Source organism: Nicotiana tabacum, chromosome 22 (assembly GCF_000715075.1).
Source record: "Nicotiana tabacum cultivar K326 chromosome 22, ASM71507v2, whole genome shotgun sequence".
In the NCBI taxonomy this organism is placed as follows: Eukaryota; Viridiplantae; Streptophyta; class Magnoliopsida; order Solanales; family Solanaceae; genus Nicotiana; species Nicotiana tabacum.
This window is the reverse complement of record NC_134101.1, coordinates 116,315,539-116,387,627: the sequence shown is the minus strand read 5'-3', so window position 1 is coordinate 116,387,627 and position 72,089 is coordinate 116,315,539. Positions and strand designations below refer to the sequence as shown.

The following is a 72,089-nucleotide window of genomic DNA, read 5'->3' as shown; positions in this document are numbered from 1 at the left end:
CACTGTGCTTTAAGTTCTACCATGACATTTTCAGATTTTTCTAACTCATCCCGCCATTCCCTGACTTCGTTTTCCAATCTTTTTACCAATTGTTCATCGGATCGGCTCCTCGGTTGCTTATCGATGGTTAACTTCAACTGTCAGATTTGGGTCCTAAGCGCTTCATTTTCTCGAGCTAGTCTATTATTTTCCCCTTGATCCGCGGTAACTTGTACACTGTTCTCGAATTTCAGACTCTCCACTTGCTGCTTTAGTTTACCAATCTCAACTCGATAGCCTTCTTCCCTTGCTAACCAGTCCCACTGTTCTTGGGATGACTTGGCGAAGTCTTCGAGATGAGGTCTTTTAGCCGGTCTCCCACATGCCACATCACCTCTGAACCATTCATGATACCCTAGGGCAACTTCCCCTTTAACCCTATCTGACACACAAATGTTTGCCATCAGATGTTGACATTCACTCCAGATTTGGCGAACCTCTTCCTCGGGGAACCGACCGTCAGGACTAATTTCGACCACCTAGGTACTCAAATCTTCATCTCTCGGCACTACTTGATACCTCACGAGTTGTCGCAGCACCCGATATGGTGTATAGGGCTGGATGCTTTTGAGTCCCATCAGCAAAAAATGCGGTCGGTCTGCTGGCATATATATGATTTCTTCGACAGGCAACCATCCAAGCGCCCACTGTATCTGGCTGGCATTGAGGTTCCGAAATAATAATGCCCAGGCCGTGACTCCTTCAGGTAGACTAGTCCCTTTGATTCTTGTGTAAAATTCACCTATACAAGTTTTCTCAACCGAACCATAACTCAATAACTGAGAGCGAGGGCACAAATGCTCAGTCATCCACATTTGTAACAGCAGGTTACATCCCTCAAAAAATTTGCCCCCAGCTTTGCACGCAGTGAGAGCTCGGAAGATATCAGCCACGATCATAGGTGCTAAAGTGCTTTTCCCCATGGTTTGCAAGGTACTGACGACCCCCACTACTTTCAAATCAATATTACCATCTTTCCTTGGGAAAATTACGAGGCCCAAAAAAGCTATCATAAATGTCACTCGTCTGTGTTCCTCCCATTTTTGTCGGCTATTTCTGCTGCATAGCTTAAAGTCTGGATTATAGAACCCGCCCACATGGCCATATCTATCATACATGAAGCAGAAACTGCAGAAACCCTTTGCAAAATCTGGGTGATGAACTGTTCGGGGTATTTTCAAGGAATCCAAGAATCGGTGTATGGTAATGGCCCTAGGAGCAATCAAGTATTTGAATCTCAATGGAGCTTGATCACTTCCAATGTACCCCGCTACTTCTTCCAATGTTGGGGTGAGTTCAAAGTCTGAAACATGAAATACATTATGTGCCGAATCCCAATGGGCGACCAATGCTCTGATAATATCCCCCCGAGGCTGAATGTTTAATAAATCCGGAAGGTCTTTCAAATATTTTCTCACTTCGTCTTGCCCCTCTTTGCCTAAATCATTCCACCATAATTGCAGCTCAAAAGGGATTTTGGTCATTATTGAAAAGGGCTCATTCACCATCGTGCTCATCCTGCACATTTATTAAAGCGTTTTAAGCAAAAGAAAACCCTTGTTTGACACAAAAAATAAGCTGTCTATATTTGCGACTCAAAATTACCTATTTATTGTCAAGCGAAGAACTTGACTTTCAAACATGGCCTTTCAGTGCTTTGGGAAAAGATTTTAAGGCTATTTATGACTAGACGGCTCTACTTAGCTTCTTTTTTTCATTTCAAGATAAAATAAAATAAAACTAAAACACATGACCAAAGGTGGCTGTTTATGCAAAGTCAGCCTTCCGGCGCCCCGTTTGGGAACATTTGGCTATTTTTGACAAAAACGGCATCACCTGGTTTATTTATGACAAAAAATAAATTTGGTATTTTTGGTTATTTTTGCAAAGGGGAGGTTGGACCCGATGAGGGTTGCCTACGTATCTCACGCCCTGTGAGAATCAAACCATGCGTAGTTCGGGCAAATTAACCGAACTATTTTAAAACATGACACTTTTCCATTTTTATTTTTGGCATTTCATAAGCGAATAAAAACTATTTTTATAAACGAGACTCTCTTTTTTCTTTTTTCTTTTCAACAAATAAAACAGCCTATTTTTCCAAGATAAAAATAACACTCTTTTTTTATTTTTCATTTTCCACAGACAATAAAACAACCTGTTTTCCAAACTAAAAATAAAAGACTCTTTTTCCTTTCCCTTTTCAACAAATAATGAAACAACTTATGTTTTTCAAACTAAAACAAAAACTTTTCTTATCCTTTTCTTTTTCAACAACCAACTTTCCAAAAATAAAAGACTCTTTTTTTTTCTATTTCTCTTTGCTTTTTTTTAGTAAAACAAAATAAAACATTTTTTTTCAAAATTTCGGCAGAGTTTCGCCAGTAATTGGTCATTGATTTTTTTATTTCTAAGATAATCAATTAACTCCCTAACTGATACTTCTCTTCTTCTTCTTTCACCTTTTCTTTTTTTTTCAATTTTCCAACATTCCCGAGATTCAGAAACCGGTCAACATGCAGGTTCGCAACAAATATATGTACAGAGCAAGTAGGATGCATCAGGATGGTCTTTTAAGGTTGCTAGTCCTAGACGGACCCAACCCCTGTGTTGAGTCCCCTAAGTCAAATGCAACGTGATGCAAATAAGCGTTCCTACTAGGGATCCGGCATGAAGTCATGTTATTCTATGTTAAAAAACCTGGGTCAGTGTTCTAGACTGTGTACCCGAGCGGACAACTCGAGTCGAGGAGGGGGCAACTTACCGGGAACCAAAAGGGCCATCCGGCTTCGTAACTTGTCCGGCCTCTTTCTTATTTCAAGGTATGACACTAACAGAATAGGGAGTCTCAACCAGTAAGCACATCTCCGGAGGTGAAGAGAGAAGGGTGTCGGCACAGTTTATATATAGTTCAGATAATATCAAAGCGGTAACATTTAGCACACTCAGCAAAACATGTAAGAAAATTAGATATAATTAAATACAACAATTTTTCTAAGCTCGAATTCTGAACCCTGAACCAGAGATTCTGGGTTCGATCCCCAGCAGAGTCGCCAGAGCTGTCACACCTCCTTTTTTACCTACACCCTGCAAGGGGCGTAAAGGAGTTTTTCCAATAAAAGGACAATCGGAACGGAATTTAATTATTAATTATTCAGAGTCGCCACTTGAGATTAATGGTGTCCCAAGTCACCGGTTGAATCCCGAACCGAGGAAATTTATGACTCTGTTAACAGTCCGCGAACCAGAAATCCGAGTAAGGAATTCTGTTAACCCGGGAGAAGGTGTTAGGCATTCCTGGGCTCCGTGGTTCTAGCACGGTCGCTTAACTGTTGTATTTTATCTGATTTTAATACATGCTAACTTATGTGCCCTTTTATTTAATTTTGAACTGCTTTTATTATAATTATATTCTAGAAGAATTGCGACGTCGTGAAAACGCGTTTCGAACCACGTCGCAATCAATACACCCGTGGTTGTTGACACATTTCGACTTCATCGTGATTTGGATTTAGGTCGCATCAATGCGCACCCGAGTTTAAGAAAGTAATTTAATTAAATCATGCCTAAAGATGCTAACGTAGTATTATTTTGGGGAAAAACCATGAAGTTCGCTAAACGGCTATCCCAAATTCTAATTATTTGAAAGAAATAAATAAATGAGGGACATGAGTGTTGGGATTTTATTCGGCACGGCACACCCCGAACTATTGAACCGAATCAACTAGCAGCCTAAGCAAACCCATTTTTGGTTATTAATCCAACCACAGGAAGCTAACGTCAAAGTGGTCATTTACAATATCTCAACAGATGCATAATAGTTACCCGTAAACGAGACAAAGAACAATATGATATGCTACAATAGATTCCACCATATACAGTTGAGGAACTGAGTACATAACTTCAAGAATGAAAATAAGGTAAGGTTATGCAACAATTCAACTAGCTGATGTGAAAGAAGTGGTAATTTGTTTCATCACAAGACACTAATCTAAATGCAGTTGGATCTAGTCCGTCAGGTTAATGGACAATTGCAAAACAGGCTGCACTATATCTACACAGGTAAACTAGACTTGAATTAGCTCTTCCGGTGCCATGGTTAAAGACATCATCAGTATGTGTTGAGCACCTCAATAAAATGTAAGCTAATGTAAACAATATGTTCATTATGTTACTCCTACACCACAGCAAATAGCTCGCACAGTTACAATACACTTGATGCTTATTTTAGTTGAGCATAAAACGCCTTAAAGCAGCAGAATGAGAGCAGCGATTAAAGAAGGGGAACTGCAACTACCAACTAGAGCAAACATTAAAATGACCTAAACAATCTGAAAGGAGTAAAGAGGGAGAATTGTGCATAGAGAGACGATAGTTCTAAGACTAAGACCCATGCTGCAGGAAAGAAAAAAAAATCTCAAAAGTAGTCGTCCTTATGTGGACGCTAAATGTCCACAAAGCAGGAAAGACACCTGAAACCTTCAAATTTGCCACTGCCTTATCATGGAGGTGGTCAGATTTCAACAACAAATGCGTGGGGAAAGCTAGTTCAAGCAGGTCAGAGAAGCAACATAGGAAAAACTATTTCAGACTCGAACTTGACGGAACCAAACCAACATAGTCGCGAAAAGCACAAATGAGCAGATTATCGACTCGCCATTCATTTAACGGTCATGTAACAAGTTAAATTCCAACTGGGAATTATCAAAAACCACATAGGTCTCACTTTCAAGAACAGACCTGGTTAACCAATTGATAGACACGCGAATGGTCTCAAATCTCATAAATAAAGACACTAACTTGACTTCTATCAAACATATCGGAGAAGAGGTGAAACGCTAAGTGTGATCTTAATATAGCAGCCATTTCAACCTCCCTAGGGTCATGTGATTTAAACTTTGATCACGGCAAAATCCAAGCACAACATGCTCTGCTCGTTTCGAAGACAAGAACAGAACGATTTAGACATCGATGAGCAGGCATACGACCCTGAACAGATAACTAGAAACACTCGTACCAGAGAGTCGGATAACCAAGCGAAAGACCATGTGAGTATACATGAGGCAAAGCAGAATAGAACAATGAGTGTAAGATTCGAACAACAAACGATATGTCAAACAACACTACCAAACGCGAACTGAAACTGAAAGCCAACTTCAAATTCAACCTCTAATGGAATTAGTCAAAAAATTACTTCTATAAATGGATTTCCATGGCTTTTATCGTATTTTTCAATCAACATCCAAACCGACATAAGAAAAAAGAAACAGATTGAACCTGATTGTGCGAAGCTTTGATTAATTTCGTTTGGACTTCAATACAAACGAATCCGGCCTTTGAATTGGGAGTGACAACAGCTGAAATTTTAAACTCCTTTTAATAACTATATACTCGACAATACACCCTTTGATTCCAAATCCCGTCGAGGTTCAATGGCGAAGCAGCAGAGCAACCATAGAAACATAGTCGACGAAATCGAAGCTCATGAACAGTTAGTAGACCTCAGTTCATTTTCCTTAGAGTTAAAAACCAAGCTCATCAGTGAAGAATCAGAAATTTTTTTGAATTTTTTTTCAAAATATAGAGAACGAAGAAACGAATTAGATTAAACACAAAACCACAACAGATTTTTTTTTGTATTTTCTTTACAGACTAGAACCAAACTAAAATTCAATCGAGAAGAAGAAGAAAGACCATTGTTTCTTAACCCTCCGTTTTCTGCTCCAAAAAATTCCCCCCTTCACAAATCGGATTCAGTCCTTTAATGAAACGAATCCCTGATGAATGTGGGGCTCGGATTGAACGAAATCAATCCAATGCCTCACATTCATCCAACAAATCGTCTCTAGGACCTTCCAATCGCGTGCCTCCTCTCAAAATCGAGCGACTGAACAGAAACGAATCTTGGCATCAGAAAATCCGTTAGCAACCGCAAGAGGATAGTAGAGGGACGCGTGGGTTAGGCCTTGATGCTCACTCACGTGAATTTTGACGATTTATTGGGACGGATTTGAGGCCTGGCTTGCGTGTTCTTCAAGGGCGAAGAACAGTCGTGGATGGGTGATTTGGGATTAGGGGTCTGTGGGTTTGACTGATGGATTTCCTGTGGGTATATGGGCGGGTCGGGTCATGGGCAAGGAGGGGTGATTTGGGCTGGGGTTGGAATGGGTGTTGATTTTGGGCTGGGATCCGTTTGGGCTGGGGTTTTTTAAGAACGGATTTGGCCCAGATTTTGGGTCTTTTTAAGACCACCTATTTTACTCTTATTTTTTTTTCTCTTTTATTTCCTTTTTCTCATTTTAAAATTTTTTTTTATAATTTTTATAAAGATGTAAAACTAACATGAAATCCTAATTATTTCAAAACAAAGACTAATTAATTCCTAAAATTGCTTTAAAAAACTATTTCATGACAAATTCGTTAAAATGTAAAATTGAACTAATTTTGTGATTTTTCATGTTTTGTTCTAAACAAATTAACCCTTAATTGATACTAAAATATAAAACTAAAACCTAAATGCAAAAATGCATATTTTTGTATTTTTGTATAAATTAAAGTGCGACAATTATCAAAGAAGTGACACCGAAATGCACAAAAATTATAAAAATAAAGAAAAATTATTTCGTTGGAACTTTTGGGAATTATTCATATATAGGGCAAAAATCACGTGCTCACAGTTGGTACAGTTCTGAGGGTCAGGAATGGGTTGTGGTGTATTCTGGGAGTATAATAAGTGGCGATTGGTGGGTATTGAATTGTTTGATGGTGGTGGAGTTGGTATTGGTAGGGGATTGAGATTTTAGGGTGGGGTTGTGTCTTGATGCGGTGTAGGAGGGTTTTGCGGATGTTGGTTTGGTGTGTTTTGGGAAAGTGCTGGGTTCTTTGTGTTTTGTTGGTTGATGTCGGGGACATTCAGGGTGAGTGACAAGTTTACCAAGTTGCGAACCTGCTCAAGCTCTCCTTATAGCTCCAATATCTTCTGCTCCAACCTCAAGACTAGATCATTTGGGGCCGGAGTACTCCGACCGTCTGAAGTTTCTGCGTTCTCAGCATTATCCTTTCGAATACCACTTAACTCGTCCATTTTTGCTTTTCCTTTGCCTTTTGTATTACTTGGAGGAGGAGGAGGAGGTGGATGGCCTCTAGATATGGTGTGATATGCTGATGATGCCAGTATGAGAGAACCAACCTTAGGGGATGGGAATAAGAAATAAAGAAAAACGAAAAGGTAAACAAGTCAGTAAGGATTCTGAAATATTTGCAATATTTAAACACATATTGCGGGAATGTAAATTCGTGTCCTAATTTGGGAGCCTCGTTGTGCCCGAGGTAGGCATAGCAAAAAATAAATTCGGAGAATTTTAGTACCAATAATTGCCTCATTTCATTAAAGTAAAAGTAAACGAACTAAAACGAAACTAAATAAGACAATGTTACTAATGGCTCTTGGCCTTATTATATTTGAAAAGAAAGCAAATAAATCTAATCTACTTGGTCCCAGAAAGACCCTATCCAGACTGGATGCTTTTGTCGATCAATTCTCCCATCTCGCGCAGGTTCAGCAGCAAGAATGCCCTTGCTAGGTGCCCTCCTTCATTTCCTTCGGCGTTTTGGCAGTCGGTGACCCTTTTTCTCATCTTCCCTTCTAAATCCATTAGACTGTACTCTAGATATTCCAGCCTCTCGTTGGATTTAATGGCTCTTTCTTTCCATTCGTTAATCATCTCCATGTCAGCTTTATGCAGTGCCATATGCTTGGCTTCAGACTCTCGAACTCTTTTCCGCAGCTTGTTGTACTACACCTCGGCTTCAGCAACCTCGTCTATGACCCTGTTTCCTGGCCCAGCCCTTGGTTCAACGACCCTAGTTATGTTGTCCTCCAACCACGAAGGGTAAAGGTATGAGTGGCCCGCGTGATATTAGTCTGGATCAATAGTATCCTTCTCCACAATAATCTTCAAGGTCCACATATGTTGCGCTTCATTCTTATACGAGATGGCGTCACCTTGGAAATTGGCTCTGAAATGACACATTTTGGCGACCCATGGTATGATTTGTCTCATGCTTGCTTGTCTCATAACCCTGAGAGGAGCGTAAGGGAATATGCCCACCAACCCAATCAACACCAAGTGCAGAAAATCCCTGGATCTAATGATGAATTCATCAGTAAGGAACCACTCGAACATCCACTAGACTTGATCCTCAGTCAAGTTTTCGAAAAGTTGTACCCATCCTGCAGTGTCCTCTGGCTGAGCAAGCATGTCTGGAATATAATTCATCCTTTTGGGATAATGGAAGGCTATGTGATCATTCCACGACCTTTGCGGACATATTTTACGGTATTGCCCCTTTTGGAGATGCTCCAACAACAAGACTTGTAGCAGCAAGTTGCAACCCTCGAAAAACCTGAACCCCCTCTGACATCGCTCCAAAACCCGGTACATGTCTGCAACAATCATAAGGACGATAGTGTATGTCTCCCCTTCAATCCGTCCATTAGAGTTTTGGTTACCATGGCCAGCCTAGTATGGATCCTATCCCCTTGGATTGGGAATACTAGCATGCCTAAGAAATACATAATAAACACGAAGACCCTACGATGAATCCAATCTAAAGAAGTGATTGAGAACTCATCATCAAAAAGACGATAGGAGCTGCTGTGACTGTATCTTTCATAAAAGAACTCAAAAGGTATGTAGGAGTCCTTTAGGAATTTCAAGTTGTCATTTTTCTTCAACCCTATCATCTTCAGAAATTCCCTGGCAGTGCAATTTTTAGGTGCTAACAGATTAGGGCTATCCCAAGGCAACCCAGCAAATCCTCTTATTTCTTCTAGAAGGGGTGTCGTTTCTATGTTCCCAAAACGGAACACAGCCCTTTCTTTGTCCCAAAACATAGTTGCAGCCTCGATCAACATTTTGTTGAGCTGAAGATCCATCAGAGAAGGCAAGTTTCCTAGGACTCGTTTCACATGGTTTTGGTCACATGAAGGAAGATCCCTCCACCAATCTAGCAAGAGTGAGGGTGCGCTAACCATACCAAATCTGGGGACCTCGTGCCTCATTATCTGCAAAAGCAAAGAGAGTTAATCCCTTTTCCCCTCCAGGTTCGTCTATTTATACAGTAATGATTAGCATATTGGCACTTATTTCTCCAAATTAATGCACATAATCATGGTTACGTCCGTTGGGATTATGGAAAACCCGATGGACTTTTGGACAAGGCTTGTCTTAAAGGGTTATTATGTGGACAACATATTAACCCGGCTAGGTTTAACCGTGATGCATGTACAATTTAATCAGAGTAAGGTTGCTATAGAGGTCTAGACAGGTACCCTTAAGCGGACAACTAGAGGGGGAAAGGCACTGAACCATCGATCGCACAGCTGATCGACTAGTTTTACCGCAAATACGCCTTTCCGAATTTAAGGGGTGATATATAGGAAGAGCACAAACACTCATCAAGCGTTGCTATAGGATTGATTACGCACGAGTGGAGTATGATGTTGAGCATGATTTATGCAGCAATAAATAGCATGTTGTCAAGTATTTGCACGTAAGAAAATAATAAATACAGTAATTAAATAATTGAAGAGACAGTTACAGAAAAAGAAAACAAGGAGACAAGTCAGTTTCAGGAAAAAAGAAATCATAAATGCTTGAAAATAGATAGTTAAATTCAAATAAGGGGAAAGGGTACTTGGGATAGAGCATGCTTGGACTAATTCATAAATGATAAGTTTGTTATAGAAAGAGCCTAAAAATATCCCCAACAGAGTCGTCATACTATCGCGCCCCTTTTTTTTTCTTTTGACGGGGAAGTTTGGGTTTCGACATTCATGGGGGAAATAACTCGTTTCCTTTTGGGATTTGGGTATTTGAAGAGTTGTCACCTAACGGATTATGGTACGTTAGGGCACCTTGAGCAATTAACTCATGGACTAGTTTGCATTAACAGAGATTTAGGGTAAGGACTCGAAATAACCTTAAGGGGAAGGTGTTAGGCATCTCTCGCGGTTCACAACGGTGGGTCCCGACCGAACTTAAACTATGTGAATTAGTCATTTTAACAAATAAATAGTTTTAACACGTACTTGTAATTAAAGGCATGTTTTGACATTCTAAGCACATGTATGATTCAAGTAATGAAACAAGGGAAAAGGCTTGAACAAGTTGCACTTATATAAAGAAAAGTAAATTTATTTAAATAACAGGAGTTGGGAAGAGGGGTCCTAGGTTGGTTAGTCTACATGATCATACCCACATAATGCCCGATAATCACTCCTCAATGAGGAGCTACACGTGACATTAGCGCATAGTCATCATATCCTTACTACCTAATTCCCTTCCCTTGGTCATAGCCTAAAGCGTTCTAGCAACCTTGAGAGATATCCTATGTATGCACTACCTGTACCTTCCTTGTGGCCCTGAAGGTATATAGGACCTCTAATTTGGGTAGTTCTAAACCACCCTAAGGTATTTAAAGGAGAAAAGTCTAAGCGTCAATCAACACAATTAGTACTGCATTTAAAGAGGGAACAATTAAAGGCTCACATTTTTACCTCCGCAAACAGAACAACTAAGTGCACGCCTCAAACAACAGTTTCAGGGATTTAAGAGAAAAATCTTAGAACATGATATCTAGGTGAGTAAAGAGTATATAGTATTGAATTAGGACCAAAGTGTCAAAGAACTGAATCCTACTTGCCTACTGATTCTTTTAAACCTGTTGAATGTGAGCAGTCTCAAATAACAAGGCGCAATTTTATAGTTTACAGGGTTTTAGTCGCCCAACAGGCTTGCCGAGACATGTAATAGTGATATCCTAGGAGCATGATATCTATTATTGATTAAGAATGCAACGAAATAGCAAACAGATTTTTTTAACGACAGTTTAGATCCTATAGGCATGTTCTCTAGTAATATTAATTAAGGCAGCGCTGAAAACTTATTAAAGGAGCGGACAAATTAATTAACTAAACCGATTCAGAATAAACATAAATTAAACTGATTTTCTAACCAAACCGGTTTTAAATCCTACAGGCATGATTTCTAATCAAACATAATTGAAGCAAGCAAAATTCATTTGACCAAAGTGAAACCCCTATAGGCATGATTTCTATTAAAGCTGATTTTAACTCCTATAGGCAGGGTACCTAATTATTAAAAGTTGATTTAGATCCTTTAGGCATGGCTTCTAATTGTGTGAAAGTCAAGCAAACAGAACTTATTTAAACCAAAGAAGATCCTATAGGCATGGTATCTTCCCAACTTTACCCACAGTATATAACTACCCTCCCTTTTTACTAGTAACCCCACTGTTTGTTAACAATAATTATTACAGACCAGTTAATTGAATAAAAATACATAAATAAGACAGAAATTAATCTATAGGGAGCATGAGGTAGGACCAAATGATTTCCAAGCCTCCAGTAGTCTCAAATACCAAAGTTCTATAGCTAATTTCATGTCTAGGTGTGTCAGAGTTCCCTAAGGACCTCAAGGATCCCAGACAGTGCTCACACCTAGACCTTTCTCAAATAACACCTGATTATTGTGCAGTGTGGAAATGTCAGCCCTGATATGCTAGAGTTCAATGAGATCTCAAGGGTCTCTAAGCAGTACACATAGCAGAGGGGCAGGACCTAGTATTCTAGGAGTAAGTGAAAGTGCATAGTTGTTTGAAAGAGTTTAAACGAAATGTCTTAAGACTGAAAAGTACTTCTGAAAATCATTAGTGATAAAACAATTTGAGGAAAGTGTAAAGAAACAATTTTATAATCAGAACACAAGTCATAGAACAAACAGTTTTAGGGAGTACTTTGGCAAGCAACCTTCACATAAGGGAAAAGGGATTGGGAACATAGAGAGTACACCTTAATGGAGCACTCAAAAAACAGGATACATAGAGTTTTGAGGGGGTTCTATAAGACTAGTAGGTAGAATGCATATCATGCAGCAAAGATCACAACAGAAACATGTTGAAGCCATTCTAGGAAGAGTAATGAACTTAACAGGAGTAAGGCAGAACACGAAAGACTTAGATGGGTATGCTAGGCAAGTATTAACAGGTGAAGGCATGCTAATTACACAAAGGCAGAGTCTAGGCATGCTAGATAAACAATAGTCAGTCAAACATGCTTAGTTTCATATGTAGAAATGTTAAACAATATAGCAAACAAGCAAGTAAAGTGGAAACATGATAATTACAAATTTGAATATGCAGTATTAGGCATGCTGGGTAAGCAGTAAATAAAGGCTAGAATGGACTCAGGCCATATGGACTAAAGTAGTAAGTAAACACATAGGTTTTGATTCTTAAAAATTAATAAGAAATATACCTAGTTAAAGCATGAAAAACACAAGATGTGAGAAAGGTATTGTGCAATTTTCAGCCTTGGCTTGCAGCCGTCTAGAACAACAAAGATCACAAGTAGCAAGCAGAGTAGAGAGAGCCTTTTTAGAGTGTATAAGTGGTAGTTTTGAACTATTGTTCGTGTCCAGAAGTTAAAATAAAAGGGAGTTTATATAGTAATCAGAAGTTAAACAAAATAAGGTAAGGGATCAATTATGTAGTAATTAGGAAAATTCACAGAATCAGTCACACACGTAAAATCAGTAAGTCTCCCCCTTAATCAAGGGATAATCAATCAACGGTAAAAACATGACAAATATTCAAGGAAGGGAATCAAGTAAGGATTGGGTATAGAGTAGGTAATTAGGGGTGAATGAACATGAGTTCAATTAAGGAAATAATTGGCAAGAATCAGCAAATAACAAATAAGGCAATAGAGAACTAATTAAGGCAAGAAGTTCAATCAGACCGAGTAGAGCAGTAAGAATCAAAGGTTTTGTTAAGGAAAAGAGTTTCAATCAAACAAAAATAAGAACTTCAGAATAGTCCAGGATTTAAGAGAAAATCACGTAAAGAGTCAGCAAATAAGTTTCAATCAAACAAAAATAAAAACTTCATAATAGTCCAGGATTTAAGAGAAAATCACGTAAAGAGTCAGCAATTATTGCAGACAATCCAAACAGGCAAGGAAGGAATAGTCCGGGCTCAACACATAATTTTTTAATGAAGCAAATTGGTAAATCAAAATTCAAAACAACCCTGATTTAAGGAGAAAAATATTGGTTTACCATGAATAGACATATAGAGTCAGGAGACAAGTTGAACCAAGAAACTCAGTAGAGGCATATTAGGATAAGAAAATCACAAGACATCTAATTGGCTAAAGAAAAATCACATAACCAAAGCAAGGACAAAGTCAGTACACAAGTAGCTCAGAAACCCAACAAAAAATGCCGAAAAATGAGGGCTTTTAGTATAAATGAGTTAAGGTTAGAGCAAACCTAACGAAATCAGTTAAAACATATAGGAAACAGAAGATTAAACACTCAAAATTATCAAATGTTTTGGAAAAAGAAATTTTCGGAAACCATAGTTTAGAGAAAACGAAAAATCAGACGATTATTGTAAAAAATCAAAAGGTTCTTGTAAAACTCATATGAAATAGGTCCAAAACATCTCAGATCTGTACCAATCTAAGAAGTTCATAAGGAAAAAATTAGGGTTTCGAGAAGAACAACACATAGGTGAAGAAGCAAGCTTAGAAACCCATAGATATAGGAAGATCTTACTCAGAATCAAACCGGAATAGCCTGAAACAGGCGAGAAAGGGCCATAGATGAAAGCGGACTGACCCTGGTCCCTCGAGGACCTTAGAGATGACAATACCAACATAAGAGAGGTCATTTAGAGGCCCGGTGGTGGTGGTTAAAAACCATGAAAGGCAGCAGATGACCGGCGATGTGGGTAAATAAGGATTAGGGCTTGAGAACTTTTGGAGAGTAAAGGGATTTCAAGGCAACGGTTGGTGAGAAATGGCGGGGTTTTGGGGGGGTCGTTTGGTTAAAAAAAGGAAAGGGTTAATTGTGGCCGTTGATCTCTATGATCAACGACCGAGATTGAATGAGATTGGGGTCGGGTCGGGCATTAAGTTTTGGGTTGGGTATTGGGTCAAATTTGAATAAAAATAGGGCCTGATTTTAAATAGCTAATTTTAATAACTAAATAATTTATAAAAATAATAAATGAATACCAAAAATATCTTTGTGTACCAAAGTAATTTAAAATAGTTATTTAACATTTTTAAAATACAAAAGACCATTTTATGCATAAATAATGTAATTATACACTAGTATGGGCTATTATTGCAAAGATGTGCAATTTAGCCTAAAAAAATGTAAATGTAATTACAAAAAATACACTAAAATATTTAAACACTATGTTGGCATAAATAATGAATTTAGATGGCTAAATCATCACAAAAGTAATTTGAAAGATAATTATTGGATATTTATATAATAAAAGAGAAGAAATAAATTGATTTGGAGCTTTTAAAACTATGAAAAAACTATAAAAAAAACTTATGCATGCTTTTAACTGCATATGTAGGTGTTTAAAATATGTGAGGAGAAATTGGGTATCAACATTCTCATAACCGTAGAACATGCAAATCCTCAGGTAGTGATCTAAGCCACCATAACCCTTCCGAGATCCGCGCACACATAACATGCCAAAATACTTGAATACTTACAAATAAAATCAATTGTGGCAACCGTCAAACATCGCACGTACATCATGAATCACATGCATAACTTATTCACGCTGAAGAAACTGATCACCGCCACTATTGTGCCAATTCAACCATGGTTAACCAATCTAACTTCTTCTAATTCATCCTTAACTTGCCTTAGAGATAATAATAATAGCTCCATTCCTTTCATCACAAATCTAAACCCGCACTCATCTTGAGTGACCCCATTCCATGAGACCACATTGTCTCCAAACCCATGAACCGTTTCACACCTTCCTTGCACACATATTCGTATTTCAACTGGTACATCCATGCTGATAATTCCTCTGCGAATCCGATGTCATTTTATTTCATTCCTCCAAATGTTATAATACAAGCTGAAGATATCATAGAACCTTCCGAGCCTCTCTTCATAATCCGCTGTAAAAGCTCTATTCTTGACCATACTTATGGACTTAAAATCCTTAGGCACCACGCCTTAACCTTTGAATCCACTAGGATCGTTATTAAGAGTCACCACTCTGACTTGGTCCCGAATATAGTCAACTCCAAGACTCTTCCAGCACATGAAGTCTCAACGAAGCACCCGGCCGAGTCATCTTCCTTGTAACCCGCATCTACACGAAGCATAAATCCTGAACCTTCCTTAAGCCTGAACATAATTGACAAGGCCATTTAAAGCACACATCTCTCAAAACATTTGCTCAAATTAGCACTTATATTCTTTTCCCATAGCTGAAATAACTCTTCATTAAGCCGATAGCCAGAAACCTTACAAGTAGATAACTATGCAACCTAATCGTAGGCGGTGGGACTCTCCTACTTAGCTTGAAGCCACTATTACAAAACTCTGGAACCCATCAAGATTCTTTTTTCCCCATTGACATGATCTTGCACCACCAACTCGCCAAATTTCTCTAAATTCTTCTATTTGACCTTTCATTAACACTCTAAATCACTAACCTCTTACCGTATAGCTGGTAGAATTATTCGCATAAGCTTCGTCAACACCACGCGACCACTAATATGCTCAAAAAATATAACCCACATGTGGAAATTACATGTCGACATCTCCCAATGACGCTGCACTGCACAATTACTACAAAATCTGTAACTCAACCTGAGCCCATGCCCATTCGCTAGCTGTACAAGCCCATTCACTCCTCATGGACATCAACTAAATGTGCGACAATACCTTCCAATCAAAGTCATGTTGTGTCCTTCTTCATATCGATCAACTCTTTTCTGTTGTATCAAATCTCCCGTCGTATAATAGCTGATATTTCAAATTAAGTCCATAGACCTAGTCATTGTCCACCCTGAATCCCAAATCACTCTAGACTTTTTCTCTGGGTGTGTAGTTATCCTGCCACAGAACCCATACGCTACTCTGCCACTCTCCCACTTTGGTCAAACTCACTCTTTTAAGCAACCACTCGACTTTCACTTCTTACACCTGTCCTTCTAGAAATTTAACAACCACCTGACACTTCCCACAAGTCCTTCCTCATCCTTTGCTGCCCAGTTTTTGCCTTAGATAAAGATATATTTCTATAGCACTTGAACTGATAGATCACTACTAACCTCACCCATTTCCGAAGATCCTCCTTCTTGAGCCGTCATCATTAGAAATACCCATTCAATCCTGAACTACCGCACCCCGCAATCTTTGACAGCCTCTTATCCAATACTATCTCATAATATCCTGCCCCAAAGGTGAATTGTAGAAGATCATAACACCGACGAACTTAACACATTCAATCAAGGGCGACGACACCACATCGCAAATGAAATTCCACCATGCTTGAAAATACCAAGTCTTGTTACTCCATCAACCCAAACCTGAACAATTATAGTTTGATTGCCTTCCATCCACCGGGAATGAAATACCGAATCTCTGAATCATGCACTGAGTAGATCTCTTTTTAGGCCATTCACTGCCCCGACACATTGGTAAGTATCCTACCATCATATCAATACTGGGCGATAGAAATGCATGAATTGTCATAACAATCAATGCCAAATCTCAAAACCTTATGTAATACTGGTATTGAGCTAAAATGACAGATCGACCTTCTGCAAGGGGACGACAATAGCCCAAACAACTATGCAGGGAGAAACATCCTGAACCACATCTATAGTACCATGACAATTCCTCGATTCCCAATCCATAACAAACGCTCCATGTCGCATAAGATTGAATAGAAAAGAAATAAAGGTGCGAGCCTCAAAAGGATCAATTCGCACGACGAGGAATCAAGAAGGGAAGTACTCCTAACAGCCCCGTAGCCTCTCGAAGATAAGTACAAACGTTTTCGTATCGATCCGCAAGACTCTACTAGAATTGCTCATGACTCGTGAGACCTAAGTGAACCTAGTGCTCTGATACCATGTTGTCACGACCCAAAATCCACTAAGGGACGTGATGGCACCGGACACCACTGTCAGACAAGCCAACACCAAGAAGTTAATTAAATTTTCATTTTAGTATTTATTGAAAACATTTCTTTTATACATTAAACAATGAATAATAAAAATCACTAGATAAATAATGATGTCTTTAACAAACTTTAATATTGAATAATCCCATAGTCATCCTAGAACCCGGTGTCACAAGTGCATGAGCAATTTCTAGGAAACAATGTAATACAATAACCATCCGGAATACAAATTGGACAGTAGAGAAAATACAATACAGTACTTTGAAGGAGACTCTACTGGCTGGGGTCCATCTCAAGAAATGCAGCTCACCTAAGTCTCAGAGTATCAACCATGTTGTTGCGCCAAGCTAGGCCACTAGACAAACATGTGCATGTGCAACAAAACTGCACAGCAAGTGTACCATAAGTACAAAAATAACGTGTACCTAGTAAATATCCCGTCTAATCTCGAAGAGGTAGTGACGAGAGGTCGACTCCAACACTTTACTAGGGGTCCAATAATATACTAATAATATAGTAAATTGAGGATTTTTATAAAAACAGCTGTAACTCAATAGCATGAAGCAAGTAAACAATTCTTTCATTAATAGGGAATTTTCAAATTTATTTTTCATCATTTATATATTTATCTCAAGCTAGGGAGACAATATCATCATTTATAAATTTGCAAGTCAAGTAATACAAGCTTGTGCAAATCATGTCAAGGTTGTACGGTCTGATCTAACATAATATTTAAATTGTGCACTACCAGAGGGTCTAATGGCTCGAACCATAGATGCATCTATTACCCCACTCACGAATCATACATACGACGCATTCAAATATAAATAAACAATCACCCCGCTCGCGAATCATACATGCGACGCAGGTACACATAGAAACACACATTCAAACAATCAATCAAGACTTCATCAGGGAAACAATTATTCAAGGAGATGTAAATTTCTCTTTTACAAGTCGAGAAAATGAAGTTTAACTCTTTTAGAAAATCATTTACTACTTCGATATGATTAAAGCAATTTAAACTATCAATAAGGTTACAATTATTTCAAGTAAAGCATGCTTTTGGGTCCTAGATTACCCGGACTTAAGCATAATAGTAGCTACGCACGGACTCTGGTCACCTCGTGCGTACGTAGCCCCCATAAATAGATGCACATATCCAATTCCCTCTTACAAGGTTAGAAAGGAGACTCACCTCGCTCGGAAGTCCATAACCAACATTCCACGCCCTTCCGAAGACTCAAATCGATGCGCAACGCTCCAAGACTAGCCAATAATTATGTAAACCCATTAATATATGTTCAATTCCTCATAATAATCCAATTTATAACAATTTCAAACCCTGGTCAAAAAGTTGTCAAAATCGCCCTTGGGCCCACGTGCCCGGATTCCGAAAATTTTCAAAGATAAGTTTGCCCACAATCTCACGAACTCAAATAAATAATTTACTCTCAATTTCATGACCAAAATCGTGGTCAAAATCCAAAAATACCAAATTTCTAGATTTTTCCCTCAAACCCCAAGTTTCTACTAATTTTCATGTTAAAACACATACATAATCAATGTATTTAACTCATAATAGATGGGGATGACTTACTTTTCCATTGATGATGAAAACCCCCTCTTGAAACTCGACAATAATCGCCCAAAAAAATAGAAAATGAAGGAAAATGGGCCAAATTCCGTTTTTAAAAGAACACACTGCCTCCAGCCTTTCGGCACATGCGGTCACTTGACCATTCTGCGGTTCCGCAGGTGCGGCCCCACTACCGCATCTGCGGTCCTTCACCAGGCCCCCTCACTCCACTTTTGCGTTTCTCCTTCCGCAGGTACGGTCCCACTTTTGTGGCAAGACGATCGTATCTACGATCCCAGCCTTCTCCCTTCTCAATCACATCTGTGCTCTTTTGGCCGCTTCTGCGGCTCCGCTCCTGCGGCCAAAACCTCGAAACGATTGGTCAAGTCGTTACATAGGGCCTGCCTCAACATTGTTTTGAAAGGTCAACTGAGTTTCAACCTTATTTTGTTTCCTTTTTATGGAGACTTGATAAAATTTGACAAAATGTTCAGGCGTACGATAAATTAGTGCCCAATAATTTTTCATACCACATAGGTGGTAAATATTACCTTTGCCTTTTGAAGGATTATTTTGTGAACCTTTATTGTTCTCTTGTTTATAATGATCACCACCATGACGATTATTATTTCGCCCCTTGCCACGTCCACGTATATTTATACGGCCACGATAATTATTTTGTCTTCTTCAGACTTTGGATCTTTCGCTACCAGATTCGCTTCTGGAAATAGAGCTGATCCAGTGGGGCGAGCTTCATGATTTTTCATTAAAAGGGCATTATGTTGTTCAGCCACCAAAAGACATGAAATTGACTCAAAATATTTCTTAAAGCCATTTTCACGGTATTGATGTTGTAACACCATGTTTGAGGCATGAAAAGTGGAAAGAGTCTTTTTCAACATGTCCTCATCATTAATAGGTTCTCACATGATTTTAGTTGGAAAATTATTCTATATATAGTAGAATTATATTCACTTATGGTCTTATAATCTTGTAGCCATAAGTGCATCCACTCACAACGAGCTCTTGGCAATACCGTGGCATTTAGTCGGTCATATCGTTCCTTCAAACTAGTCCATAATTGAAATGGATCTTTCAAGGTTAAATGTTCACTTTTTAACCCTTCATCGAGATGATGGCGAAGCAAAATCATGGCTTTGCCATTATCCTGACTTGGTGCTTTATTTCCTTATTTAATAGTGTCATCAAAGCCTTTAGCGTCATGGTGAATTCCAGCATCAAGTAGCCATGGCAAATAGTTATTCCCAGAGATGTCAAATGCCACAAATTCAAATTTTGAAAATTTTGACATAGTGAAAACTAGCATAGAAAATAAGCGAATTAGAATAATAAGAATTATTATCAATGAAAAAAAAATCAGTACAAAATATAATCATGTATTAACATTCTCTATATAATTGTTAGAACAAACAATTATGTGTAGTGCGATGATAATTAGTGTTTAATATTACATACAAGAACTTTAGACATGTATAGTATATTTTCTGAGAATAAATAAGTTGAAGTAATCTCATTAATAGGTACTAGTATATTTTGTTCTACTTATAAGACGTTTCAATAGGTTAAGTAGGCACAAATTAGATGATATCCAAGTTTCAACATTGAATACGATTCATTTAATAGTTAAGTCATTAATTTTAAATTCATTAATAATTTGTACACTTAGGTGATAAATTCATCGCATATGCGTTTAAACCTTTTGAAAATTTTGCAAGAATTCCTTCTAAATGCCTATTCTGTCATAACATTTGGATGTAGGATTAATTAGTCTAATTATTATAATTTAATTTAGTACTTATCTATTTATATGCATGTTTAAGTTTCTTCGTAGATTATATAATGAAATAACAACTTAACCGGAGCTTATTGTTTTCATACCAAGGCAATTATTATAATCATATTCAAAACAAGTTATGCATACGGTAATTAAATTGTAAGTTAAAGAAGATCCTAATAGAAACGTTATAAACATAAAAATGTATACCTGAATCGGAAAAAAAATTAACTACCTCTTTTTGGAAGAAGATAAAATTCGATTGAAGCAGATAACCTCAGTTGGTTAGAACCTTCGTGCTGATAACGTACTATAAAATTATAGCAATATAAGCCAAGAAATATAGATAAAACTTTTCTTCTATCAAGTTGTATTCAACTCTATCTTATTGATGTTTTTTATAGAATCAGAAACACTGTATATATAGTGTACAATTTACTTGAGTGTTACAAGATATTAAATGAGTGTAATAAACATATTCATGTATAATCCAAAATGGTTCATGGATGAGTTGTTGGACATTTACAAATTTAATGTATTTATAACATGAAAAAAATACTTAAAAAGGAAAAGGAATAGTAAGATTAAGAGGCTGTTTGGCAAGCCTTTGGGAGGCCAAGTACTTTTTTTTTTATAGTTTAAAAAGTACTTTTCAGAAAATTTGAGATGTTTGGTTAAGATGAAAAAGTACTTTTGAGCATCAACAAAAGCAGTTTTTCTATTTTTGGGGAGAAGTTGCAAATAAGCAGAAGCAGAAAATTAATTTGTTCAAGTAAAAAATAACCTTATAATAAATTGATATTTTTTAAATTATTCAATTTACATTTTTTCCTTTTTCTTTTTATTTCTACCGTACATTTCTTTTTTTTATTCAATCATATTTTTATTCTCTTTCTCCTATTCTTAAGAGTAGATTTTTAATTTAAATTAAATAATATATTTAAATATATTTAAATTATCATGTAAATAATAAGTAATACTAGATACACTATGTTATTACTTTGAAATAACTATATTTTATATTGACTAGAGTTTTAAATTTATAATTTTACTTTATGTTTTATATTTTAATTAATTTTTTTATAAGAAATATTTAGATTCATTTTTTTAAAAATAATACTAATTGCAAACTGAACATATACTGTTATTTTTTGTAATTTGATACTTAAAGTACTTTTTGGAAATTGACCAAACATAATGAGCTTGCAAAAAGCACTACTCAAATGAAATGGTCAAGCACAAACTATTATTTTACAAAAGTACTTTTCAAAATAAGTTATTTTATAGTAGTAGTAGTAGTAGTAGTAGCAGCAGCAAAATGGCATATTGGGTTTCTTCTCCAAGTTCTCTCGGCGCATGTTAAGCAAACGTGCGTCGTCTTTGCCATGACTGGTAAGAAAGCTTGTGGACGTCCTAGAAAGCAACAAATTTGTGTAGTTGACAAAATACCTAAGCTCAACGCTATGGAAAGGAGCTCAACAAAGTTTATGGAAACCATTTCTGAAACATCGAAGGTGACTACTGGATCTGTTTCTCTAACACAGATCTACCATGGAGAAGCTTCAGGATCAGCTAAACAACAGAAGAAACAAGTAAATCAGAGTCCAATCCCTATGCATGTTGATTTACGAGAAAGTATCACACCCCCTGCAGTTCGAGAAGTTACTATTCCATTGAGCAAAGAATAGGAAAATACGGCTAATGCACAAGCTGTAATTACTGTTCCATTGGTGAACAAGGGACAAAACCAAGTTGTTTCCCCAAAGTCTACTTGGGCTAAAGTGCTCACAGGCAATAGATCTGTAGCAAATGGTATGACACTGAATTATATTACTCCTGAAATTATAAATGGAAATATAGTAGCTAAGCTTGAGAAGTCAGAAATTGAGCAGGAAAATCTGAAATGGAAGAGTGCCTTAATAGTCTACGTTGTGGGTGAAAAACCAGGCTACAACTATATGAAAAGGTACATAAATCAGATGTGGAACACAGTTGCCATGCCAGATTTATTTTATCATGATGAAGGGTATTATATTGTGAGATTTCAATCATTGGAGGATATGAAGGAAATAATGTGTGTTGGGCCTTATACAATGAATAATAGACCAATGATAATGAAACACTGGTCTCCTTACTTTGATTTTGCAGCAGAGTTCATGACAGACATTCCATTATGGGTAAGGTTTCCAAAACTTCCCATGAATTGCTGGAGTGAGAACTCACTGAGTAGAATAGCAAGCACAATAGGGATTCCTATGTTTGCAGATGAGTGTACTGCTAAACAGACAAGAATTTCCTATGTTAGAATCCTAATAGAAGTGAATGTTACAAAGCCTTTGCCAACTAGCATTCCAGTCATGAATGATGAAGGGGTGATTTTTGAGCAAGCAGTTGAATTTGATTGGAAACCGGAGTTCTGTGACAAATGCTTAAATAGCGGACAGAATTGTAGTAGAATTTCAAAGGAAGGTGACAAACAAATTCCCCAGCCTAGGAGAAGGAAGCCACCACCAGTGAAACAAATATGGAGGATTAAGGAGCCGGAAATAGTTATAACTGATGAAATGAGCCAAAAACAAATTGAAGAAGCTAGCAAGGAAGATGTGAGCACTTCTAAGCTAACAGAAGGTAAGGAAGATCATCAGCAAAAAGAGAAAACAGTAGAAGTAAGCAGGCAATTAGATAAAGGGAAAATGAAAGCAGATGACACTCCAATGACCTATGCCAAAGCTATAATGTCTCCAGTGAAACAAAGATCTCAAACAATCCCGAGTACAACTGTGATAGAAACCTTGAAACCACCTAATATAGGTGGGCATTCTCGACTTTGATTATGTCTTGGATGGTATGGAACATAAGGGGTACCAACAAGAGATACAAACAAAAGGAGTTGGGTACCTATATAAAGGGTAAAGAAGGAAAAAACAGCTCAGATCTCACAGTTAGTGGCACCTGGTTGACAAGCTCACTACAATTATGATTATGCAATAAATAGGAGAATTTGGATTCTTTGGGATCCTCAGAGTTATATCATTACAGTTTTAGGAAAATATGCTCAAACAATTCATTGTAGAGTTGTAGGCAGACCGAATACTATAAATTGTCTTATGACAATAGTGTATGGATTTAATACTACTGAAGCAAGGAAACCTTTATGGCAACAACTAAAAGTTGATGCACCTCAGAATACTGAACCACGGATCATCTAGGGGACTTTAACTCTATCTTAACAATTCAAGACAAAATTTGTGGGAAAACAGTTACAAGAAATGAAATACAAGACTTTAATGATTATATGCAAACTCTAAATTTGAATGAACTGGCATGGCGAGGAGATTACTAGACATGGTCGAATAAACAACAAGGATTAGATAGAGTATATAGCAGGATTGATAGAGCTTTAGGGAATGATGAATGGGTGCAAGCTTATGTACATATGGAAGAAGAATATAGACTTCCATTCATTTCAGATCATACTCCAATGGTTATCCCTATAAGAAGATTAGTACCAAGTGGCAAAATTCCTTTCAGATTTTTTAATATTTGGACAGAACATTCAAGCTTTATGTCACTTGTGGAAGGAGTATGGAAAGAACAATATGATCATGACCCTATGAAGAATATATGACAGAAGTTGAAGTTTCTGAGATCTTTGTTGAAGCATCTCAACAACAGTGAATTCAAGGGCATCACAGATAAGCTGGAATCAACAAGGAGTTTACTACAGTGTATTCAAGCTCAAATATTAAAAGGTTATTCAGACAAACTAGCTAGTGAGGAAAAACAAGCCTTAGAGAACTTGGAGAAATGGTCATTAATTGAAGAAAGCATACTGCAACAGAAGGCTCGAGCTACATGGTTAAGACTAGGGGATGCCAATTCTAAATATTTCTCAGCAATAATGAAGGAAAGAAGGCAGAGAAAAGTTATCACAGAGCTACAAGATAGCTTTGGAAACAAAATAACTGACCAGCAGCAGATACAAGCAGAGATCATCAGTTTCTACAAAGCCTTGATGGGGGCAATAATTGGGAATTTACATGCAGTCAATAAACAAACAATGAAGAATGGGCCAGTTCTTAATCATGAACAGCAGATGAACTTGATTGCAGAAGTTACTGAGCAAGAAATATATGAAGGTCTATGTGTTATTGGAAATGATAAAGCTCCAGGGGTAGATGGTTACAATGTAGTATTTTTCAAGAAAGGATGACCAATTATAGGTGATGACGTTTGCCAAGCAGTCAAAAGATTTTTTACCACAGGGAAGTTATATAGGACAGTGAATTGTACAGCTATCACCATTCTGCCTAAAGTCCCAAATCCTACAAGCATCAGAGAATACAGACCAATAGCTTGCTGCACTGTATTATATAAACTGATAGCTAAGGTCCTAGCTAATAGAATACAGAAAGTTATTGCATCTATCATCTCAGAAACTCAGGCTGGATTCATCCCAGGAAGAAAGGTTGCAGATAATGTGATACTTGCTCATGAACTAGTCAAAGCTTATTCTAGGAATAACATTTCTCCTAGATGCCTTATCAAAGTGGATATCCAAAAAGCTTATGACACAATTGATTGGAGATACTTGCATCAAATGCTAGATGAATTGGGCTTCCTAACTAAATTCATTAAATGGATCATGGAATGTGTGACAATAGTAAACTATACAGTTCTTGTAAATGGTGAAACAACAAAGCCTTTTGATGCAGCTAGAGGACCGAGGCAAGGGGACCCTATGTCACCCTTCTTATTTGCCATAGCCATGGAGTATCTCAACAGGAACTTAAAGACCTTAAAGTAGGAGAAAGCATACCATTTCCATCCTTTGTATGCAAGGTTGGACTTAACTCATTTGAGTTTTGCAGATGACCTTCTGATTTTTGCAAGAGGAGATGCAACTTCAGTAAGTTTAATACATAACAGGTTCTAGATCTTTTCAGCAGCTTCAGGACTTAGTGTTGACCTAGCAAAAGTTCCATCTATTATAGAGGAGTCAGTGTGGAGGCTCAAAAGGAGATACAAGGAAAGCTGGGGTATAGTCAGGGGTCATTGCCTTTCAAATATTTAGGCATACTACTTGATTCTAAAAAGCTATGAATCATGCAATGACAACCACTTATTGACAAAATAGTGGCAAGAATCTCATCTTGCACAGCTAAGAAATTGTCATATGCAGGTAGAATTCAATTGGTTTAGCATGTCATCTTTGGTATTCAAGCATACTGGGCTCAGATTTTCAGCGTGCCAGCTAAGGTTGCCAAGACAATTGAAGCTTATTGTAGAAGTTATGTTTGGTCAGGGGAGAATGTGATCACAAAAAAGGCTCTGGTATCTTGGGAGAAGATGTGCTCACCTAAAATTGTAGGGGGCTAAATTTGGTTAATCTGGCATTGTGGAATAAAGCAGCAATAACAAAGTCTACATGGGAACTAGCAAATAAGAAGGACAAATTGTGGATCAAATGGATCCATAGTTATTACATTAAAGATCAGTCTTTTCTTACTATGAGGGTACCACAACAGACTTCCTGGATGCTGAAGAAAGTATTTGAAGCAAGAAGTTATGTGGCAGGGATCAATAGCAATCAAGGCAAACAGAAGACAATGATCAAACAGGTATACATGAAGCTGATAGGAGAGATGCCAAAGATAGCATGGAAAGGTCTAATGTATCAGAATCAGGCCAGGCCAAAAGCAGTATTTATATTGTGATTGCTAATGCATGATAGACTCTAAACTGCTGACAAACTGAAGAAATGGAAGATTCAAGTGGATGAAACATGCTATTTTTGTAAGCAAGCTTTGGAAACAAAGGAGCATATGTTTGCAAAATGTGCATATGGCAGAGAATTGTGGAGCAGACTCATGCAATGGATTCAAATGCAAACTAGTCTATCTTTATGGATAGAGTGGCAACAATGGGTAGTACATAAGACAAAAGGAAAATCTCAAATGGCTAGAATACTCAAAATGTTAGTTGCAGAATATGTGTATACATTGTGGATTGAAAGAAACTTAAGAGTCTTTGAGAAAACAGCTACAACATGGGACATCCTCGCAAAAAAGATAGCATGTGTATGTAGTATGAGAGCTGAGGGGTATACTAAAGTTTTGTTAGCAAAATGTAATTACTAATAGATATAGTTGATAGGCAGTTAGATGGAGGATAGATTGATTGTATCCAGTAAGGAAGTTAGGTTGAGCTGACCTATTGCTTTGTAGATATTACTTGGTGATTAATATAAGGATTTAATTACCCAAAAAAAGAAGTTATTTTTGACAGCTTGGCCAAACAGACTATAAGTCTCAAATAAACTATTCATCTTTTCAATAACCAAACTGTTGAGTATGCATCCCAAAAATTCAATATACACATACAAAAGATACCACATAAATTGTACATAAAAAAAAAAAACTCTATATGTAAAATGAATCTAGGGTTTTGATCATCTAGAAGAGTTAATCTAAAATATTAAATCTTGATCAGCGATCTCAAAAATAAAAAAAATTGCATAAATGTGACATATTTTGGGGTTGTCTTTAATTATTGATCCATGCTTGCCCTATGAGCTGAACTTCAAAGTCAAAAGTATTACGCATGGAACAAGAGAAGGGCAATACTTATTAAAGTTGAAGTTTTGCCCATGAGTAAAGCGGAGAAAATACTCAAGACCACCCTCTTTGAACTCTATTTGTGTACTTCACCCCTCAAAAGTTGCTATTTTGTCGATTTTCCCCAAAAAGAAGTTGGGATCTTCACACAAATAGCCAGTCGAATTTACAGTTAACATTTTTACTTTTTCATTAGTATATATAAATTATATAGTATACGATTATACATATACGATACATAGATTACATATGTATATTTTATATTCATCAATTATTTTAAGTCTAAGGGACTATTTTAAATTTAAGTAGACACATATTTAAGTTAATTCTTTAAAGATGTTCTAGGTCCAATAACTGAAGCCCAATTTTAAAATAGACTCGATGAAGAAGAAAAGCCCATTGCAACGTTAACTGCAGAGTCGCAATAATAACAAAACCGCGCCGTCTCTCAGCCTTTCTTTCCCTCTAATTGCTAAAACCTCTGTCTACCCACCCACCTGCCAACAATCGGCCATCGGTCTCTTGCAATTGCTAGTGATTCCCTTCTAGGTAATATACATGGTCAATCCTTTAGTTTCCTTCTGTAAGTGTTGTTTGACTGACTTTTTCCCCCACTTTCCTTAATGTTTGCTCTTGGTCACTCGTATTTTTCCTTTCTACTATGGTGATTGTTTGTGTTTAAATGATTAAAAGCTAAAATATTGATGTGTATACCTCTTATAATTAGCTTACTTCGGTCCTTTTTATTTGTTTTGGATTTTGCACTTTTTTTTTATGTTTGTTTTTGGACTTCACTATTTGGGTTGAGTGACTTTCCAAGTTTATCTTTTGAGTATTTACTCAATTACCGTGGAGATTAATTGCTTATTTCTTTGTCTTGAGTTGGTATTGTGCAGATTGAGTCACTTTCACATGTTGCTCTTTTTGACCATTTATCAAACGAGTATCCCTGGAAGTTTGGAGATTATGTGATTCTTTTGTTGTTTTCTTGATTTTAAATTTGTATATTGATTTTGAGTTTGTAGTTTTTCATTTTCAAAGTGAAACAGAAAAAAAGTTTCAAGTTTCTTACTTCTTTTTCCTTTATTTGATTCTTCGCTTAGACTACTGATAATTGTTTAGTATGTCACACTGCGTCTTCTTGTATGTTTCAGGGGATAGAAATGGCCGGGAAATCAAACAAAGGGAAGAATAGGAAGGCAGTTCAAAATCTGACCACTGCCAGTTCGTCAGAGCAAGCAGCACCTTCTGATGCTCCGGTGAATGATACTGCAACGCATGCGGAGGCTAATGGAACAACAGGTGTGACTCCACCAACTGATACAAAGACGGAGGCAACAGAGTCTGGAAATGGGACCTCTGGACACGAGGCAAAGCAAGGTGAACGTGGTAACATAAAATTTTAATTTAATATGTAAATACGGTTGCTGGTTTTACAAAATTGTATCTGGAGGTGGGAGAGAGACAGATATATGATGCAGTATATTTGAAGGATCATGAAAATACACAAATAATTGCAACTTGTAATGTTGCTACATTGTACATATTCTCCAGCACTCACTTTATGCCGGTAATTAATAAACATATCCTTTACCTATCAAAAAGTTTGGAACTGTTCTGCTATGGAATGAATCGGTGTCCACATTGTCGATTCAGCTTTTATTCATGCGGTTGGAAATTCCCGGTGGTATGCATAAAGGCAGGCAGTCATTTATACTTATCAGAACCTCTTGGATGCACCAAAGGTTTATTAGAAGAAAAAATGCCCTCATCTGTTGTTTTTGCTTTCAATTTATCCAAAATAGGAGAAAGAGAAAAACAAAGAAGAAAGGAACTGTTTTTTCAGTCTTGGAGATAAAAGCTGTTAATAGATGTGTCATGAGATCTATTACGTAATATGTGAATGCAATCTGTTTGCTATGTTCTTTAATTATATTCCTCCTGGAAACCTTCTCATCATTCCTTTAATAAGCTGATGAAGCACATGGTGAACAGTAACTCTTCTCTCAAATCCTATGTCAGTTAGATGATCCTTCAAAGGAAAAGATTTTATGAGAGTGGCTAGTGCATAGGATACTTGATGTGCCTACTTCTGGTATGCTCCATGAAACGTGCCTTGTTTTATTCTGGATCTCTGCCATATGTGTCATTTTGAATATAAAACAATGTATAGTGCTAGCGTCATTGGAACTCTTTTTCCCATGTTTGTTATTCTTGTCAAACTGTCTACCTTTTCTTCTTATGTAATTGTTGGTCATGTAAATGCCACACACATCCTCAAACTCATACTTAATAAGTCTAGGTTCTCTTCCAGTTACACTTTTTCATATTACTTGAAGATAACTATTTTACATTCTTGTATGACTTTTATTTAATAGTTTAAACTTCTTTCTAGCTCTACATATTGGAGGAAATGAAGGGCGATTCTGCTTTAATTTATTGCAGGTGACATCCATCTCTATCCTGTTACTGTTAAAACCCAAGGAGGGGATAAGCTAGAGCTACAAGTAAGATGCATTACTAATTTTCTTGGCTTTTTATTTCTTATTGATGGCTGTGTCGCAATACTTGTTACTTTCTTTATCATTTTCTTTTGAAGATGGCTTCATCCTCCAGATTAAGAGAGTGGCTAGAATTCTCTCATGGCATAGATAAGAAGTTTCGTTCGTATGTTCCATTGTGCAATTATATTTTGTATCTGGATTGTCATAATCATGAAAAACCACTCTTTCTCTTTGTTTCTTGATGTTCTGAGCTACTTGTCATTTGTAATCCTGCCTTTATGTGTAGGTGTTTATGTTTAGGCATTTAGGTCCACCTTATATTTAAATATTTGTGGTGCTAGTGAGTTAGTTTGTCTAATATTTGATGTTCTGATGTGTACTTGTTTGCAGTTGAGTCCTGGGGATTCTGTTATGGATGTGCGGCAGTTTCTTCTTGATGCTCCAGAGACATGCTTCGTTACATGCTATGATCTATTGCTGCATATAAAGGATGGTTCTGTTCATCATCTGGAAGATTATAATGAAATCTCCGAAGTAGCTGATATCACCACAGGAGACTGCTTCCTGGAGATGGTGCCAGGTGTGGCTTATTTACTTGGTCTGCTAGTTATTATTTTTAACTGTTATCAATGAGCTTATACTTGTTTCCTCTTAAACCTGATTGTTGCAGCACTGTACGATGATCGATCCATAAGAGCTCATGTTCACCGTACTCGAGAATTGCTCTCTCTTTCCACATTGCATTCCTCACTATCAACATCACTTGCACTGCAGCATGAAATGGGAAGTAACAACGAGAAATCTGGAGGTTTGCTATTCAGCTGTTGTTCTTTTTCCTTCTCTTTTATATTCATTTTGTTTACTAATTTGATGGCCATTTATCAATTGGATAGGCATAACAAAGATTTCTGGCTTTTTATGTTTTAGAGCCTATGAAAGCTGATGTACCTGAACTTGAAAACTTGGGTTTTGTGGAGGATGTTTCTGGTTCAGTCTCTAGCTTGTTGGCAGCACCTTCAAAGGAAACTAAATGTGTTGAGAGCATTGTGTTCTCTTCGTTTAATCCTCCTCCTAGCTACAGAAGGTTTATAATTATTTATCTTATGATGATCATCAAATTGATTTTTCGTCAGGGAGGTTCATGTGACATGCTGACTTTGGTTTCTCCTGCATACAGGCTTTCTGGAGACTTGATTTATTTGGATGTAGTAACACTAGAAGGAAATAAGTATTGTGTTACTGGAACAACCAAAACATTTTATGTTAATTCCAGCACTGCGAATGTTCTTGATCCAAGGTCTAATAAAACTGGTTCAGAAGCAACTACTCTTATTGGGCTCTTTCAAAAGATTAGCTCCAGATTTAAGAAAGGTAGTAACATGGTACAAAACCCCCCCCCCCCCCCCCCCCCCAAAAAAAAAAAAGAAAAAGAAAAAATTAGATAGCATTTCATTTTGAGTCCAAATATCTTGTACTAAATAAATGATTTTATCTTGCATTGAAGCTTTTCGTGAAATATTGGAGCGGAAGGCTTCTGCACATCCTTTTGAGAATGTTCAATCTATGCTACCACCAAATTCGTGGCTTGGGTCATATCCTATCCCTGGTAAGTTGTTTCTGATGCATTCTTAACCGTTGGTTATCTTTAGTTCATGTTGGTGTATGTTGTGTACACATACAGATGAGGTAGGTGGATGCTGGGTCACATAGATGCCAAAAATTTGGCATACTTAGTGGTGTTAGAAATCCTAGAAAGCCTGTTGCAATCTGTAATAATACTTAATTAGTGGACCATATAGTTGAAAAGTGCGAGTTACGATGACTTGCAAGGTCTTTGTCAGTTGGACCTGATGTAGAATTTGTCTGACAGGTGGTTAATCATGTTTTAATTGCCTTCCTTATGTGTGAAGTTATGTCCGCTGCATGTTGAACATGTCCCTTTATTTCAAATTTGAACACTTCAAAAGATCAGTTTTATTCCCAGGGCATTTTGAAATATATTTATAAAACATATGAAATATTAGATTATATTAATGGTGAGGTGTCAAAACTATCACGTTTGATTTGATATAGTAAATGCCGAACATCAATCTAAAATCCAACTTTATAATACCCTCAAGGATTAAGAACCTTGTGTGAAGGAATATCAAAGTCGTTGACCAAACATCCGGTTTAAGGACAAATGGACAGTGAATCAACAGAATCGAGTTTGCAATCCTTCATTGTGGTTTCTAATCTTGGGATATTGCATGTTGATTTCCAGTGTTTATAATGTTGTGCAGGCATAGGTGGCCATGTGTCCTTTCTGCTCCTGTGTAGAGTAGAATAATTCCAGGGACTTCCATGTAATCAAATTTATGTTCGCGTCTCATATCTTAAAGATGTGTCACTTTTCATTCTTACAACTTCCTCCGTCCCTCTTTATATGAAAACTCTTCCCTTGCGATGTCCCAAAATGTTTTGTCGGTATTCCAGAAACATGATTTCACAAATTTCAAAAATTAAAAAACTGATTTAATTATTCAAAATTTAATCTTGATATGATGCGTTCTCTGCTGAACTAACTTTGCAAGTGTTATTTTAATCTTTGTCATCATCACTAATATATTACATAATGTATCCACGATAACTTATATAATGCATAAGTTAGAGTAGCATTTGTATAAGATGGGCGGAGGGATTATTATTCCTCAGTTCCTCTATGACAATGAGGGACTTGTATGTGGAGACAATTTTATGTTAATAACTAATAACTTAAAAACTGTTACTTTTCATTCTCTTACAATTATCTTTCTTTTAAATATTATTGGTGTCACTAGTTTTAGTTCTTTTTGGATTCTCTGGTGTCAGATCACAAACGTGATGCAGCACGGGCAGAGAATGCACTTACACTTTCTTTTGGAAGTGAGCTGATTGGCATGCAAAGGGATTGGAATGAAGAGTTACAATCTTGTCGGGAATTCCCCCATACAAACCCCCAGGAAAGGTGCATCTCGATGGATCTAAGTCAAATTGTGCATTCTAGAGTGAATTAATTTATTCCGTTATAGATTCTACTTGTGTATGCAATACTCTGCCTAAGTTTGTCTGTGAAGGTAGAGTTTCCTCTGTTCATGTGTAGTCATCTAACTCCTTTTTATCACAGGATACTGCGAGATAGGGCCCTGTACAAAGTCAGTTCGGACTTTGTAGATGCTGCAATTAGTGGTGCTATTGGAGTTATCAACAGGTGTATTCCCCCAATTAATCCAACTGATCCAGAGTGCTTTCATATGTAAGTATTGAGCTGGAGATGAGAACAAATAATTTCCTTGTAACTATATGGTTTAACTTATACTTTCAGATATGGTATAGTTTGACCTCCATAATTGAAAATATAGTGCAAGAAAGTGGAAAACTAAGTAACAAACAGAAAGTGGGGTTTTGCTTGGGGGAGGGTTGGTGAAGGTGAACATATCAATCAGGTATCAACTGATATCCCATTAGGGTGTCAAATGGCAGGTTAAAACGGGATGAGTAGAAGAAGTGTGTTAAAGAACAGATCACAAACAAACTGCCAACTCAAGTCCTTCAGCTAAATAACCTGGGTAAAATATGTTCATTATAGTTCTTGCATTGCAATAGCCATTATTATGTCTTTTTCAGTTATTCATCGAGTTTTGAACCGTGCACCACTGGTCATCGGGGAATTCTCGGTTATAGAAAAAGTCATTACTATGTCTTTTACAAGTTCACTCAGAGCATTAAATTTGTTGTATAGCTCCTCTAAATCGAGCTTCGTTGGAAGTAGAAAAGAAAACACCAAGCTAGGTAATAGGAACCAGTGGAGGCAGTTGGAATGCATACACGTAAGTAAAAGAAAAACAGTATTTTAGAGCCATCAGGCAGCAGTGGTTGCCTTAATCCCATTCTGCAAGTGCACCTTTTTTTTTCTGGTTCCCTTAGTACATAAATTGCATCATTATTCCCATCATTCCCACCATTGGATTTGGGCTACTACTTGTACCCCAAACTGGCCCAATATTTTGTACGGTCTGTTTTGACCTGCCATTTAACATATTAATCTATGGGCGGTTGGATGGGTTAACAGCTTAAGTTGAAACCAGTCATTTAACATGCTCTTATTCCATTAGCCCATCCACCAGGTGGAAAGGCGGTCAGAAGGACATTGGGAGTTAATGGTGGCGAGAAGGCAGGTACAGGGTGGGGAGAAAGAAGAGAGATCGTCATTGCTGTCCTTCTCTATTGCTTGTCTGAGCTGACAATGTGCCTGATCCATCGTTTGCATGCTGCATTTTTGTTCACATTATGCTTGTTGGCCAAATGTTGTTTAGATTGCTTGAAAGATTCTCCTTAGTTGTTCATTGTCACTTTTGCCTGATACTTTTGTATGAATCCAGGTACGTTCACAATAATATATTCTTCAGCTTTGCTGTTGATGCGGATCTCGAGCAACTGCCCCGAAAGCAGGGAGCTGATTCTAAAGTTGAGGGCACAGGCTTATTACATTGTTTGTCGGAGAAGACCTCCAACAATTTGTCACAGGGCGCCTCTGAAGTCTCTAATGGAGATGAGCATGGCGACTCAGTTGTAGAAGCTGTAAACATCAACTTGGATTGTCCTCCTGGAGTGCCTGGTGAAACTCAGTTGGCAGAAAGTGAGCAAGCCACTTATGCAAGTGCAAATAATGACTTGAAAGGCACAAAATCATATCAGGAAGCTGATGTCCCTGGATTATACAACCTTGCTATGGCGATAATTGATTATAGAGGTCATAGAGTGGTGGCTCAGGTGTTTATTGAACTTGCATTACCTATATAGTCTTATGCTGTAGTGTAATGCGTTAGATAAGTTCAGACATGAAAGTCAGAGTGTTAATTAACATGGGTTTTCCACGGGAAACCATCTTTCATGAATTTTGTAATTTCATGCATCTGACTTTGAAGTGAGACCTGCAATATAAGTAAGTGGCTTCACTTACTCGACATTTGTCCTGGATTAAACCCCTCCGTACCATTTTATGTGGAGGCGCTTGACTGGGTCAGGAACTTAAGAAACTAAATAAGGCTTTTAACATGTAAGCCAAAGATATGTGAAGTACCGAAAGTATCCTTTTAGATGGGTTTTGGTGAGAGTTCCACATGTCCTGCATTTTTTCTCTCCTTATAAAAGGATGAACTTTTATTACAAGTCATGTCATTAAGGGTAAAATGGGGATACAAAGATTAAATAGTTTCCAAAACGAGAAAGGTATCGTTCTTGTTGGGATAGACTAAAGAGAAAAGCGCGTCTCAAATGGGACAGAGGGAGTATAACATAATTACATCATAGAATTTAATCAGCTGGAGATTTGGAAGTGAATCGAACTTAATTAAAAATCGATATAGACAGGGTTCTGAGGCATAATTTTCTTGCATCTCTTATAAATAACTGTGCTAGTATGGATCTCTTTGGATAGGTACTCTTCTTGATGGCCATGTTTGATCTTCTAATTCCTTTCAGATGCATGGCTTACCCATATGCATTATTCTGCCAATTTATCGGAAGATTTTGACTTTTTTCTGTTTTTCTTGGTAGAGTGTTTTACCTGGTATCCTTCAAGGTGACAAATCAGATTCCCTCTTATACGGGTCTGTTGATAATGGCAAGAAAATCTGCTGGAGTGACGAGTTCCATTCCAAGGTACCAGTGGACCTTAATTTTTTGTTCACCTTCTTTTTTTCCTTGTATGGTTTGCACAACAATTTTAGGATGTTTGTGGAAAGTATAAGGTTTATTAGGATTACTTGCTGGGTTTGTCATGGTTCTTTAACTATCATGCTTTGGTTCTATATATTGTGATAATGAATTGATTTGAAGCATCTGGGCTTCTTTGGTGTGCTCAACTGGACATGGAGTGATACATGTCTTGCTGGATTAGTCTTTTCCTTTTTGTGCCTTTGGTTATTATGAGGGATCATTTTAGTTCCCTTTTTTTTTTTGAGGGGGGGGGGGGGCTTAATTCCTGGTAGTATTTTTAGATGGTAAAGAAAGATGTTTGTTGTGGGATCATTGGGGTATGATATTTCAACGTGAAATGTAATTCTTTTAATGACGGCAGATGTTATTTTTTTCCTCTCCTTTTTATCATTCTTGACTTACCTTGTTAATCATTTGAAGTTTATATCTGGTTCTGTTCGTAAGTTTCACCCAGGTTTATTTGTTCTTAGGTGCTAGAAGCTGCAAAACGTCTGCACTTGAAGGAACACACTGTCCTTGATGGATCTGGAAATGAATTCAAATTAGCCGCACCAGTGGAATGCAAGGGCATTGTTGGTAGCGATGACAGGTGGTTACTTTTTCAGGATTCACTGCTCCTCCGCCGGGGGGGGGGTTCCCTGTTCTATGATGAAATTCAATTTTGATTCATTGGTGATAATAATCTATTTCACCACAGGATGCATATGATTTTAGTCCTGTGAAATATGCACATAACAGACCCCTCCAAGCTTAATAATGTCATATTTTTGTAGGTATATAACTTGGAGATGGGAAAACGTGGAAACTTTTAAATAGATACTGCTCTTTCATTAGTTGCAGTTAGCATATGCGTCTGTATATGTGAATGTCATTGACTTAACCAACTTAAGTGGGCAATTTGTCATCTTAATAAGATTAATTCTTTAGTCTTATGTGGTTTTCAGGCATTATCTGTTGGACTTGATGAGAGTCACTCCTCGTGATGCAAATTATAGTGGTCCAGGTTCCAGATTTTGTATTTTGCGACCTGAATTGATAACTGCGTTTTGCCAAGTGAGACCTGCTTGTGCTATGACTTGCTCTCATATTTTCATTTGTGTTCAATTCTTATATTTATCTTGGTTTTTATATTTGCTCCGGATCTGCAAACCTGATTTTTTGTGTTCGGGTTGCTTTTGTACTTGGATCTGATTTCTGACACTTTGCTCTCAAAAAATTATTTTGGTTCTTTCCCAAGGCTGAAGTTGCTGAGAGGTCAAAATCGAAGTGCGAGTCAGAGGGGGAGGTACCAGTGGCCTCTGATTCTTCAACAGTAAATAACACTGAAGAATTACAAACAACCGATGGTGTTGCCCCAGCTGAAGTCGACAGCAATAAGGTAGCAATCTCCTACTTAAATGAAGTCTGTCCTCTTACTGCAAACATTTTTTTTTGTCTAGGTTATAACGAGATGGAATTTGTTGTTGAAAGTCAATTCCTTGTGGTAACAATTACTGCAGTTGCGCACTACTGTTGGATATAAGTTTGCTTGTTTACTTGCGACCAATTTTGTGTTGGATAATATAGTTTCATAGTATTTCTTGAACAATACGCTCTTCTTGAAAGATATTTCTTTTATAATATGATTTGCGAGATTTTAAAGTTCTATTTTATGTTCTCACCTTGGTTGTTAATGATGTATTCCTTTTTATAATTGCTTTCAACTCTCCCTGATTTTAGATTCACGTTTAGATGAATGCATGTCCCAAGTTATGTGAGCATTATCACTTTGCAGTATCTTGTGTTGCCTTTTCTGTTCCCTATCTCTTTTCCTCTTTACTTTGATTTGTCATTTTCAGTCTAAGTGTCTGTACAAAAAAGGTCTACCTGTCTGTTACTTCCAAAAGTGCTCTAGTTGATTCATCTTCTTGTACCTTGTTAGTTTTTTTTCTGAAATTAGGATATAAATTTCATGTACACTGATGATTCAAAGCATTAACTGGTGATGGATTCTTTATATTCAATCCGCGATAATTGTGGTATTAGTATCATGCTCGGGCGTTGATATATTTGTGAACTTCGGAGGATATCAATCTGGAGATTCTATGAGTTCTTTTTAAAGGAAAATACCTACAAATATGATTTTTTCCCTCAAGAGGGAATCAATGCAAACACTTTTGTACGAAGAAGCGTTTGCTCTTGCTATTCAGTTATATAAGATATAACCTCTTTTTTCTCTTATTTAGGGAGAAAAAAGTGTGAAGGATGCTGGTAACAATTGCTGTTCTCACTCGGGAAGAACGGATACTGAGGATATACTTTTCAATCCTAACGTCTTTACAGATTTTAAGTTGGCAGGGAGTGAAGAGGTTATTTTTTTTGCCTGTGATTATTGTTCTCTGCTTAGTTTTTAGAAGGTGCTTTGTATTTATAAGGTCCATTCTCCCAACTTCACCAGGAGATAGTTGCTGACCAAGAACTTGTGAAGAAAGTGAGTTTGTATCTGAAAGACACTGTGCTTCCGAAGTTTATTCAAGATCTCTGCACACTTGAAGTTTCACCCATGGATGGGCAAACTTTAACTGAGGCACTCCATGCGCATGGAATTAATTTGCGCTATCTGGGAAAAGTAATGATCTCCTGACAAGCTCCGTTAATTCTCATATTGCTTAGATTTTCCACTAAATATAAGAAAATTTTGTAGTATGAGTTGAACTCTAACTTCAGTTAAAGTAGTAAGCTTGGCTTTGTCTTCTCCCTTTTTTTCCAGGTGGCTGAGGGGACCAGGAACTTGCCTCATTTATGGGATCTTTGTTCCAATGAGATTGTTGTCAGATGTGCGAAGCACATTCTCAAGGTGATTGATTTTTGATTGCTTTTGATTAAAAAAAATGTTTTTCATCGCCAGTTGAAAGGCTGCAATAAGATTGAACTATAAACCTACTAAATCTTATGCTTTGACAACTATTGTCCCACTTGAGAACATGCTCCATCTTTTGAGATTGAACAAAATTTTAGTGGTTTTCTGAGAGGTTAAGTTTTTTTTTTGTTTCTCCTGTCATGTCTCAACATTTTGGCTTAGCATTATAAGTGGAGAAGTGAAGGGGATGTTTCTTTTTACCTGCCTTTATTTCTTTATTACTGGGCAAAAGCTTTTTAATCTACAGAGGGGAACTCGTTTTACTTAGGCTCTGGTGGTTCAAAATAGTCATTTGTGCTTATCCACTTGGTGGGTAAGATAGAAGCACTTTAATCACTCTGATTATCTTGATACATAGAAGAAGTTGAAATTCTATTTTATAGGTTTCTGGAGTTTGTAATTTCTTACCATTTGATCTGATGGGACATGCAGGATGTGCTGAGGGATGCTGAGGACCATGATCTTGCAAACACAATCTCACATTTTTGCAACTGTTTGTTAGGAAATATTCAAACTGTATCTAATAAAGGTGGCTCCAACAGTGCACTTTCTAAAAACCAAAAGAAGGTACAGAGAAAGAGAGAGATGATTGTCATTACTCCCTATGGCTATTTATTGCTACTTCCTTTAGTAAGATATCATGTGGAAGTTCTATTGAATTGAGTTTACCATCTACTAAACCTTTTAAAGAGGGGATAGTTTTATTTATTTATTTTAGGTTTACAACATGGGCCCTCAAGTGCTGATTTGATTCTTTTGCTTGAGAAATATTTTGTTGATACTGTGAACTTCTCTAATACCATGTTGAATTATGTGGTTCCGCCTCATCTAAAAGTTTGAGCTATTTAAGTGGGATTTCCTTTTTTTTTTAACAAGTCCATGCTTTGCCATTATTATTTACTTGTATGCTAATATTTGGAGGAGCAATATGGAAATTACTAGTTTAATTGTCTAAAAACTCTGTTGCCTATATAGAGCAAGCATTTTCCAGAATCATTTAAGCTTGCTGTGCTGATATATTCTATTATTGTTTCTCAAATGAGTATATTGTAAATGGTTCTAGTAAATTTACCTCTATGAAACACATTGCGTAGGACCACATCAGCAACCAGCAAAAGTCGTCCAAACAAGGAAAGCGAAAAAATGTAGTATCTGCCAAGAAGAAGCTGTCCTCCTATTTGAATATTACCTCTGATAGTTTGTGGTCTGACATCCAGGAATTTGCGAAGCTAAAGTATCAGGTATCATTTTCTTTCAAGAACTTTCTTCAGTTGTTCGCCCAGATGTTTTAAGTTATTAGTCATGGTTTTTTCTTCTCTTCAGTTCGAGTTGCCTGAGGATGCAAAAATGCTCGTAAAGAAAATTCCAGTTGTACGCAATCTTTGTCAGAAGGTATGTTTCATCAAGTAATCCACTATGAGGAATTCTTACTTTTAATTGAGATTATATATTTGTTACTTTAGCTTATTTTTCCCTGCTTCCCGATATTATCTTATATTGGTCAAGCGTTATCATCATTTCAAAGTGGCTATTGCCATGTCATTGTTCATATATTGAGTTCTCTGGGATGCATTCTACTTTCTTGGCATGAAAACTTGGTTGTATTTAGTGATCTTGAGACTCTTTCTTGACTGTGCATAGAGGTAGTCCCTTCGAATCTGTGTCACCATTTTCTTGCTTTAGAGAGGGCCAACATTTTATATATACTGTTTCGTGACATCAGTTGTCTTGGTGGTGACAAGCGAAGTTGTGGAGGAAAAGTTGTGGAGTCTGTTCTTTTGAGTGTTTGACTTCTCAAGACCATGGAGTTCAAGCAGGGAAAATTTCCTTCCAGATTATGCTAATCTTGATATGGGTGGTGAGGCACAGTGATAAATTCGTGCTGTTATATGATGCAGCAGTTACATTGTTGTATGTCCATTGATTTAGAAAATTTTATTGGAATATAAATCATTAGATGGAGATTGGCACTCTACCTTGGTTATAGAGATGACTGGAGATTGTTAACTAGTTCTTGATGGGATATTGTGGTTGATGAAGATTGTTTCCCGAAGCTAGTTTTCCTCTTAGTAGTCGAGCTAAGATTAGTCAAGCATCTTTTCCTCTTATTTTATATAGCTACAAGTAATATGGTGCCTAATTTTAGGTGTAAGGAGATGAACCCACTCACTTTGATAATGAGTCTTCCCCTTGAAATCCCTTTATTGTGCTTTTTCTTGCGCAGCAGACTATTGCCCCAAGTTATGCATGGAATTCTACCTTAATATGTTTAAGTAACTCTTAGAACTTTGCTCTTAACAGGTAGGTGCGACCGTTGCAGCTCGTAAATATGACCTTGTCTCTGCTGCACCTTTTCAAGCATCAGATATTATGAATCTCCAACCAGTGGTGAAGCATTCTATCCCAGTTAGTTCAGAAGCTAAGGACCTTGTAGAAACAGGGAAGGCTCAATTAGCTGAGGTATTAACTGTTACAATTGGTGAAGAAATGGAACATGCTCATGTTAGTCATGGTCTAATGGAGATTTTGTTAGGCTAGCTGTCAATCCTTTTTTCCTTTTTAAAAAAAAATTTATTTGGAGCTTACATAGGTCGTATTTGAGACAAAACAATGACTTCTTCATGCATTTCAGGGTTTGCTTAGTGAGGCGTACACTTTATTTTCTGAAGCATTCACAATACTTCAGCAGGTATATTACTTTTTTTTTTTGTATCTGCGATCTGCTTTTGATGTCTATATCAGTTAGTTAATATCAATGTTAAAAAATGCAGGTGACGGGTCCTATGCACCGTGAGGTTGCCAATTGTTGTCGGTAAGCATCTGTTGCTCTATCAGTTCATCTTTCTATGAGAGAAAATGCTTGTGCAATGCAATCTTTGGTCATTCTATTTTCTCTCTTTGTTCTTTTCTTTTAATGATTTTTTTCTCTTCCAGCTACCTTGCTATGGTTCTGTATCATGCTGGAGATATGGCTGGCGCTATAATGCAACAGCACAAGGAACTTATCATAAATGAAAGATGCCTTGGACTGGACCACCCTGACACTGCGCACAGGCACTTTTCTTTGTCTTTGAACTCTGTTCTTCCTTGCATTTGCTAGACATTGCCTATTGTCTTACTGATGTTGACGGCGAAGATGAAAACCTGTATTTCGTGATCATTATATGATTAATAACGTGTTTGACTGCAGTTACGGAAATATGGCCCTTTTCTACCATGGTCTTAACCAAACAGAACTTGCATTGAGGCACATGTCACGGGCCTTGCTTCTGCTTGGTTTGTCATCAGGTCCTGATCATCCGGATGTTGCTGCAACATTTATAAATGTTGCAATGATGTACCAAGATATAGGAAAGATGGATACAGCACTTCGTTATCTTCAAGAAGCATTGAAAAAGAATGAACGGTTGCTCGGGGAGGAACATATTCAGACTGCTGTTTGTTATCATGCTCTGGCAATTGCATTCAATTGTATGGGTGCTTTCAAGCTCTCACACCAGGCATGTGGTTGAACTGGATAGTTTACTGCGTTAGCCAAAAGGGTATCAGCATGGTTACTTCTTTAACTGTTTTTTTATCAATTTTTATCAACAGCATGAAAAGAAAACTTATGACATACTAGCCAAACAGCTCGGAGAGGAGGATTCAAGGACACGTGATTCTCAGAACTGGATGAAAACTTTTAAGATGCGTGAGATACAGGTACAAGTTACTCAGACCTGATCACTTCTAACTCCTTGTGACACACTTATCATTCCCTTATGTGCTTTTGCAATATGGAAATCCTCAACAGATGAATGCGCAAAAGCAGAAAGGTCAATCTCTGAATGTGGCTTCTGCACAGAAGGCTTATGATATTTTGAAGGTACCTTTTAACAGTCTTGTACCTTTTGTGATCCTTCGAGGGTGGTTCCATTAAATCTCTGACATATTTGCTTACCTTAAAATTTCATCTTGTTTGTGGTTACATGGCTGTAGTGCAAACTTGGTCTAGGTGATCAAGACTTGCTTTTCTAATTTGCATTCCCTCTTCATATCTCTCTCGTGATAGTGCATGTTTAATCCTCTTTAGGACCCTCAGATCAACAATTACTATGGCATATATAGGATCTTGGCTTTTCTTTTTCCCTTTTGATGACCAACGTTGGAGAGAATTTATTAGTGGATTTTCATTCTGGGACATGATTGTGGTCGCCTTGGATTAGTTTATTATAAGTATGTCAACTAGAAAGAGGATGTTCACTGTTTTGAGTTGAATGTTGCAGGCTCATCCTAGCCTGCTACACGCATTTCAAGCTGCTGCTGGAGGTGCTGGTGTTGGTGGCATTAACCAATCATTAAGTTCTGCAGTACTTGGTGATGGGCTTCCTCGAGGAAGAGGAGTTGATGAAAGAGCTGCACGAGCTGCTGCTGAAGTAAGGAAAAAAGCTGCAGCAAGGGGTCTTCTGGTACGTCCCAGTGGTGTTCCTGCAGCGACTTTACCCCCTCTTACCCAGCTACTCAATGTAATAAACTCTGGCGCCGCGCCTGATGCTGCAAAATCTAATGAAACTAATGAAGAAAAGAAAGAAGCGAATGGTAATTCTTCTGATGGACCTGGAGGAGATGCCCAAGCAGATCATTCCAAAACACCAGGACAAGATCAAACTCCTGTTGGTTTAGGAACAGGTTTGGCGGGGTTGGATGCCAAGAAACAAAAATCAAAAGGGAAATCTGCATCTTGAAACATAGAATGCTGAATTTACTAACAAACATGACAATGGCCAGTTCGAGCATTATTATGGATTTTAGCCAACGGCAAGCTCATGCTGCAGGTACTCATCGTGTGGGCAATTGCTTATACTTGTATTCTATTCTTGCAATAATACTCTCAAGGAGATTTAAGTATTCGAGATACAGTTCCTTTCATCTTGATTGTTGCTACTGAGATTACGTAGCTTGTAGGCCTAGTTTGAGAAAATAGGTTTAGTAGGCGCATTATTTTGGTGTTCGTTCTAAATAATATTATGTAGGGAGGTTGATTCTCTGTTTGGTGCATTGATGTCATCCTGAAAATTTTGACATCAATCCCCCCACCTTATGTATACCCATTTCGTTGCGGTTGAATATGTGTAATGATCTGGTGAGTGAAAGTGCTCTTTCGTGGACAACTTTTTTTATTTCTGGTTAAAAGTTATCGTTCTATTTGTCACTTATTTGTCTTTGGTTGGCTTTAAAAGACTGAAGTCATTGTTGATTAATGAATTTTTTACCTCCTAGAAATTCCATTTTCATTGAGTGCATACACTGAAGAAAGAAATGAACTTTATCCCCCTCTGTTCAGGTTGACAAGCTCTGTGCAATATCCATGTCAAAAAGATATATTACTGTAGATCAATACGTGAAAGAGCAAGTTTGAGAAGATCTGTGAGAATTAAATATTTCCTCGTAATTTCATTTATTTATTGAATAATAAAGGGATTTTTCTTCAGCGGCCTCCTCACTTGGCTTATGCATTTGAAATGGTAAGGTCCAAAATAACACTTCTTTTGTCCCACTTTAATTGATTTTTTGACCGTTTTTATACCTATTAAGGAGTTTACCTTTTATCATTAATTAGTAATAAAATTGATCATATTAACTTTAATTTGTTTGGAAATACAACAAGTACTCCTAGGCTCTTTATTTTAAGGGCAACTTTGAAAAAAATAAGTTATTTCTTTCTTGATATTTGAAATAATCAAATATTATGAACCACAAAAAAAAAAAAAACAATTAAAGTGAGCTGGAGGGAGTACTAAATAAGGATAGAAGTTCGTTTGATATGGTAAATTCCTACTTCCATGAAAGTTTCAGATATAGTTTCACTTGTAATTTTAATTATCCTTTTTATGAAATTTAGGTCTAGCAATGTCTCAATAATAAAAAAAAAATGAAGGTTACATAAATTTTGCTACTCCTAATTACTTCAGGAAGAGAAATACTCCTGGTTATTCTGATGTGTGCATCATTCAAATTTTTTAGGCTCGTAAGCTTTAAATTTAGAAGGTTTTATTTCTGTATTTTGAGACTGTGGTCTCCCTTTTTTTTATTTAAATTTAGTGGTTTCAGATTGGATAAAAAAGAAAAGGTCTATCTAGAGAACCTCATGTTATACAACTGTACCTTAAAGATGAATAATATGGTTGTGATATATTAGGTTCCTGACTTGTATGTATTAGAATAATCTTTAGTCTTTATCCAACTAACAGAACTATGAACAACTTTTGTGAATTATAGATGAAAAAGACATCATATTTCTTGACTTGGACAGAACATAAAATACAATGCACAGGTTGATAGCTTAGTACACTCTCCACTTTGCCTAACTCTGAATAAATGAATTGTACCAAGTTTCATGTGATGGTAAAAATGACATATTTTAGGACACTCATCTGGACATCTCAATTATCTAGGTGTCAGAGAACTCGATAGAGTTCAAACACGAGTAAGAAAAACACAGCACCAAATTCTAACCATTCTACTTTAGGGATCAATTTGACCAATTTTAGAGATTGGTTGACCTGAAGTATAGAAAATTATTACAAAATATTATTAAAATTATTTGGTTTCTTCAAAAGACCGAATTCGTCACTAATAGTTAAATAGTCAAATTTCAAATTTTGACTATCAAAATTCGACCTGTTTTTATCATCGGATAACAAGAATTGATTGTAAGAGTTAGATCTCAAATCACGCCGTAGGAAAAAAACTTTTTCAAGATACTTCTCAAAATTAGAGAGAAGCATATTTAAGGTATACCATCGCCTTTCATCCATATGGGCAAGGAAATACAACACATGTAAATTGATCCTGTGGAAACGTGAAAAACTCTTGACGAACCTTTTGATTATGGCAGATAGAGACCAAGTATAAAAAAAAATCTAAGTTTTACACACAACATCAAAATTTTGGTTAGAAAAGAAAAGGAAACCAAGCAGGCACTCTTCCCGACCTGAAATCTTACACACAACGCAGGTTTACAATTAGTTTTTTTTTTTTCATTTGGTTACGATAAACCTAACTTTCTTGCATAAGAATTCAAATATATAATTATTATTTTAATAGTATTTTGACCTAATCAATAATTCGCCAATACTTACGCCTGAGTCAACCGGTTCTTTGCTATGATCATATGAGAATTAGTGCCATCATGCAAGGCTATTATTCTCATTTCCTTCAGAAACAGTGAGTTGTTTCATATTTATATACAACATAAGTTGCAGATTAAATGCTACATTATCTCGCTACCACAATAATGATACTATAACTATCTTTCCAATCCACCTAGTCCCCTCCATCAAGCAACAATTAAATCCTCGCCCGAGGTAAAGGAAACCGATAAATGGAAATGACCAAACCCCAAAATTGCTCTGGCTATGTTTCCCAGCTCATGAGAAAAAGAATAGTAACGTGATAGTACACACTTTTGGCTCATCCCTATACCCACTAACCTAGCTCGTACTGTTCCCTCACCTAGAGGCTCCTGCTGCAGCCCCTTTATCGTATTCCCCTTGCTCCTCCTTGGCAAACTCTTCAATCAATTGGCGCTGTCTTGGTGTCAAGTTTCTGCACCCAAGTTGCAAAAATAATCATTAGAAGATCGCGGAATACAGGATAGCTTCATGAGTGTACCTTCTCCACCAAATATTTTGTTATGAGTTAATTCTGTGGCCATCAAATTATAAAACCTCCTATTTTTCTTGAGACTAGGCTGACCAAAGTCAACGGTAGTAAAAACTGCAGTAGTAGATAGTCATTTCCACATTTTACACAAAGAGCACCTACGTGGGAATGCTGACATTGAAGTGGACAAATTGATCCCCAAATGAGAAGGAATTCCGTCCTTTTATTCCTGCATAAGCACACAGAAATATTATAAGCTTGAAAGAAATAGTTTATGATGTTTCAAGAGTTAAACAAGATATTGACTCTGTGCACAACTGCACATCAAAGAAAACTGCTTGGGTAAAGCTGGGAGGTCTTGCAAACTACTCCTATGTAGAGTTATTTGTTTGTTACACACAGACCATCGCACTGTAAATTGATACAAGTCCTACTACACCTCATACTATAACTTGACAATATGGGTAAATATCCAAATCATCTGATGATCCAGTAAATTTGAGCATTCAGCAAAACAAGGAATCCTTTTTTTATAAACAAGGATTCATCAAAAGAACTAATCCAGAAGAAAAGAAACTGACTTGAACAAAGCAATTTAAAGAAACTGTTACCTTTCTTTTTGAGGACAACCTTTTGGCCAGGTTGAGTGCCAGCACGAACCTACAAACAACAGGATATCAGAATTTTGGCACATCAAGATCAATCATCGAAGGACCAAACAGTAAAATCAATTCCTCGGTTGTTCCATACGTCAAAGAACCCCTTTACATTTTAGCAATGACCATTGCCGCCCAGAAATAAACCACCAAACACTTCTCAAAACTAATATAATGCGGGTTAAGGATGATTTGAAGGCTCAAAAACTCATATTGTACTATCTTCCTGAAGATTTAACAGGTACGGTGATTGCTTAATTAACCTAGTCATAGTGCAGAAAAATAAAATTTACTTTTTACCCTTAACTTCAAGTTCGATAATTTTCTGGCCAAGTGGCATTTGGCAATTGAAGATGTACAAACAGCAGTCTCGACAAAAATAAGAACGGAATTAATAACTATCTGGATGCAGATTGAACAAGTATGGAGCTTGCTTAATTTATCCAGTCTCCGTGCAGAATATTTAACCTACTTCTTTGCCTTAAATTTCTAACTCCGGCAACTTTCTGGCCAAGAGATATTTGGCAGTTGCTGTTATAGAGGTCAAATAACCTCCATGTCAGAAGATTCTCCACTAAAATAAAAGAATTGACTAGTTTGAGTGGATACTTGATAGAACTTCGGAAAATTGAAGTGATCTAGACTAGACAATAACGTTTGTGTCCTATTAGTTTACATCCAATAAATAAGTAAGGAGCGCCTTATCATCTATATTTTCACGATAATCATTTAGTTTTAAAGGGTAACAAATATTATATATCGTGCTGCTCTCACTTTTCAATTCATAAAATTCCAGGTAATGCAAAAAGTTTCCGAGCTATCTAACATTTATTATGTCTCGAGGATCTCTCTGATCCTAGAGTTCTTTTGACACCTTAAATTTTCATAGTTGCCTCCTAGAAGCCCCTGAGCAGCCCCCTATTGTTCATCTCTTCCTGCTATTTTTGTGGTGTAATCAACCATTAGCCCAAACATTTTTCTACCCTTTTCTTGTCAGTTGAACAAGATTGCCTTTTACTATGAGAATTAGACATGCTAAAATATGCAATGGGAATTTATCACTTACATAAATGTCTTAAAAGTTTAACTTGAGACCCTATCCCAACCAATTGTAGAAATATCATGCTTCATGCGGGACCACATTTTCTCTCCATTTCCAATGTGTTCTCTCTTTCTACTCTCACTTTTACCAAGTTGTAGGGACAATCAGAGTGCTAATGTCTTCAAACTTTTAAACATTCCAAGAAGGAAGATGAAGGGCAAAAGTTAACTATGATTAGCTTAGTAGTATTTCAGTACCTTAACAACAACATCTCCAGTCAGAGTTGGGACTTGGATTGTTCCTCCCAAGATTGCCTGCAGTGAAGTATTCATCAGAATCTAACCATATTACCCAGCGAAGATTCACAAAGTCGTAGATTTAGGAGCCATGACAAGAAATAATATAATTGCAAAAGTATGTGGCCTCATGTTGACAAACTGTTATGGCTACCAGATGTCCAGAAATGCAAAACGTTTTTGGGTCCCAGCATATGTTAATGTGATGAAATTTCTCAATTAGTTCCATGTGAGAAAACAATTCATACATATTAATGCAAAAAGTTTCATGTTGTATCCTCCACCCACCAAGTACGTTAGTTTCCCAATCAACATTACCTAATACTTTGGGTCATGGAACACAAACACGTTAGCAAGCCACTAATAATCTAAAACTCAAGTGACCAGGGGTAGGCTCAATATACTTTAAGAACTGTGGTAGCTCTGTGATCTTTTTGTTTGGAGGGATATGGGAACTTAAAAGGTTTATAAAGATTATTTGCATCATAAGAATAAGACTTGAAGAAAAAAAATGCAAGGAAATAGTAATTGATATGAGGATAATAACTTAGATGCAAAATAGCACTTAAAAAACAGAAGAAATCAATTTGTGACTTTATGGGGCATAGTGAACTATAGTTACTCTATATTCCTTAATATACAGCAGCGACCCTTTATTTTATATCAGCAATGCTTATAGTTAGTTACGGAAATAGTACCTGGGTGATACTCAAAACAGCATCTACATGAATATCAGAGCCTTCTCTCCGGAAAACAGGGTCTTCTCTGACCTGAAAAAAGAATTCCAGAGGCCTCTGTTAATAACATGAATCAAAACTGAGAATAGAAGAAACCTGACATACAAAATGACCATGGAAGCCTTCAACTGAACCTTAATAACAACGTAAAGATCTCCAGGCCGATTGCCTTCAGGATCTGCTCCACCACTTCCATACACCTTGAGTGTCTCGTCAGTGTCTACTCCTGTAGATAAACAATAATGTGCGATACAAAATAGCTAGAGGCATGCACAGCCACAAGCACTACCACAAAATTATGTTGTTCCTAGCTACAGCATACACGGGTTTTCCCCTTCTAGAATTGATATGTCTAGACAAAATACTAGTACATGTGTGTTTTTATGGTTTGTATGCCATTTTTTGTCAAATCAAGCAAATGATACATTTAATCTCTTTCTTCAACTTTTTCAAGGGAGACATAGAACCATTCAACATCACGTAATAGCAACAAAGACAAACAATGGAGGCAAATTTTGTTCAAATGATATGTTTAATCTCTTTCTTCAACTTTTAATGCTAAAAGGACTATTTGAACACCCGTTGATGAAAAACAAAAAGGTTTTAGTTAAAGTAAAATTGCATCAATCCACATACAGATTTTAACAATCAGGTGCTTTCATCTGAAAAGAAAGTCGTCACAGAAAAATTTACCCATTTTGCTTCTTTCACATATTTCGGAAAAGGGGCAAGGGTAGTTAAGGTGCACAAGCCACAACTGTACTATTTAGGCCTATGACATGGATACATCTACTAAAGCTGCTAAATCAATAATGAACAAACTCTTAACTAATGAACTTTGTACCAGCAGATTATAACAAAGCATCAAAATCGGTCACGTTGACAAATATTTTGCACCATATACTTGGTAACTTGCTGTGGCAGTCATGAGCAGATGTAATATGTGACTACAGCTTACCAGGCATGATATCCACTTTCACTGTCTTTGGTCCTCGTAGTACCCGATTTCCCTTGCAAGACATGCAGAAACTCTGTAGGCCGAGAATATATATATCAGTGCTTTTACCTCTAATGCAATAATTCATTAAACAAAGTCAATTCATCAAAGTAAAAGTTGAAATGCTAGTTAACACTGCAACAGGCAGTGGTTTAGAGTTCAAAAGCCATTGTTTTTTGAAAAGAGAATTCAAAAGTCATTGTTGCACTCTTCCCCGAAAGAAAAGCACGTATATTGATGATACATAAATAGAAGAGTGCATGTGTCAGCTGAAAAGTGGAAAAGAATAATTTTTTAACAATTCTTTGTATCAAGAGGGAGACTTCAATCATCTTATGGGATACGCCAAGAACACTAGAGAACAGACATTTTCTTTGTAAACTAGAAAATATTTTTCCTGTTCAAAAGAACTAGAGTAATATTCTTCTGAATATCACAAAACTGAAGAAACTCTATAAAGAAGGTATATTTAGGAACTTTATTCTTATCTGAGTACGAACAACCAGCGGTCAGAAAACAAACTTCTACCAATATGAAACGGATGTACACTTTATTCTTGCCCTACCGTTTTCCGAAAAAACTTGCTAGTGAAGGAAGACCTCCTAGGGATAAGAGACATAAGGCTAAAGAGAGCAAAAAAAAATGAAGTTGGTGGCTAAAGATTCCCTTCTATGATGTTCATGTAATCTTTTAAATCAAGGATAATTATAATACCTACTCGTTGATATGCTTACACCAAACAAAGCACAATGACCGTACTCATCTCACAAAAGGGAAAGATCAACATTAGCTATATGCATGCATAACTAACAATACTGGTTTTTGTGGAGAGGACGTCATACCGATACGATTTTCCCTGTTCCTTTGCATGTAGGACAAGTAGTCTGCAACGTGAAAGGACCAGTTTGCGAGATCGACTGCAGAGGGTTATTGAAAATATAAGTAAAAAGGACCCAACATTATATAATATGAAACATGCATGTAGCCGAAAGTAAAGAGTGAAAATAAGCAAGCGGTACTCACCACACCTGAACCTTTGCAGCGCTTACAAGTTTCAGGTCTAGTGCCAGGAGGCACACCAGTTCCACCTAAAAGAGAAACGAGGAAGGGAGGAAAAGTGACTGCAGTAAGTAGCAAGTAGATTGGAGACTGCCTCGCTAACATGAACTAGAAGGATGGACTACTTTGACCAAATGTTATAGGTTAAAAAGTCTAGACAAACTTTTACATGTGAATTCAACATATCACCTGTCCCTCTCACTCAACACACAGCAGTAAATATTTAATCTTGTTCCTTATCCGAAAAGGCTTCTTTAATGATTGTGCAAATGAATGCTACTACGCTAGCAACTTTGACAACAACAGTACGAAAGACATATCGATGTCCTATTTACTATTTAGATTCCCCACCTCCTCCCCCACCGCATAAAGGGAAACAACTAAAGAAACTGCTAAAGATATAGATTAGGCAGTTAAATTAAACCAAGCTCCTTTAAAAAACAAGTAAATATATCCTTTATCATAGGAAAAAACAAGTGAATCTACCACAAGCAGTGCAAGGCAAATCTGTTTGGAATGTTATAGTCTTAGTGCACCCCTGAACAGCTTCCATGAAGGATATTTCAATGGGAACCTGCACAACAGGAGGCAAAAACATTTTAAAATTAAATAAATGCTGGAAGTGCATACGTACGAAACAGCCACTATAACAAATGGAGGAGAGATAAAAGGAGAAAACCTTGACATCCTCTCCACCCATGTCTCTGTTAAATATGTTGCCAAAAATCTAATCTCCAATAAATGCCAAAGGGAATAGAAAAAGGTTAGATCTCAAGTATTGAAATTAAGAAGAAAAAAAGAGATGGGCATAACAAAGTAGGTACTGACAGTAGGTTCACCTAATTTTGCATCAGATTCAGCACAAAAAGACTTTAAGTTGGAAGAGTCATGATGCGTAGGAAAAGACCATAAAAGTGGATGCCTAAGAGATTAAGGAGAATTATTAAAGCATCTGTTTTCATAGCACCTCACCCGACATCATTCCTACGGCTTTATTTCCCACAAAGGAACAGGGATGTATCTAGTAAAGTTTTTTTTTCTCCCACTTGTCAAAAAACAAAGGTAAAGTTTTTCCCCCTTTTCTGATAAGGTAAGATAAAGATGTATTGGGAAAAGTATATATTTGAAGCTTAAGGAAACTCGACAGGTAACAATGACGTCAAATACTACTGATTCTTTAACTTCCAACATTGATATTAATTAGTACTTAGCTGGAAACAAAGTACCTCTTCACAAACATTATCTTTGTAGACTCTATCCTTCTGCAATCTCTCTCAAATGTCAATGACTCACATAGCTTTATACAAATGGGGCTAATATTCATCGAAAGGGGAGAACCAAGCGAAGGAGGAAAATAATTCAGATTGTTTGGCAATTATGTGCATACTCTCTAATGCTGACTGTGACACTGTTTAACAAAAACTCAACCTCTACACCAGATGACCTCTCTCATATAGGGGAGAGCACAATCACTCAACTTTGGATCTAGCTCAACAACCAGATTTATGAAGAGGCGGAACATCATATGCAAATTAGTACAACTTAATGCTCAACAGACAGCTACCAAGAAATTCAAATATCCAGAATATCACGATGGCAATTTTCCAAGACAATGTAGATGAATATCAGAACCCAAATCTAGTTCTTACATCAGCATTTCTAAACATGTCTTCAAATGGACTTCTGAAGCCACCAAACGGATCAAACCCAGCACCTCCACCTCCACCATTGTTCATACTATTAAATGCATCATGCCCAAGCTGCACAATGAGCAATGCATCAGAATGCTTCTCATTCAAGAGAAATAATAATCAAAGTCTTGAACGTTTCTAGGCAAAATAAACCCCTAATATGCAAATAACACGAAATAGTGAAGTAAATGTCTGCCAGGATTAAGTGCAAAGTAACCCATAACACATGTCAAACCTGATCATATTGTTCACGTGCTTTCTCATCCTTCAGAACCTGCAACATAGAAATAAACAATTTTTCATACAAAAATCCATGTGGTAGTGACTTCAAAAACAACCTTTTACAAAAGAAAAAAAGTTAAAGTGACAAGTACCTCATAAGCCTTTTGAACTTCCTGAAACTTTTTTTCAGCATCTGGATCATCTTTGTTCATATCTGGATGCAGTCGCTTTGCAAGCTGAAGCATAACACAATGTGTCACCAATAACAGAGATAAGGTGATACCAACTCCAAAAAAAATTAATTGCATATTGCTACTTTAGTTATTACAAACTCCTATTCGAGTAGTAAGTCAATGAACTTTTACAATTACAAATCTTAAAGGACAAGATCAACCAACGAAGAGGGGGATAAAAAACATACCCCATAATAAGCTTTCTTGATTTCAGATGCAGTTGCATTCCGATTGACGCCAAGCACCTCATAAAAATCTTTCATACTCGTGGCTAACCAGACATTAAACAGGGAAGAGGGTGGGGGTTATATGTTAGTGACTTAAGTCAAATTCATCTGCAATGTGATAGGAAAATAAATACCAGAGAACAAAGAATAATTCTAACAAACACCTTCATTAATCATTACCCATTTTCCCATGATTACCACCAAAATTTCCAAGATGAACATCAAAGTGTAATAATTGAATACCACTTTTACCAATACAAAAAACATTTCACAGATAATAAGTTTTTGTTTTTTGACAAGTACAGTGGATAATAATGTTTTACACTCCAAATATTATCTGCTTCTAGATACATAGATGTTCCGTTCACAGGGATATATTAGTCAGGTAGATGTCATTGACAGAATAAGATGTAACCCTTTAGCACATCCGGGGGGCTAAGTAACCAAGATAATGAAAGCATGCCTATATGAAAATCCTCAAAGCCAGGACTTTGTTACTTCAACAATTTACTTACTAATTTCTTTAGAAAGAATAATTCACCTACTAATTCATAATAACAGAGCTCATTTAACACCCCTGGGCATCCCTTTTTGGGCGAAAACGTGATAACAATAGAAAAGGGAATCTTCAATTTAAAGGAAGGAACCAGTATATGTGACTGAGCTTCACCTCACCTCCATTTTCTCGGAGAAACTCAGAATGCACCATAGGGCATGATAAAAGTAAATTCAAACTATCTCCCACCTCTCCTATCAGCTTACTAACTTCAATTGTAAACAAGCTTTTCTCTCTCTGTCTCTCTCAATAATACCTATCTATCCATCAATACACCTATCTATCTGTCTACCATCATTCTGTGTTGGAGGGGTATACAAGATTGTCCGCCTGCTAGCTAGAGCTTCTATACCGCTTCTTTTTCCTCTTCTTGGAATAAGTAGCGGCTTACAATCTACAAAAGACACCGAGCAACACAGCAGAAGTATGATAGTTTCTATATTCTGATTTACCAGCCTCTATGCATAATGTGTACTCATCAGGCTTTAGAGGCAAAAAGATTTTGATTAAAATGGAATAAGAGTTAAAACACAGAAAGTTAACAACTGTTTCAACTAAATGAAACTAACTCCTAGAAATTACACTAAACACCTCCAGAAGAAATATAGCTGGATTGCCACAGTAAATACTATCAAATGGCACAATGGAACATGAAGGAACAGAAAGGTATTTTTTTTATCTGGTCTAACTAACATAGGAAGAGCAGCATACAGAAAGGTTTTACCCATCAGTTCAGCTTTTTACACAAGAACTCCAATATAGAATACATAAATTTCCCAAAAATTTTATGACATTCGACAGATGAATTATATATTCACATTTAATATATTTTCCACATAGAATAACAGAAAACAGATAATTCATCACAATCATTAAATGGGGCGTGTGTAATTGGTACCTGTTCCATGAATTGATCTTACGGCACCAAAATTGGCTTTGAATAATCCAGGTCTTAACCAATCCCTCCTTTCACTGCCCCCTATAACTCATACAGTAGCAAAAAAATCAAATTCAAAACAGTAAAGAAATAAGCTTTATGCATCCGCGGCTATAATTCATTCAAATAACACAACAAAAGGTCAAATTTACACATACCATTATTAGAATTTAAATAAAACAAGCCCCTTGTTTGATTGTACACTGCTGTATTATATCCCCTACAACCTCCCTTTAATAAAGATCCAGAAGAAAAGGTGCAGCGAGCAATCCGGTGAGCAATACGAAGAGCATTAGAGCTGACCATTTCAGTACACTGGATTGTTAAACCCTAGTTACTGAATGGAATAAAAAATGGGTTTTTTATTTTAATATGAACAGAAACACCCACAAAGGTAGAGTCTTTTTTCAAGCTTGCAGTGGAACCTTCTAGTTATGAGTTAATGGCGGAAGAAGTAGCAGAGGCTTACTCTAGGGAAAATTTTGTGGAAGCCCTTTCACTTAACTTTTTTGGGGTCTAATTAGGTATTAAGCTGAAATGGAGGGGCCTTTTCGACAAAATCTATAGACCTTGTCTAAAGTAAATCTAGGGCAAACCCAAATGTTGAGGAAAAAATATTGAACTTTGCTTTTTCTCCAAGAAAGGAGGATCGTTAAACATAATTCCCAAATATTTTTCTACCTCTTAATTTTTTGAGGAAGAGGCCGATAAAAAGATTTGGTTCAGAAGTGGATTATTATTGAATTATGGTTTCTCCCCGTCTTCCCATTTTAAGGAGTAACACAATAGTATGCTAATGACGGGTTCAATTGAACCCATAATTTTCAACGCGAAATAAAAATTTAAATTTTGATAGAGAGGTAAAAAGGGCATGGTGGGTCAAATGGCCCTTTACAGGACACTGCCCTTGGGATCTTGATTGCGATTGTCAAGACTGTTTGGAAGATCCAATTGGAGAATATGATGAACACCATCAGCGTCATTAGGAAAGGTTCGGCCTCAACAAAACCAAACCAAAATCCAAGAAAAAAGGGGAAGATCACTGAAAAACAATTTCGAGCCAAATACGAAAATAAAGATCCTTCAATTGGCTCATGAAGCCGTCCAGGTAAATATGAATTACTTGTCAGTTACAAACCCCAGGAATGGCCAAAATTACCAGAAAAATTTACTCCAAGTTGGGAGGATAGTGACACCACACCCAAACCCAAATTACCATCAACTCATGCCCCAAAATCCAAAAAGCAACATGAACCTGAAAGTTCACCAACTCAAAAAACCACAAATCCCACACAAACACAGATGTTCATGCTAAGTCCTTCACTCCAACCTTTTGAAAAGGAGGGTATAAGCCATGCTTCAAAAATTCCCAAGAAAAACATAGTGCTACCTACTGGAGAAAACCCCCCAACAAGTAACATCGAAGCAACAATGAACTGGCAATCAGAAAACTCCATCTGCAAAAACAAGGTATTGAACAACATTGGCAACACCATAAAGGACGTGGCCCATACACAAAACAAAATGATGAGCAAAGTGGAAACAATTGAGAAAAATATGGAGCAAACATCGTCTCACCATGCCGGACTAATCAAAGCCTTGGAACTGAGGTTGGTAAATTTACAATACGAGATTTGTCCTCCTGGAACTTCACTTTTCCAATTTTTCCAACAACAACAAAAGGAGACGATTTCCATTAGAGAATAAATTCAACTTTTGAGAAATTACCACTTTGAGCCACAAAAGACCCCAGTTTTCCCCTCAAAAACTACCTTCTTCCCTATGTCTCCACAAGCATATTCCCCACCTAAATTAGACTACACCTTTTCTACTTTTCCATCTACCTCACAAAATCCAATCACTTTACCCAACCCTTAAAAGAAGAACATGATTTTGATATTGCAAAAATGGTTTGGGAAAGGAAGGACGCTCTTGCAGCGCAAAAACAAACAAAGAAAAGGCGAGACTAAGGAGAAAGTTCAAAAGAATCGAACCCTGAAAATCTGATGATTTCTGACTAGAAGGCTCCAGACCTCTATTTCTCCTAGCCAAGATACATATTAGAAAAAGATACTTCATGGTCGGAATCTCTAAATTCATCAGACGATGAAACAACGGAAGATAGCTCTCAAACCTGCAATGATCCACAACAAACTCTTCCGAAGACGTCAATCCCCCAATAATTGTAAATCAGCCAAGAGACCCAGAAGCATCTGAAGTAGATGAGGAACAAGAAGGTATGATAGATGAACCAATCCCAGAAAGAAGATATGAGCCCATGGCATCAAAACCAGTTGGAACTGGCTTCCACACTTTCACCTTAGATGATGTCAAGGTTTCAAGATGGCCTCAAAGGATCCAAGGCTTCTATACTTGGATGGTGACCAAAAATTTGGTGGAACAAGAAAAGTATATCATCCTGTCAGAACTCACTTCACGGTTCTTAGGACTTCTCAGAGATTGGTGGAACTCACTTGGAATTCAAGACAAAAATACTTTTCTTACTTCCCAAGATTTTGCCTTCAACATCAGAATCCTACATGAAGTTTTCTGCGGAGATACTGGCCAAAAACAGGAGAAAATATGAAGACAACTATTCGAGATGAAGTGTGTATCATTCGACAGAAATGACATTGACAGGAATTTTCAAAAAATGGCAAAGATATACTTCGAGATCAGTGGAGACATCAATCTAAAGCAAGCCTTTGTCTCTTCCCTTCCAAAGTTGTTGGCAAGCCAAACCCTGACCATCATTGAAGAAAAGCTTCAGTCTATAACAATCCCTTAAATTGGTTATATCAAGCAAGCTATTTTCGTCGCATTAGATGATATTTGTACGAAGCGCTCTGCCCTAAAATAAATTATCTAACACAATCCAGCACTTGACAAAGCATGCCGCAAATCTGACCTAATCACCGGGTCAGGATGTTCCTGCCACACATCTAGGCGACGAAGAGAATTTCGGAGGTTCAATGGCCAAGAATTCTAGACAGAAAACAAGGTCCAAGAGATGCACAAAATATTTCAGACGTAGAAGGCCAAGAAATTTTCAGAAGAAAAACAAATGTTCTATTTGCCACAAGATTGGACATTTCGCTAAAAACTGTCCCCAATCGAGAAGATTTGTCAAACTCCTTAAAGAGATTAAAGATTACACTGGCATACATCTCGAAAAAGAGGAGGACCTTGAATCCATATTCTCTGTGGATGATGAACCTAATGAAGAAACTTTATTCTCTCTTGATGTCTATGAAGATCAAGGCAATGATCACTACCAAATTTAAGAACCAGTGATTGATTCCAGAGAGGAGATCAACGCTCTCGTAGTCGTTCCTCAAGTAGAACTCAAGGTCTATTCATCCAAATGGGATAAACCAACTCGAGTTATTGCTTTCATCGGCATCGGAGCAACTTCCTCACTCATAAATCCTTGTTGTTCTCCCTGAAGATCAATGGGTGCCGCACTTTAAGTATTTTAACACTGCATCAAATGGAATCCTGACTACCACTGTCATCACAAAACATCTAGTCATAATTGAGTTCTTTCCAGGATTGAAGTACAGAAGCAAGCTAATAGGGTCTGATGTACCAGGAAAAGATCTTATTGTTGGATTCGACATTTACAGACAACTTTAGGATCAACATCAGATCAAGGCTAATGGGATAGCTTTTGAAAAGCATTTCAAACTTTATTTTGAGATTCAAAGGATTTTCCAAATCACCAATGACGAACAAATCAAAGAGATTGAGCAAAATCTCATTGAACATTCATGTGTTGCATTCCACAAGGATTTTATGAAGAAAGGGAAAAGCTCGTTATGGAAAAACCAAGAGTTTTTTATCAAGCTCCCTTTCAAGAAAAATGAAAACATCAATCCGACAAAGGCCAGTCATTCAGGCATGAATCCAAATCATCTTTAGCTTGCAAAGAAAGATTGCGAAGAACTTTTGGAATTTGATCTGATAGAGCCGTCAGATTCACAATGGGCATGCGAAGCATTTTATGTCAACAAAAGAGCTGAGCAGACAAAAGAAAAACTCAGGTTAGTTATTAATTACCATCCACTTAACCATTTCCTCCAAGATGATAAATTCCTCATCCCAAATAAACTCACTCTTTTCTCCCACTTAGCCAAGGCCAAATATTTTTCCAAGTTTGATTTAAAATTTGGATTTTGGCAATTGGGAATCCACCCTGAAGAACGACCCAAAACGGGATTTTGCTTCCCCGATCATCACTTCCAATGGAAAGTCATGCCCTTCGGGTTGAAAACTGCACCCTCCTTGTTCCAAAAAGCCATGATAAAAATTTTCCAACCCATCCTATATACCTCCTTAGTTTACATTGATGACATCCTGTTATTTAGTGATATATTGGAAGAACATGTAAATTTATTTCGTCAATTTGAGGCATTGGTAACACAATACGGGATCATGCTTTCAGCAAAAAAGATGGCTCTTGCTTGAAAGGTGATCGATTTTCTCGAAATGCATTTTGTCCAAGGTGAATACAGTCTAGGACCACATATATGTCAGGAATTACTCAAATTTTTTGATACCAACCTCACAACAAAGCAGATCCAACAGTTCTTGGGTGTAATAAATTATGTAAGAGATCATCCCAAATATATCTACATTCATTTCACTGCTCACAAAAATGCTCAAGAAAAATGCTCCATCATGGGGAGAGAAACAGGATGAAGAAGTCAGAAAAATAAAGGAGATATCTAAAAATGTCAAGTCTCTCTACATCCCTTCAGATGGAAAGAAGATACTGCAAACTATTGCTAGCAATGAATATCGGAGTGCTGTTCTATTTGAAGAAAAAGATGGCCATAGGAAATTATGCGGATACGCCAGTGGAAAGTTCAAAGATTCCGAGCAACTTTATCACTCCACTTTCAAGGAAATTCTTGCAGTAAATAATGGAATCAAGAAATTTAATTTCTTCCTTATTCATACAGAATTTCTAATATAGATGAATATGAAGGCCATCCCAAAGATGTTCCAGATAAATGCAAACATTATTTCCAATCCTCAGCTTCTCAGATGGGCTCAATGGTTCTCTCCATACAAATTTCAAGTCAATCACCTGAAAGGAAAGGATAATATTCTCGCGGATTTTCTATCTCGACTAGAAGAATTCTCAAAAAGATTTTTCCCAGCAAAACTGAAGTCACAACAATAGATAATTAGCTACATCTTCATGCTTTCAAATATACTAGGAACAAGTTCATTAAAGTCAACAGATCATCCATCGGAGTGGTTCAACCTCATGGATCCCTTTGATCCGTCAATTATTATGGATAAAAGAACTTATTATGAGCTCCAAGTTTTCCGGCAATATGGAGGATCCATTCTCAATCCATATGGGGTCAATCCAGAATATCCGTTCTGCCATATATTCATAACTCAAGCCAAGGATTTTCCACAAGAACTATTATGGTTTTTCTAGTACCTATGCCATAAGTATCATATTTTTATGGAATTCAAATGCAACATCTTCAAGGATTTAGATAACATTGCACCAACCCTTAAAGTATTTTTACTATGGTTCAAACCAAGAAGATATTGGATAAAATGCTTCAATGATTCCTACACAGCAAAGGTATTCATGTTCCACAGGCCAGTGAAGATTATTAATGGAAAAGTCCAGGCGCAAGCAGAGGCATCATTCTGGTGGAAATTTCCCGTGTACATTTGATCAATGGAGGAAGAATATAGCGAGGCACAAAGAATCATTTTCTAGCAAAATAGGTGCATCCCGAGAGAGATATAGCAAAAAGATTGGGCAAACTGGAATTATACCAACACTCATCCTCATTGGGAAAGAGTCCGGGAAGCAACAGAAGAGTATCAAACCCCATACGAAGTCATCCGAGAAAATATCACTCACGACATTTCCAGATTAAAGTTGTGGATTACATCTCTCAATCCAAAGGAGAAAGAACACAACAAAGAAGGACCGTCAAGTTGCAGGCATTACTACACAAGGTCTTTGAAAAGATGCCTAGAAGACAACCCTAGAATCAATGAAGGATAATTATATAAATCCCTAATAATCCCACCATAATCCTACATTACCCACCAAAAAACCCTTCAAAATATTCTACCCATGCCTAGACAAATTTCCACATCTTTCCATACTATCCGCGCCCCATTTCTACTTGTTTTCACATGCTTCGTCATATGCTCTCTCATACTTTTACATACTACACCATGTATATTTTGCCCCTTTCACATGTTTTCAGGAGATTTTTAGTTGTTTTGCCTAAAGTCCTTCACATGCCAAGAAGGACCCATATGTAGATAAGTTTGCCATGTAAGATAGGTTTATTTTATCATGTAAGTTTGTCTTGTAATAACCCCCTAGTCCTATATAAATGAGGCCTTGTAGTAGTTGGAAAATCATCTTGTAACGTTTGTAAATCTTTTGTGATATATTACATATGAGTGCTTTCTAAATTTTCCTCTTGTTCTTTCTTTCAAATGGATGGAAAGGCCAGTTCATGTATGAAAATAGAGTAAGAATACTCTTTGAAAGTTAGCTTATTGTAGTACGAAAGTTTCTGAGTTATAAACAGCTAACGTTGGTTATAGTACAAAAGTTTTCTGAGTTGTGTAGCTTGGCAAACCGTCCCTTATGGGTTGTTGAAGCCAACCCCTTTGTAGGAAAACTTTTACCACTATAAATAAATTAACTATATGTGTAGCTTGGCAAGATGTCCCTTATGGGTAGTTGAAGCCAGCCCCTTTGAAGGTAAACTTTTGTATCTATAATTTAGTTTGCAAGATGTCGACTTTCTCTTCTAGATACAAGATACTTGGAGTACCAACATGCAAATTTGGGTACTACAGAAGTTAACCTGAATACTGGGACTGTCTTCATAACTAACTTTCCAAATTTCATCATGTCCCTTTTATGATCCATACTTAACCGAAGCACTAAAAATCCAAGTCCAAATCCAAGGAGCCCCTCAAGCCAAAGATTCCATCCAAGCCACTCTTCATCACCAAATGGCATGGCGAGTCCAAAATCATGCAATGGATCTTTGCCTTCCCGAAGGATAAAATGCTTTACTCTTAAATATTGATGCTACCAAAGGAAACACCATGTGCACCCAAATACCTAGACAAATTTCCAGAGATGAACTTGTCAAAATTCTTCCTGATTTCTGGACCACAAATTATGAAAAGTTAAGAGAACCAGAGAAATCTCTGCAATCTGGTGAACCAACTTTTACCAAAAGAAATGACAAAACCGTCTGCATAAGCTTTGACCATTCCCATCTCAAAAAACCCAATAAAACCATCTTTTCTTGCCAAATGATTTAACCCAAAGATACAAAAGATGCATACCCTAAACCAGATGGAGAGTTCTTTTGAAATATACAAAGCATCATGGAAGAACATGACTGGTGTCAAAATTTTGACAGAGAAGGAAACAGGTCTTGGTGGTTCAAATGCCCCTTTACGGGACACTGCCCTTGGGATCTTGATTGCAACTGCAAAGACTGTCTGGAAGATCCAATTGGATAATATGATGAACACCACTAGCGTCATTGGGAAAGGTTTGGCCTAAAAAAAACAAACCAAAATCGAAGAAAAAGGAGAAGACCACTGGAAAACAATTTCGAGCAAAATATGAAAATAAATATCCTTCAATTGGCCCATTAAGTCGTCTATGTAAATATGAATTTCTTGTCAGTTACAAACCCCAAGAATGGCCAAAATTACCAGAAAAATTCACTCCAAGCTGGGAGGATAGTGCAACTACACCCAAACCCAAATCACCATCAGCTCATACCCTAGAATCCAAAAAGCCACATGAACCTGAAACTTCACCAACTCAAAAAACCACAAATCCCACACAACCACAGATATTCATGCTAAGTCCTTCAAGCTCCAGTCATACCCAAGATTTTCCTTCACTCCAACCTTTTGAAAAGGAGGGTAGAAACCATTCTCCAAAAATTCCCAAGAAAAACATAGTGCTACCTACTGGAGAAAAACCCCCAGCAAGTGACATCGAAGCAACAATGAACTCGGAATCAAAAAACTCCATCTGCCCAAACAAGGTATTGAACAACATTGGCAACACCATAAAGAACGTGGCCTATACACAAAACAAAATGATGAGCAAAGTGGAAACAATTGAGAAAAAGATGGAGCAAACATCGTCTCACCATGCCGGACTAATCAAAGCCTTGGAACTAAGGTTGACAAATTTACAATATGAGATTTGTCCTCTAGGAACTTCACTTTTCCAATTTTTCCAACAACAACAAAAGGAGACGATTTCCAATAGAGAACAAATTCAACTTTTGAGAAATGACCACTTTGAACCACAAAAGACCCCAATTTTCCCCTCAAAAACTACCTTTCCCCTATGTTTCCACAAGCATATTCCCCACCTAAATTAGACTGCACCTTTTCTACTTTTCCATCTACCTCACAAAATCCAATCACTTTACCCAACCCTTAAAAGAAGAACATGATTTTGATATTGCAAAAATGGTTTGGGAAAGGAAGGACGCTTTTGCGGTGCAAAAACAAACAAAGAAAAAGCGAGACCAAGGAGAAAGTTCAAAAGGATCGAACACCGAAAGTCTGTTGATTTTTGACCAAAAGGCTTCAGACCTCTATGTCTCCCAGCCAAGATACATATCAGAAGAAGATACTCCATGGTCGGAATCTTTGAATTCATCAGACGATGAAACAATGGAAGATAGCTCTCAATCAAGCAATGAATCCACAACAAACTCTTCCGATGATGAAAATCCCCCAATATTTGTAAATCAACCAAGAAACCCAGAAGTATCTGAAATAGATGAGGACCAAGAAGGCATGCCAAATGAAACAATCCCAGAAAGAATATATGAGCCCATGGCATCAAAACCAGTTGGAACTGGCTTCTACACTTTCACCTTAGATGATGTCAAGGTTTCAAGATGGCCTCAAAGGATCCAAGACTTCTATACTTGGATGGTGACCAAAAATGTGATGGAACGAGAAAAGTATATCATCCTGTCAGAACTCATTTCACGGTTCTCAGGAACTCTTAAAGATTGGTGGAACTCACTTGAAATTCAAGACAAAAATACTTTTCTTATTTCCCAAGATTTTGCCTTCAACATCAGAATCCTACATGAAGTTTTCTGCGGATATACTGGCCAAAGACAGGAGAAAATGCGAAGACAACTCTTCGAGATGAAGTGTGTATCACTCGACAAAAGTGACATTGACAGGCATTTCAAAAAATGGCGAAGATAAACTTCGAGATCGGTGGAGACATCAATCTAAAGCAAGCCTTTGTCTCTTCCCTTCCAAAGTTGTTGGCAAGATGAACCATGACCATCATTGAAGAAAAGTTTTAGTCTATAATAATCCCTCAAATTAGTTATATCAGGCAAGCTATTTTTGTCGCATTAGATGACATTTGTACGAAGTGCTCTGCCTTCTACGTCTGAATTATTTTGTGCATCTCTTGGACCTTGATTTCCCGTCTAATTCTTGGCCATTTGAACCTCCTAAATTCTCTTTGTAGGGCAGAGCGCTTCGTACAAATGTCATCTAATGCGACGAAAATAGCTTAGCTGATATAACCAATTTGAGGGATTGTTATAGACTGAAACTTTTCTTCAATGATGGTCATGGTTCATCTTGCCAATAACTTTGAAAGGGAAGAGACAAAGGCTTGCTATATATTAATGTCTCCACCGATCTCGAAGTATATCTTCACCATTTTTTTGAAAATGCCTGTCAATGTCATTTCTGTCGAATGATACACACTTCATCTCGAAGAGTTGTCATCGCATTTTCTCCTGTCTTTGGCCAGTATCTCCGCAGAAAACTTCATGTAGGATTCTGATGTTGAAGCAAAATCTTGGGAAGTAAGAAAAGTATTTTTGTCTTGAATTCCAAGTGAGTTCCACCAATCTCTGAGAATTCCTGAGAACCGTGAAGTGAGTTCTGACAGGATGATATACTTTTCTCGTTCCACCAAATTTTTGGTCACCATCCAAGTATCAAAGTCTTGGATCCTTTGAGGCCATCTTGAAACCTTGACATCATCTAAGGTGAAAGTGTGTAAGCCAGTTCCAACTTGTTTTGACGCCATGTGGTCATATCTTCTTTCTAGGATTGGTTCATCTATCATGCCTTCTTGTTCCTTATCTACTTCATATACTTCTAGGTCTCTTGGCTGATTTACAAATATTGAGGGATTTTCATCTTTGGAAGAGTTTGTTGTGGATTCATAACTTGATTGAGAGCTATCTTCCATTGTTTCATCGTCTGATGAATTCAGAGATTCCGATCATGGAGTATCTTCTTCTGATATGTATCTTGACTGGGAGACATAGAGGCCTGGAGCCTTTTGGTCATAAATCATCAGATTTTTGGGGTTCGATTCTTTTGAACTTTCTCCTTGGTCTCGCCTTTTCTTTGTTTGTTTTTGGCCGCAAGAGCGTCCTTCCTTTCCCAAACCATTTTTGCAATATCAAAATCATGTTCTTCTTTTAAGGGTTGGGTGAAAGTGATTGGATTTTGTGAGGTAGATGGAAAAGTAGAAAAGTTGTAGTCTAATTTAGGTGGGGAATATGCTTGTGGAGACATCGGGACGAATGTAGGTTTTGAGGGGAAAATTGGGGTCTTTGTGGCTCAAAGTTGTCATTACTCATTAGTTGAATTTGTTCTTTGATGGAAATCATCTCATTTTGTTGTTGTTGGAAAATTGGAAAACTGAAGTTCCTAGAGGACAAATCTCGTATTGTAAATTTGCCAACCTTAGTTCCAAGGCTTTGATTAGTCCGACATGGTGAGACGATGTTTGCTCCATCTTTTTCTCAATTGTTTCCACTTTGCTCTTCATTTTGTTTTGTGTATGGGCTACGTTCTTTATGGTGTTGCCAATGTTGTTCAGTACCTTGTTTGGGCAGATGTAGTTTTCTGATTGCGAGTTCATTGTTGCTTCGATGTCACTTGTTGGGGGTTTTTCTCCAGTAGGTAGCACTATGTTTTTCTTGGAAATTCTTAGAGAATGGTTTGTACCCTCCTTTCCAAAAGGTTGGAATGAAGGAAAATCTTGGGTATGACTGGAGCTTGAAGGACTTAGCATGAATATCTGTGGTTGTGTGAGATTTGTGGTTTTTTGAGTTGGTGAAGTTTCAAGTTCATGTGGCTTTTTGGATTCTGGGGTATGAGCTGATGGTGATTTGGGTTTGGGTGTGGTTTCACTATCCTCCCAGCTTGGAGTGAATTTTTCTGGTAATTTTGGCCATTCATGGGGTTTGTAACTGACAAGAAATTCATATTTACCTGGACGACTTAATGAGCCAATTGAAGGATAGTTATTTTCATATTTGGCTCGAATTTGTTTTTCAGTGGTCTTCTCCTTTTTCTTGGATTTTGGTTTGGTTTTGTTGAGGCCGAACCTTTCCCAATGACGCTACTAGTGTTCATCATATTCTCCAATTGGATCTTCCAGACAGTCTTTGCAGTCGCAATCAAGATCCCAAGGGCAGTATCCCGTAAAGGGGCATTTGAACCACCAAGCCCTTTTTCCTTCTCGGTCAAAATTTTGACACCAGTCATGTTCTTCCATGATGATTTGTATATTCCAAAAAAACTCTCCATCTGGTTTAGGGTATGTATCTGTTGTATCTTTGGGTTAAATCATTTGGCAAGAAAAGATGGTTTTATTGGGTTTTTTGAGATGGGAATGGTCAAAGCTTATGTAGAAGGTTTTGTCATTTCTTTTGGTAAAAGTTAGTTCACCAGATTGCAGAGATTTCTCCGGTTCTCTTAACTTTTCATAATTTCTGATCCAGGAATCAGGAAGAATTTTGACATGTTCATCTATGGAAATTTGTCTGGGTATTTGGGTGCACATGGTGTTTCCTTTGGTAGTATCAATATTTAAGAGTAAAGCATTTTCTCCTCCGGGAAGGAAAATATTCATGACATGATTTTGGACTCACCACGCCATTTGGTTATGAAGAGTGGTTTGGATGGAATCTTTGGCTTAAGGGGCTCCTTGGATTTTTAGTGTTTCGGTTAAGTATGGATCATAAAGGGACATGTTGAAATTTGGAAAGATAGTTATGAAGACAGTCCCAGCATTCAGGGTAACTTCTGCAGTACCCAAATTTGTATGTTGGTACTCCAAGTATCTTGTATCTAGAAGAGAAAGTCGAGCTACAACAGGTTGACCTTTTCTTTCGTGATATGTTAAAGCGATTCGGATAGCACCAAAATGGATATGGGTAAAACCATGATCTCTCCATTGCCTGGAAAAATCATCTGGGATTTGAAGGGTGATAAATTATTCCTCTCGAGTGGCAAGAATAGGATGCTGGTCAAGTTTTGAGGCAGCAACATGACTGGTGTCAAAATTTTGATAGAGAGGGAAAAAAGGCTTGGTGGTTCAAATGCCCCTTTACGGGACACTGCCCTTGGGATCTTGATTGTGAGCAAAATGGCTTGGTGTTACCAAGATTTGCCATGTCAAGCAAAATGGTTTGCTTTGTAAACCAGTGATTCATGTAAGCTGTACTATCTGATTTGTGACTTCTAAATTTTTTTCTACATTGGTGATAGCTATAGTAGCTGTCTTGACAAGGGGCCAACATCGAGGCAAAAGTCTCGTTGATTCAGAACCCGAGGGAATGACGCCTGCCCTCGAGAATATCGGGCTCGTAGTTCCGGATTGGTCTTGACCTCGAGCGACTTCGAAGAACATTATCGGACAATCAAGCATAGCCAACGGAAGGCCGAAATATGGAGACCGACCGGATATCACGGCGGGGATCTTGACACACATTGATAAGGAGCCGACAATCAGTTAATCAGAAGATTTTTTACCTTTTATAGTATTGTACCTACGGTAGGACTCCCCTACTATATAAAGGGGGTCTGATAATTCATGAAGCACATTGTATCATGCATTCCAAGGTAATATATTATCATTTTCTCTATTATTTAATTTTTCTAATGTTACATCCCGCATTTTCGTACGATAAAGTTTCATCGTAAATTAATCGATGTATGTTCGGGAATAAGATTATTGTGAGATTATAAGTATTGTATTATATCAAACAAGTGATAAGTGAATTCGTGAAGGTGAGAGGGTGAGCGAATTAAAGAAAATAAATTTCGTCGAATTTGACATTTTGGGGTAAAATATGGTCTAAGCTATAATACCTAGTATTCATGGACTAGTGCCATACAAGGTTCACATGGCCGTGATAGTAAGGCGTATAAAGTGTATTAAAAATGATTAGCTTTTTATATAATTTGAGATAATTCTTAATTATGTGAATAGTTAGTTAATTATTGGATTAGTGAGGGATTAATGAATTGATTAAGGAATTAAGTGGATGGCTTTTGGATAAGTCTTATAACCAATTACGTAGCAGCCCATCACTACAAGTAGTGACTCATGAATTATATTGCAAATGGAAAAGTTAAGTGAATTTTGAGTGGCTTAGTCACTATGCAAATGGGGCCCACAAAATATAATTGTAAAGGACTTTAATATGTCATCAAAGGAGACACTTACGGATGGAAAATTTAAAACAAGATTCTTTTGACTCTATTACAAAATGAGATAAAGTAAAGTTAGTTTGCTTCGGCAAGTTCATGCAAGAACATGTATAAACATGTAACGTGAGTTCTTCAATGAAAACAAATTCATACGAAACTATTTCTCATAATAGCAACTGGATTTTGCGGTTCTATAGGAGCGCGATACAATTTTTCTCAGGAATATCATACGGATTTTTTCCTACTTCGATCCGCCATTATGTGTTCTTCGCAAAGGACGTATGTTAGAGGAATTGTCAAGAGAATCGGTCCAGGTATGTTAAGGCTATTCCTTTTTTCCTTTTGGCATGATCTATACGAAACAAACAAAATGAGCAAATGCACAACTTTCATAAATGACTCTATCCATAGAAGTATTAGAGATGCCTATGTACTTGAATTCCCATGTGTCTTATGATTACATCTTCTATTCATGCATCTCAGAAAAAAATATGTAAGTTGAAAAAGTTTACTTCATGATATTACTCAAAAGCATAATGGTCTTATGACATTCCAAGAGATTTTATTGACGTACTTCTCATGCATTGCATTCATTTATACATGTACACTAACCCATGACCAGATGGTGTTATATACGTGTATATATGTATATTATATGTATATGGGATATGGGAAAAAGTTATGGCGTTATATACGCACCACCACCTGATCAGTTGGTATACGTTGATGATTTGCCCACAGTGGCCGAGATGATATGATGGGATGCCCTCAAAGGCTTGATGATGTTATGAACACATGTACATATACACTATATGACATTCATATGCGTACGCACGACACTATAAGTATATCATGATTTACAGAATTATCACTACTTACAAGTTGAGTCATTTACTATATATTTCTTCCATGTCTTTTTATGTACTTATTTATGTGCCTTACATACTCGGTACATTATTCGTACTAACGTTCCTTTTGCCTGGGGACGTTGCGTTTCATGCCCGCAAGTCCCGATAGACAGGTCAAGAGTCCTCCAAGTAGACTATCAGTTTAGTAAAAGATGTTGGTGCGCTCTATTTGCTCCGAAGTTACTTATTTGGTTAGTATAATTAGGACAAGTTTTGATTGGTATGGTGGGGCTCAGTCCCGACCTTTATGATACTTATGTACTCTTAGAGGCTTGTAGACAGATGACATGTATATGGATACTTGTATGGCCTTTTCGGCCTATGTTTAGTTTACAAATGATCATGTTGGTCTTATAGGCCCGTATGTCACATGTATAAGTGTTTATATCAGGTTGGGTCGTCCTATATTGAGTATTCCCTTATGTTTATTCTGGTTAGCCCATGACGGTTTGTTTGGCCCATTTTCCAATGAGAGTATGATAAGAAAGATATGTATGTTGATACTCAGTTGAGTAAGGTACCAGGTGCTCGTTGCGGCCCATGGGTTTGGGTTATGACAGAAGTGGTATTAGAGCAGTTCTATCCTAGAGAGTCTACAATCCGTGTCTAGTAGAGTCTTGTTTATGGGTATGTCATGCACAACACTTATAAGTAGGAGGCTACATGGCATTTAGGACTATCACTCTTTCTTTTTACTCTAGATCGTGTGGTAGAGCTCAGTTGTAAGAACTCAATTTCCTAAACTCTATCTTACTCGTAATACAATGATACCTATATCAAGAAAGATGGTTGGTAAGAGATATAGCTGTGGAAGAGCTGAGCCAGAGGAACTCGATTTTGCATGATGCTTATGATGAGTAAATTAAGATCTTCAGTAGATCATGTGTGTACTAAGACGTGTAAGCCTCTCGATAAGGAGCCTTAAGGCAAAGAATATCTATCCACCCTAAAGGCAATGAGAGATAGATACAAGTTTCAATAAAGGGAGCAAGATGAGAAGGATACAATGCACCCAGTTAATAAAGATTATCGGTATTTTCAACTCCGACAAAAAAATACAAGCATTGTGAGTTATCCTCAACAGTAACAACGGTATGTATAATTGGCCACACCCATATCAGTTATACCCTATTGGGGGCTAACAGGCGTAGTTTAAGAAAAAGGACGGGATATCAAGATTTGGCTGGGGTTAGAGTAACCTAAAATGGTGAATTGATTATTTGCGTTAGTTTACATTTCCGAAAGATATTGCAAATGTGCTAATAGATCTCCTTATGAGACACCCAGATGGCACATTCTAAAATAGTACAACTGTATATGAGTACTATAAAGATAGACACTGGAAGCGTTGAAGGGATAAATATTACCTTAGTGTGGCTCCTGTCCATGGTAGAGAGAGAATGTTAGGCAATTCGAGGCACCAATGGATGGAGCAAGGGGAGCTAAAAGAAAAAGAATGTCTTGTTCGAGTTTTCAGAATAAAGTGATCGGCATAAATGTTAGCGGGAAATAAGAAAAGATTTAATAAAGCATTCTGAGTAAGATATGATACATGGATGACAACGATAGAACAATAAAAAAATGATAGTATTACAGAGTCTATAGTCAAGTGAAAGAAAATACGAGAGGTGATAGGCCTTGAGACAACAAGAGGGTATATGCCATAAAGTCATATCCTCATTTCGAGAATAAGTTCATAATTCCAACGCAACTACCAGAAAGGAGAGTTAAACCCCAGAGTAATAAAAATCAGCATGGGCTGGTGAACAAGATAAACTAAAAATGAATTAGGGGATAAGTGATTTGATAATAGTCAGCATCATGAAAATTTCAAATTTCATTCCGGCGATAATAGAATGGACAACAGAAGAAGATCCATGAGAAATTCAGAGAATGGTCATTCAGGAAGACGCTTCCCTATAAGCAAGCAATGTGAGCAAAGCTAAGCTTAAGGGACTATGTGTGCTAGTTACACTAAGTGTCACCCTCGTGCGTAAGGAATTTCATTATCCTTGGTATAGAAGGATTACCGCAAGGCGAGAAAGGGTTATCGATGATGTGAAAAGACGCCAAATATGAAGAGATAAAACATCTATAGGTAGGTCGTCGTAGCTCCAACTCTTAGTACTCCCTTAAAGGAGGAATATGAAGTGTTATGGACGTGAATTATACCTATGAGGAAGGGAGGTCATGAAAGAGATAGAAAATACGATGTGAGATTTTAAAATAAGTAAGGTAAAGGCGAACAACGTACGAGATACTCAAATGCAAAAGGTTGTGAATAGTCCATACTTCGAACAAAAAGAGAGAAGTTCTGGCATTCAGTATCCAGGAATGATAGTGGTATCGTCAGTGGCTTATCTTTCAACCTATGGTTTCTAAATATCGAGAGGTCTAGCTAAAAGAGTAAAGAAGAGTTTGAGAGGATGTGTTGTCTCGCTTTTTGTTCCAGAATAACATAAGAAAATCGGTCGCAAGTTAAAGTATGATAAAGCGATAAGGTTTTAGGAAGACAGGAGCAAGGATAAAGAAAAGGAAAGTGAGAAGGTGACGAGAATGGATAAGTTCTCGGGATTAAGCCCATTAAAATAAAAGAGCTAATGGTTTCTCTAAGTTATACAAAATTCAGTATAGCCTAAATGAACTTAAAGGAGTCTAAGACTAATAGAATTTAGATGAGATGGAATGATGCCCTGGTAATAGAATAAAGGTGTAATTGTGATAGATAAAGGATGGCGTTTGGTCCTTTGATTGAGTAATGATTTCATTAATTGTACACGATTAAAATACCGACGTAAGGAAAATCACATTAGGATGACTATAATATGAAATAGGGTTATGGAAGTACAGTATCGCCCACAAGTGGTTCAGAAAAATCACTTCAAATGTTCCACAATGCAGCGTAAGCCCTAGTGGCAATGTATTATGTAAGAAGTTTCAAGTTATCAATGTAAGGTTGTAAATCAACATTGAGGTGAATCAACAATGGATGAATAAAAGTTACAAAGTACAAGATGTGATTATGCCATTAGTCTTAAGATGAACAATAATGAAGAAGTGTTAAAAGACTTAGCTTTATGCATATAGGATAAGCAGCGAGAGTAACCTGTAGTTTGGTAGCAGA

The 72,089-nt window shown here is 37.2% G+C and overlaps 2 protein-coding genes across 3 annotated transcripts; one reads left to right on the top strand and one right to left on the bottom strand.

The window, feature by feature from the left end:
* The first annotated feature begins 27,447 nt into the window (after nucleotides 1–27,447).
* Nucleotides 27,448–43,406, top strand: LOC107795389 (clustered mitochondria protein-like). 2 transcript variants are annotated; one of them, XM_075244063.1, is made up of 29 exons: nucleotides 27,448–27,622; nucleotides 28,228–28,453; nucleotides 29,519–29,580; nucleotides 29,968–30,157; nucleotides 30,248–30,385; nucleotides 30,505–30,661; nucleotides 30,755–30,948; nucleotides 31,082–31,183; nucleotides 32,428–32,563; nucleotides 32,723–32,851; nucleotides 33,978–34,368; nucleotides 35,155–35,259; nucleotides 35,787–35,905; nucleotides 36,261–36,369; nucleotides 36,554–36,694; nucleotides 37,542–37,664; nucleotides 37,754–37,924; nucleotides 38,066–38,152; nucleotides 38,648–38,782; nucleotides 39,310–39,456; nucleotides 39,539–39,607; nucleotides 40,517–40,675; nucleotides 40,848–40,904; nucleotides 40,987–41,027; nucleotides 41,150–41,269; nucleotides 41,406–41,715; nucleotides 41,810–41,917; nucleotides 42,009–42,080; nucleotides 42,481–43,406. In XM_075244063.1, exons 2-29 carry the CDS (start codon nucleotides 28,237–28,239, stop codon nucleotides 42,937–42,939), a joined length of 4,248 nt encoding a protein of 1,415 aa, XP_075100164.1. In that variant the 5' UTR covers nucleotides 27,448–27,622; nucleotides 28,228–28,236; the 3' UTR covers nucleotides 42,940–43,406. The 2 variants fall into 2 exon arrangements, with proteins under 2 accessions (XP_075100164.1, XP_075100163.1); XM_075244062.1 differs by having other exon boundaries at nucleotides 27,475–27,622; nucleotides 28,228–28,462.
* A 2,000-nt stretch (nucleotides 43,407–45,406) lies between these two features.
* On the bottom strand, nucleotides 45,407–55,088 carry LOC107795388 (chaperone protein dnaJ GFA2, mitochondrial). Its single transcript, XM_016618019.2, has 17 exons — nucleotides 54,671–55,088; nucleotides 54,474–54,554; nucleotides 52,981–53,063; nucleotides 52,712–52,795; nucleotides 52,573–52,611; nucleotides 52,296–52,406; nucleotides 51,326–51,373; nucleotides 51,133–51,220; nucleotides 50,611–50,675; nucleotides 50,430–50,504; nucleotides 49,549–49,621; nucleotides 48,725–48,816; nucleotides 48,552–48,623; nucleotides 47,815–47,871; nucleotides 46,471–46,519; nucleotides 46,022–46,088; nucleotides 45,407–45,802 (listed from the first exon to the last, which is right to left on the bottom strand). Exons 1-17 carry the CDS (start codon nucleotides 54,816–54,818, stop codon nucleotides 45,706–45,708), a joined length of 1,329 nt encoding a protein of 442 aa, XP_016473505.1. The 5' UTR covers nucleotides 54,819–55,088; the 3' UTR covers nucleotides 45,407–45,705.
* Nucleotides 55,089–72,089: the final 17,001 nt, after the last annotated feature.

What these genes read in the sequence shown, in the direction of transcription:
- LOC107795389 (XM_075244062.1), top strand. Translation starts at nt 28,237, where the DNA reads ATGGCCGGGAAATCAAACAAAGGGAAGAATAGGAAGGCAGTTCAAAAT. An exon ending in TAGCTCCAGATTTAAGAAAG is followed by an intron (nt 30,949 to 31,081) that starts GTAGTAACATGG and finishes CTTGCATTGAAG; the next exon opens with CTTTTCGTGAAATATTGGAG. An exon ending in ATTTGCGCTATCTGGGAAAA is followed by an intron (nt 37,925 to 38,065) that starts GTAATGATCTCC and finishes CTTTTTTTCCAG; the next exon opens with GTGGCTGAGGGGACCAGGAA.
- LOC107795388 (XM_016618019.2), bottom strand. Translation starts at nt 54,818, where the DNA reads ATGGTCAGCTCTAATGCTCTTCGTATTGCTCACCGGATTGCTCGCTGC. An exon ending in TGGGTGGAGAGGATGTCAAG is followed by an intron (nt 51,221 to 51,325) that starts GTTTTCTCCTTT and finishes CCTGTTGTGCAG; the next exon opens with GTTCCCATTGAAATATCCTT. An exon ending in GCTGCAAAGGTTCAGGTGTG is followed by an intron (nt 50,505 to 50,610) that starts GTGAGTACCGCT and finishes AACCCTCTGCAG; the next exon opens with TCGATCTCGCAAACTGGTCC.